The sequence below is a fragment of the Corvus kubaryi genome, unplaced genomic scaffold (assembly GCF_017639235.1).
Source record: "Corvus kubaryi isolate FWS band 111438036 unplaced genomic scaffold, C.kubaryi_AGA036_p1.0 37398, whole genome shotgun sequence".
NCBI classification, from domain to species: Eukaryota; Metazoa; Chordata; class Aves; order Passeriformes; family Corvidae; genus Corvus; species Corvus kubaryi.
Window position 1 is genome coordinate 38,725,571 of NW_024581137.1, and position 72,089 is coordinate 38,797,659.

Sequence of the window (72,089 nt, forward strand, 5' to 3'; positions counted from 1 at the left end):
TTGAGTCTTCTGACTTGTTCCTTTCAGCACTGGATGTTTTCCTGGGCTTTTGGGTTTTGCACATAATTAGGGAAAAATAAATATCTGCCATACACTACAGCAAGAGATTAAGTTTCCCACATGACAATTCATCAACACAACAATACAGAACATTGCTGATTATGGCTGAAATACTTCCCACCTCCTGTCCCTGGGCCAGGCTGTTCCTGACCTTTATGTGGTTATACAGATGTTGAGAGAAATTATGAACCACTTCCTCTTTACTCCCCTTATGTAGCCCCCAAGAGGACCCAACACAGCTGAAGTGCCTGTCTGGAATCCTTTCCAGTATTTAAAGGAATTTCGTTGACTTCAAATGAGCTTGGTTTTCATCTCCATTGTTTCTTCTCCTCTTACAATAGTGTCAAAGTACCTTTTTACTCTGCTCCGCCTCTTTCCATACTAATCTCATATTGGTGTTTCTCTGCATGTGCTGTACTTTTCCACCCAGAACTTCCATCAAGGAGGCTTTTGAAGATTTTTTAATACTTATCAGAGATTTCCAAGTGCATGACAGCACAGGGACAGCTGCTGCATGACAGTTCTTCATACACATGGTAGGTTTGTTGCTTTGCAGATTCATAGAATTATAGAATCTTAAAGTTGGAAAAGACTCTTAGATCATTGAGTCCAACCATTAATCCAGCACTTCCAAGCCTACCAATAAATCATGCCTCTAAGCACCACATCTCCACATCTTTAAACGCTTCCAGGGATGGTTATTCAACCATTTCCATGGGCAGCCTGTTGCAGTGCTTGACTACTCTTTCAGGAAAGAAATTTTTCCTAATATCCAGTCTAAACCTTCCCCGGTGCAACTTCAGACCACTTCCTCTTGTCCTGTCACTTGTCACCTGGGAGAAGAGATTGACCCCCACCTCACTACGACCTCCTTTCAGGGTGTTGTAGAGAGCAATAAGGTGCCCCCTGATCCTCATGTATGCCCCATCAAAATACCCAGTAAGACCTAGATGTTATAAAGGCCTCTCTATGTAAAACAACAGTAAGACTGATGTTTTCAATCCATTTGGGACTCTTCAGACTGTATATGGATAGTGATCTCGAAGAAATAATACGCTGCTCTCCACAAAAATCACATGGGGAAGGTCTTGTATCCAGCATAGCAAGAAGCTGTAATAACCTGAAGGCAGACTGTGCTCTAAAAACACCTTTTCAGAAAGACCATTTAATTCCAGGCAGGTGCTTCAGCTTGTGAAACCCAGCTAGCAGGCAAGGTTCTGTCTTACACTGATTCACGAGCAAGATTTGAGTCCTGTTAATAGCAGATAGAGCTATCACTGTCAGTAGAATAAACAAACAAACAAATCGGCTGAAGTTCATTTATTGGAGCTCAGCAATGCCTCTTAGGGTTCTTAAGCTCCCTCGTCCTCTCGGGCTCCTCCTTGGCAGCCCCGAGCCCCGGCCGCGCCCCGCTCCCGGCGGAGCGACCTGCTCGCGCCTGCGGGAGGAGTGATGGGGACGGGGGCGCAACCCAGATCCCGGGTTCCCAAAAGTAGGTCGCTGCTCCTTCTGCAGTCCTTGCTCTGGGGAGCAACCTGCTCGTTCGAGCAGGGGTTTTCTCTGAGACTTGGGTTTCTTACCCCTCATCCTTCGCCTTTCCTTATCCTAGAAGGAAAGGAGAGGGATGTCCTCCTCCCTCGCAGCGGGTTTGGTTAATTTTCTTGGAAGACAAACCACTGACCCAGATGCAACGCTGACAGAGTCGCTTGGGGGATAAAAGAAAAAAACAAACACCACGCACAACGGCAACAACAAAAAAAGCAGCGCTCCTCTCAGCTATCACCGCTTTATCACCTGCACATGCCTGAAGGAGGCTCTTTCCTCCGCTACGGGAAAAAAAATCAGCTTAGGAAAGCAAAGTTTGAACAGCGAATTCCTGTTATTTCAAAACGCCCCATGTGACAGGATATTTCCTTATCATTTGGAGCGCAGAGTTTTCCCCTGATCCACCAGCCCTTCACAAGTGCGGAGGACCTGCCCGGCGGGACGCCCTCTCCTCTGAGCCGCGGGGCGCCACGGGCGGAGCCGCGGCCATGGCTCCCTCCCTGCTCCTGCTTCTCCTCGGGCTTCTCCCCCGGGTTTTTCCGCTGCTGGGTAAGTGCCCGCAGGGGCTGTGCGGGGTGAGGCGAGCCGAAAAATGAGGGGTCACGGCAGGCACAGAGCCGAGCCTGACCTGGGGCTTACGGGGGGCGTGGGGAAAGAGCGCAGGTGAAGCCCAGGACCATTTTAACCCTCACTGCGGCGGGCGCGCTGATGGAGGCGGCTTCCCGCATCCAGAGGTGCCCGGTGGGCAAAGCTGCCCGGCAGGGCGGACTTTTGGGTACCCATGGTGCTGTGGGTGCCGAACAGGGCTGTCACTGGCGCTGCCTCAGTTTCCCCCACTGCTCTGCTAGGTCCCCGATTGATTTAATACCATCACCCAGCTTTCCCTCAGAGACCTGCTCACGCAGAGGTTTGCGGACGTGCCTGGTACTGGGGCTCTGCCTGCCCTCCTCTTTGATGGGCCCTGCTTTTGGCAGATGGCTTTCGTGGGGGGATTTCAAGGTAGCTGAGGTGCTGGTATGGATAGAGGTGTGGAAACGGGGAAGTTGTGTTGCCCGGTGATACCTGGAGTTTGTACCCACTTGCTCTGAGACTTACCATGATTTCCAGCTCACAACTGTTTTTCAGTGAAAGTTTTTCACCTGACCTTCCTGAAAACCTCTCAGCATCCTCTGCTCTCTAGATTAAGATCTACTGATGCAAAACTTCACAACTCTGCCTCGTAACCTTTCTTCATTTATGTAATTAGCAACAATCAGTTTAGGCTGACTGGTAAGCAAGAGTCTGTAGAGAAGACAGTCATCCTACCTGCTTGCTGCCTCCTTGCTCCCTCCTCTTTTGCTCCTGACTTTTGGGGTGCTCTTCTGGTGCTCTCCGTTAGTGTTTAACACTGGCAGCACTTCACTGGCTTCACGGGTTACTTCTTTATTTACACTCACATAATCTGTAATGGTTTGCAAGTGCTGCAGAGTGTGGAGCCAGTTTGGCACACTGGAAATCTCTACTGTGGAAATGACACTGTCTGGTGAGATTCTGAAGTGCTTGGCACAATTCTTAAGATACAATTTGGGGCCAGAGATGGATAAAGAAAAATGAAAACCTGTGAGAAAAATTCTACTGGGATCTACTTGGGACGTTTGAGGGAAAAGATGCTGGATCTCCCTGAATGGCTGGTTGTGGTAATGGTGAAGTTGTTTCCCAAGCCTGGCATGTTCTTATGCATTTTAAAGAACTTCCTTCCAGCTGTAACTTTCAAAATATGAATTACTGTTAGAAATAGGCTTAATTCAAAGTACTAACACTGTGGTACTCGTGAGCACACTGTGGTGGACCTTAAAGTGTTCCACCCACGGTTCATCTGTAGTGAAGAGCAGCACCTGTTACAGAGCTCTGTAACAAGTGTTGCTACAGAACAGTGAAACACAGCTAATGGTGATATGTGTAATTCTCAGCCCATTTTACAGATATGGCTCATCATGTTGGCAAGAGTGTTATCAAGTGTTTACAGAGAGGAGTTGGCAGGGCAGAGGAAGTGCTGCACAAATACCTGGCTTGTTTCTCCTAGACTATCTAAATACTCACATGGATACTGTTGTATGGGAATCCCCTTTCGGTGACCAAGAAAGCAGAACAAACAGAAATAAAACTGTAAACTGGAGCAATACAGGACTAAGTTACAAGTCTGCTCGATGGCCATGGACTAGAGAGGAGCAATACTGAGGGAAATGAAATCCTGCAATCACAGCCTCAGCCACACTTGCTCCAGCATCCTGCTACCTCCTGTTCTCCTGTTTTGGTGTCGACTTCTTTTCTATGCCTGCTTGGCTGTGTTGGCCTTTAGCTGCTTACATACGTACTACACCCTGCACTGGGAATGTGCAGTGGGGCCCTTGTATAAGCAGGTGTGTTGGGTGTACACACTTCTAAAGCTTTGTAAAAGGCACTGTCAGAATAGTAGAGAGCCTAAGTTTTGTCCCCCTCTCCATCCCCACTGGCCAGACCTCTTTGTTCAGATTTTTAATTTTGTTTCTGAAGTCGGAACTCTGCACCCTTTCATTGCTGGATGCAGCAATCCAGTATCTTAGGGATACCTTTTTCATGTGCATAGCATGTTCTCTTTAACACCACAAGAACCAGTAAATAAGCAATGTTATTTTAGGCCACAAATACAATTTTAGCAGTTTGAAAAATCTGGTAGTGTTTTCTACACATGTGAAATTGTCTGACATCTCTTTTATCCAGAAGCTTTAAACACTATTTCAGGAAAAGAGGAGTTGCAAGCACTGCATATATCAGTTTACAATAACATTGTGCTAAATGCTAGTAGAAAAGCAGAATAAAAAGAAGTTGTCACCAGCAGTGATAATTATACATTTCCTTGTATTGTCTGTGAGTAAAACAGATTGGCAAAAGACAACAATTTCTGCCTCCAGTGCTCATCAGTTTTACATTACTTCCCAGTGAGTTGGAAGCCAAAGGACAAGAGAAGGAAGCTGAACTATAGATGAGATAAGTCTAGGTCAGCTCTTTTTCTGAGAGAGAGGTTATTTGTTCCCAGGTTGTTCTTCTGCAGAAAAGTATGATAATTTCCACATTAGAGACTCAGCAGAGAAGGGAAATTTTTCTGTGGTTAACCTGTTTTCCCCTTAAATATTTCTCCTTTATAGAATTTGTTTAGTTTGGTAATAATACACTAAAATAAATAGTGTTTTAATTAGCTTGAATCCCCAGAGTGAGATAAATTAATGTTTCTCCTTCCTAGCTCATAGCCCAGTTAAAATATAGTTTTAAAATGTTGTGCATCCCGTTACCTTATATGAAAGAACATGATTAAGTTACTGTGCTAAAATGCATCTCAGGTGGATCAGAGAGGAGAATTTTCAGTCTTTCAGCAAGGTCAGCTCAGAAATATTACACTTCATAGCACATCCAAGTGTAAAAACACTAAAAACTTTTCAAGTGGCTACAATTTTGAAATCAACCTTGAATACGTAAAAATGCATGCTGAGAATCACTGTTTACTAAGAGGGAAAAATAACTTGGGAAGCTATGAAGAGCTTTGTATATTTTCATAAGTCATGAAGAGGCATACCTTGTGATGGCAAGTCCCACTGCTGTTAGTATTTCATTCATATTGAAGAGATGGAAGAAAAAGTCACCGATGACTGAAGTGAAAAATAAATATGCTCTACAAGTAGCTTGTGTATAAAGCTTAAAAACATATCCTTCCCCTCAGTTAATACTTTAAAGATTTTAACAGGGCTTTTGAGAGCAGAGCTCCCCACTGCAAGGAAATGGAGCCTGAAGCCCTTAGTGACTATTGTCATCTCCCCATGCCCGGGAGCCAGTGCTGCTGAACAGTTCAGTGTCAGGATCTGCTCTCTACGGTGTCCGTTCTCCCTCTTTTCAGTAACTCCCATGGGTGCAGCTTGGATTAATACCATGAGTGTGTTTTCTCTCTTCAGTTTAACCCGTGCTTTAAACCGAAAGGAGACACTAATCTACACCTCTGCTGCCTTGGGCTTTTGTGTATAGATGCTTTCACTGACACAAAATAGTTGAAATGTCCTCACATCTGAACTAGTTGCATTGTAGAGCCACTTTACCAGGTGTACTCCACATCTTCTTTTGCTGAACAGATGATGAGATTTTAAGGGGAGGGTCCAGATTCATATTTCATTTAGATAGTAGGTAAGATTACTTCAACCCAAATGATTCCAGTGTTATTTTTCTTACAGATACTAGCATCTTCTTAATATATAATGAAGATCACAAACGCTGTGTACTGGCTCAAAGTTCTAATTCAGTGACTATGGCTCCTTGCGTTCAAGAAAATGAGTCACAAAAATTCAGGTGGGTCTCAGATCACCAGCTTATGAGCATAGCGTTCAAATTGTGCTTGGGAGTGCCTTCGAAGAAAGACTGGGTTCCGATCACTCTGTATCCTTGTGACAAGGCTAGTGAACTTCAGCGATGGGAATGCAGAAATGAGACTCTCTTTGCAATCCAAGGGGAAGATTTGTTTTTCAACTATGGAAACAAACAGGAAAGGAATATTATGCTGTACAAGGGATCTGGTTTATGGAGTAGGTGGAAAGTCTACGGAACCACAGACGATCTGTGTTCTCGAGGCTATGAAGGTAAAGTTCTGTAAATTCACTTCTGTATTTAAAACTCATTTTTATGTGTAGTTAATTAAAATATTTTTATGTGTAGGAGAATTTCCTTAATCTTATTAATGATCAGTGGGTGTGAATTCAGGTGAAATCAACAATACTCGATTGAGTGTGTGCTTTTTGTTTTTTGAGGGGTTAATTTAGTTTTTTGTCAAACTTGTCAAAGTGCTGATAGATGATTAACCATGCATGGTAGTGATTCATTTGGAGAGAAAAGAAAATTCTATGGTTATTCAAAACGTGTATAACTATTACACAACAGTTGATTATAGCTTTTACTATTTACTGTGTGTGTACAGAAAGATGTAGTGTAAATGTATAGTCTGTTGGTTATATTTTTTTTCCTTTGGGTGCAAATATTAACTATCTGTAAGATATTAGTTAGCTCTTGATATATTCACTTCCAATGTATGTCTTCCTAGGTGTTTGAAGGGAGTCTCAGAGTTGGTGCTAAAATGTTAGATAAAGAAATATGATATTTTAAATAGTTAAATTTGAAAAAGTTGTGTATAATACATCTCTATATATATTCATGATGGGTATCTGGGAATACATTTGACTTCCCATTTAGTATTCTTTGATAAACAGAAATGGTCACAGAGGGAGGTATGGGTGCAGTTTCTGTGGTTTACACCTTGGCTGATTACAGTACTAGTCCTTGGCCAGAAGCCAGAATAGAAGAACCCTAGCAAAGCAAATTATGTGAAAGAAGGCAGGAGGGAGATGTAATAATGTCCTGCTATTTCCTCCTCCTCTGTTTTCTAGCAGCTCTGAGACAGTGACCATAGCATGTCACCTCTCCAAAAGTCCTTGTCAAGTACAATTCCCCCGTATGTCCTTCCGTCAATGCATGTACAGTACATGTGCACACATAAAAAGCTGCTTTAGCTGATGCCATGATGATTTTTTGCCTTTTCTGTATTCTTTGTGCTTTCTGCCTACATTCTTGGACTTGTTTGTTCTGCTAAGAGACTAAACATTCTAGAAGCTTCATAGGTAGGGGTTAGTGTGCCCCAGACCCCAAGGTCCTCCCCAGAACACATTCTGTAAACTAAGATAGAACCACCCAGGGGAAGGTTCCTTGGGGAGGGGGGCTCACTCAAGCCTCTCATTGGGGAATCTTTGATAGATATGCTAATTAATAAAACCTATAATGTTATACCAGATCTTTTGGGGGGTGTGCATTGCGGTGTGCCTTGGGGTGCATTCGACCTGAACGTAGTGCACCTAAGGATCCTTAAAATAAATACCAAGGTAAAATCCCTTTTTCCCTTCTAACCGTGTTTGAGTCTTGATTTTAAGACCAATAAAAGGCATCATAGCCACTTTGTTAAGTTTCATTGAGTCGGGTTTCTGATAAAACAAGAATTATCTTTAGATACAAATATAAAATTTATTTGGGCATAATATATTGGAGTCACTCCATGGTATATATCTTTCAAGTTTACGTGTACATGTTCTTCCACGTCTAAAATGATCAGCAGTTGACTGAGTTATTGACGGAACACTCAACAGTTTTTTGCGCTTTAAAAAATTGCTTAATTGTGTGGATTTTGTACTTTTGATTGTTATGCATGGGAAATTTAGCACAGGAATGTACTTATTTTGGCTCAGTCAGTTGTGGTCACTTGTCTCCCTTAGCAACAAAAATTTGTCTCATTGTGAACAGGGATATTAGCTTAGACCTAGAGTAAGATGATCAATGTCCCATTTCTAGTACAGTTGCTACAGTTGCTTTTGTAATAGGATCATAAAGATGAACCCTTATATATCCCATGCTTATTAATGTTTGTACATTTTTGAATTGTTGTGTCTCCTTAGATACCTACACAGTGAAAGGAAATGACAATGGAGCCCCTTGTGTATTTCCTTTTAAGTTTGGTGGTAAATGGTATGCTGACTGCACAGATGCTGGCAGGTCAGATGGATGGTTCTGGTGTGGAACCACTTCCGACTATGATGTCGACAAGAAGTATGGATTTTGCCCAACAAAATGTAAGCTTTTTCCGTTCATGATTCTGCTGTGCTGTTACTCAGCTGCCTGGAAATATGTCCATAACATGCTTTACAGTTTGAAATGGTTCAGTTTCTGTCTCTGTTTAGCTGGCTTTCCACTTAAGAGCTACCTAAATATCCAAATATAGCACCCAGCATAAAAAACATTGCCCAGTTATTTCTGGGTGAAAGTATGTTAATCATGTGCCGGAATCTCTACCTACACCATTTACTTAAAGAGAAGGTATATTCAATGCAAAGATGTTACATTAGCATAAATAGTACATGCAGAAGGCCAAAAAATAGAAACCTGGAAGCTAGAATACAGTTTAATTGAAAATTAAAGTTACTTTGGAGAATGAGTTGCCTTCTAGACACAAAAGAGCTTTCATAAACTCTTTACTACATTCCAGTGTTTCCCAAATCTGTGTACTGTATTTTAGTTCTGTCTTTTAACTCAGTTAGAAGCATTTGTATTCTAAATTTCCTGGTTTGAGTATACTTGGAGTTTAAAATGCAGTATTATGAATATGCAGAGCTTTATTTAGAAATGTTGATCTTACGTTAAGTAAACGGGAGTTATTTATGCCTGCATGTATTTGAATTCTTCTAAATTTTAATGAATTTACTCTGGGCCTCTGTAAAATACGTATTTAACATTTTGTCTGCAAGCTGCTTCTTCTGTCATGCTGAGAAGGGTAGCACTTCTTCCTCCCTTCTTCTTTATTATTGTGTTTTTGTGTAAAGCTCCAGCTGGCTGCAATCAGAGCTAAGGAGAAAAATATGCCTTTCCTTTGATGTTAAGAAAAGTGTTTGGGTTGATCTTAACTGGTTTGATGACAAAATACTGATGTCCTTGCCTGATTTTCATGAATGTTGCATTCAGTATTTCAGACGAATAAAAACAGCACTTTTTTTTCTCCTATGCCAGTATCATTTTCCAGACAATAAAAACATGTTGGGAATGTCAATCCCATTAATAAAGCACAAGCAAAGTTGACTTAAGAATGCTCTCTGCCTAGTAGTATTTGAGTACAAAAAATAGGAGGCATCATTAAAATTTTGTTTAATTCTTCGGCATAATTCAAGGAAATCCATTCAGATGGCAGTGATTGTGTTTGGAAAAAGCTGCTTTATGCTGATTGCCTGCATGTTTCCTTCCTGATTCTTCAGTACTGGCTATAAAATATTCAAGTTTGGGTCATATATTTTCCATGGTGGAAGAAGTTTTAGTCATCCCTATGAAAAAAAAAGAGTGAGATATGAGAGAGTGATAAGTTAATAAACTTCAGCAACACCTTTAAAAATAGAATGTTTAAGTCTGTGTGTGTAAAAGTTTACTTACTAAGAATAAAGTGTTTGCTGTTTCTTAAACTGTCTGGGGGACCAAGAATGCCAGCATGAAAATATGTGATGCAAACTATTAAAGCTGCTCATACCGGGGCCAGGACCTTCAGTGAAATGGCTGTGGCTGACCCAGTCCCTTTTCATTGTGACCAAATCCACGTCAAGTGTTCTCCAAAATGAAGAGGGCATGAAGCCATACTTGGAACAGTTATTATAATCAACAGAGGTGGAGAAATTTTATCAGTGGTGGCGCCATAATTGTGATTATGACCCTTTATTTGGTGATTTAGAAAGAGATGCTGACACAGTAACAGCAGAAGCTTAAATCTGAGGTTAAATCTTAAGCTTAAATCTCCTTTAGGAAAGGAGCTAAGAAGTGCTGCTGCTACAACAAACAATTTTTAGTAGCCTAGAAAATTCTGCTTCTTTATAGGTTACACCATGACTTTTTGAACTGTGTTCTGCACTTCAGAGAAGGTGTTGGGGAAGCAAACAGGTTGCACAGTGTACGACCATCAGGAGAGTGACTCAGTGTGTACCTATAGCTCTATTCCAGTGGGAAGAAGTCCATGGAGGCCTCTTTCTTGACAGATGAAAGAGCCATAGTTTTAACGAAGGATTCAGAAAGCCTTCTAAGCCATGCATAAAAATGCAGGTGACTAGAACAGAAACAAAAACTGCAGAGAATAAATGCATGGTGCATTCATCTGTGTAGGGATGGAGTTCAGATTTTTATTAATTTTCTACTTCTGTACTAAGGACAGTTGTGATTGAACATTAGTTTAGCTTAGATACTAAAATATATTATTCCAGAAAAGTGATTCATCTTCTTCTTTCCCTGGGGAACTAAGCTTTAAACAACAGCATATAGATTTTCCAAGATCCTGCTCTGAAAAGACATGTGATCTCTTAAAACTCAAGTGTTGTAAAAGCAGATTTTCTGAGATTTAGAAATGAGTTTTATTTTTATGAAAGGCCAAAATTCCACCGGCGAGCACCATATGGAATTCAGCTATAAATTATGAGACTGGGGAACTGAGGTGGAAGGTTGGATGAATGCCCAAGACTTTTTACCTCTTCTTTGTAATAACTGCATGAGATTTATAAACCACTTACTATCAAGTCAGAGCCAATTTTCTTTATTGAATTATAGATTTTACTACTTTTGCAATATTCATTTTACCCCAGCCTTGTGCACAGGAATTTATGGTCTTTTAGAACATAGTATAGCAAAGAAGTTTTGATTCTGATAGTTACAAAATATTTTTGACAGAAGTTGATTTGTGGATAAAGATAATCCGATGAAAGTCCCCATTTTTATTGAAATGTCATTATTTTACAGTAGGTTATATTTGATTTCTTTTAAAAAATAAAGATAATTTGAAAAGAAACACTTCCTATTACCTACAGATAATCAGATTTAATACAGGAAAAAGTGGAACTGTTAAGTGACCTCCTGATATTTTACAGGTACCATGCTTTGTCTTGAGTTTTGCTTATTGTACTGTTTCCCTCTGTTTGCACACTGAGGTTTTCTGAGCGCTCTGAATTCAAAAGAAACCTCTTTCTCTCAATTTTTTCCGAGATGACAACTTGACAAGCTGATAAAGGCTTCAGGAATTTCAGTTGTTTTCTCATTGTTGGCAGACATGCAGCGATTTCTGCTGTGTTCTGCTTTTGTCACACAACTTTATTCCCTTTATGTGATATTTAGCTCAGTGTTGGGACGTCATGTAGGTTCCATTTTTGGCAGATCAAGATCACACTGTTTTCTGTTGCTTGTTGGTGGAGATACAATTGAGATGAGCCAGAAGAGACTGCAGCAGTGTAAAGAGTGTGGTACCTTCTGGGGTAACTTCTAGTGTTGGGTCCTTTTGGATGATGCTTTCACCAACATTGCCTAAAAGTGCCAAGTTCAGGTATTTAGGGAGTTCAGTCAGGCTGTGTGGTGGAGGAGAAAGTCATGCTATGTCAGACACATGCTTAAGAAATCAGGAATTGCAGGGAAGTGTGAGCTGGATGGTGATGATGTCAGCTTTTCATTCAGCACTTGGGTCTGATTACCACCACCACAGTAAGGTAATACATAGCCACTTTACATAGTAACCCAAATTAGTAAGAAAATTTGGGGTTTATCTCAGAAAAAAGGTCAACTTGATATACACCTTAGCTAGCATCACCCTGGAAGTTTTTAGTCTTTTTCTCCACATTCACAAATCAACTATTTTGGCATGTTTTTATCCACTCATTGTTTACCTTAAACAGAAGATTTGTTGTACCAGAGAAAACGGTGACCTTGTTTCATTCCCTGTCTGCTGCCCTGGATCTACTATTACATTAGAGAACCTCAGGATTCCTTTCAAGCCATTTGTCTATAGCAGTGTTCAGGCATTTTGTCGCTTTTGCTATGCAATTTTTTTTTCTATATTTTATCTGGTTTCATGATGAGTTACAGCATTTTCTTTTCTCTCTACAGTTACTGCTAATGATTTCTGGAACATAGATCCTTTAACAAATGTCCAGTACCAGATAAACTCTGAGACAGCTTTGAAATGGCATCAGGCAAGAAAAAGCTGTCAACAGCAGAGGGCAGAGTTATTAAGCATCACAGAATTACATGAACAAACATACCTGACAGGTAGGTTAATATTATCCATCATGTTTTTAAAAAAGCATATTATTGCAACAGTGACACTAATATGGCATGTTCCATCTTAAAGATTTATATTTGTTCAATTCTGGTAGTTAGTAAATTGAAATAGTTATATTGAATGATTCAGCTGCAAGTATAGGACAGATAATATTTATTTTATCGTGATTAAATATTGCCATAAGTTAAGAGTAACATAAAATATACAATTAAGTAGTGCAGGCAACAAAGAATGAATATTGGAATGCAGAAAAATGCAACATAGTTTGTAAACTGAAGATGTAGATACCAAGATTGCATCCTTTTTGCACTCTTTTTGTAGTGTGTATTAGTCAGCAGTTTTGCCTATTTCACTAAAGCCATTGAATCTTCAGTATATCCTACAATATGAGAAGAAAAAGAACTAATAAACAAAATGACTCACAAATGGTCTCAGTTTCAATCTCCTTCAATGTTTTTGGAAGGAGTTTCCAAACTTCTCCTATGAGAAAATTCTTAAATTTGTACTTGAATATATTTACATTCTGCATTGAGAAAGTCCTCTTTATTACCTTCTCAGCCTGTGTACACACATGAAATAGTCCACTAATTCATCTATTAAGTAGATGAGAAAATATTTTGAATATGTTACATCAGCTGAATGATAAAATATTCTATGCTATAAGCTATATGTTGTACTCTAAATTCATAGAATCAGACAATTAGAGAATAGTTTGGGTTGGAAGGAGCATTTAAAAGATCATCTAGTCCAACCTCTCTGCCATGGTATAGGTTATCATGGATTAGACTAGGTTGCTCAAAGTCCCATCAACCTTACCTTGAACACTTCAATGATGAGGATCAACAATTTCTCAGGACAACCTGTTCCAGGGCCTCACCATCAACATTGTAAGAAATGTCTTCATTGTATCCAATCTAAATCTACCCTCTTTCATTTTTAAACTGTTGTCCCTTGTCCTGTCACTACAAGCCCTGGTAAAAAGGCTTCCTCCAAATTTCTTAGAAGTCCTTTTTATTTATTGAAAAGCCATGACAAGGTCTCCCCAGAGCCTTCTCCTCTCCAGGCTGAGCAACCCCAGATCTCTGAGCCATTCTTCACAAGAGGGATGTTCCAGCCCTCTGATGATTTTTCTTTCCTCCTCTGGACTTGATCCATGGCTTTCTTGTACTGGGGACCCCAGAGCTGAATGCAGAACTCCAAGTGGGTCTCACTAGAGCAGGGTTTTGAGGGTCAGAATCCCCTCCCTTGCCCTGCTGGCCACACTGCTTTGAATGCAGCCCAGGACATATTTGGCTTTCTGGGCTGCAAGTGCACGTTACTGGGTCATGTCCAGCTTTTCATTCATGAGCACCCCAAACTCCTTCTCTGCAGGGCTGCTCTCTATCCATTCATCCCCTAGTCCATATTGATACGGTGAATTTCCATGATCCAGGGGCAGGACCTGGTGCTTGGCCTTGTTGGACTTCATGTGGCTGATACGGGCTTACTCCTCAAGCCTGTCAGAGGCCCTCTGGTTGCCATTGTTTCCCTCAAGTGAGTCAAACACACCATTCAGCTGGGTGTCATCTGCAGACTTGCTGAGGGTGCACCCAATCCCACTGTCTATGTGACTGGCGTAGATGTTAAGAATACTGGTCTCAATATAGACCCTAGAGAAACACCACGTGTTACTGGTTTCCATTTGGATTCTAAGCCACTGACTGTAACTCTTTGGATGCAGACACCCAGCCAATTCCTTATCCATCTGGTAGTCTATCAATCAAATCCGTATTTCTCCACTTAAGAGAAATGAGAAATGTATTTTTAATGCTATGAACAATTTGTTCTGTCTAGATTTTTGTTTTCAATTTTAAGATGTGGTCAAAACATAGGTTGTTTTTTTAATGACTGTGACAAAATTATTGTTGAAATTAGCGCTCAAGGGAGCAAACTGTCACTGACACAGAAGTTAGTTATCACTTGATGTGTTTTAATTGCAAACTAATAGATATGGTTGCTAAATGCATGTGAAGATCAGTTTTTCATTATACAACTGTACTGGCAGTACCAGGATTTCCTGTCAGGCTCAGTTCTCAGAACCCTCAACGTGTTTGTCCAGAAGAAGTAATAGAACATGTTAACATGTTGGTGCAAAAGCAGGTATGAGGTTCCAGTCCTTTCCAGTAGTTAACTACCTTTCCTTTTAACTTTGCCATGCTTCAAGTGCTGCCCATCCTTGTGGTGTCAAAGACAACTACAAATTGCAACATCTTGGCATGATGCCTTCAGTAGAAGCAGAAACAAATGTTACACATTGCACAATGATTTTCTGTGAACTATGCAGAAATGCGCTTAAATTTAAAAAATCAGTCATCCAGCTGTGATTCCTTATGCTAATGGCACAGATAGACAATTAATTAGTAGTGACTATGAATAATGTTCAGTAGGACCATATTTCTGATTGCTTTTCAGATCTAGAGGAATAAATTTGAATTGTTTTTTAGAAGACTGACTTATCATTGGCTAAAGAACTGAAATCAGATCAGTCTGAAAAATGCACAAGTAATTCTGTTAAAAAGATGATGTTTGCAATGATTGAATTTTCGTGTATTTTGATAAATGAGAACAGGTTTTTTACACTGTGAAATTAACACTTGTTAATTTTATGGAAGAGAAAATACACACTGGAAAACTATATCTTTCATTTTAGAAAACTGATTTTTGGTTTCGTGACCTTTTCTGCAACTTTATCCATTTAATATTTTATAGTTCTGAAAAAAAAGTTTCATGTTTGTGATCAATGGTAGCAGAGTCATTTTGTTCCCTGTCGTAATACAATTCTCCAAACCTAAAACTAAACTGACCAATGTAACTGTATGTAACTTACCAATGACCTGTTTTGCAGGTTTAGCTTAACCACCTTAACTAGAACATTAAAAATTGTTAAAACTTTTACTAGGAAAAAGGAGAAGGAGACGGCTCCACTAGAATTCAATCCTCAAGTCTTTAGGAGGTTCTTGCTCTTGCTGTGGGCTTCCAATATCTCTCTGTGTCTCTGTTACCTAGGTCTGACTCGCACACTGAGTTCAGCTCTCTGGTTTGGTCTTAACAGTTTGAATTTCAACAGTGGATGGCAATGGGTTGGTGGTGCTCCTCTTCGGTACTTAAACTGGGTTCCAGGTAAGGTTACATACATTGCTACTCAGTTCAGAAGGCAAAAATTTGGTCATTGTGTAACAGATATCTTTTCTGGCAGTCTATTCTCCTGCAATTATTGAGCTTGTTTTGATGTTGAAAGATTCTGATAGAGATTATAAACACTGTGAGTAATGGCCCTTATGCTAGGGATATACATGGGGCTTAATTTATTATTCATAATGGAAAAGGTAGCCTCAAAATCCATAGGAAAGTTTTAAGTCATCTGTTGACACTTCATTTGCATATCTTCTTAGTTTATTTTATTTCTGAATACAGAAGAAATCAGGTACTGTAGATGTCTTCATTTGTGAGATTAGACTGATCAGTGTTTTTTTGTGGGGGGTGGATTTGTTTGTCTGCTTTGTTTTTTAAAATTTTATTTTATTTTTCTTTTTCCTTTTTTTAAAATTCCTTTCCAATTTGTTTTTTGTTCAATTTTTAAAATTTGTTTAAAGAATAGATTTTCTTTTTCGTGTGGGATTAACCTACTTACAACAGTAACACGTATGAAACCAAACATTTGAGGCTAGTCTATTTTGATGGAAGCCCAGCTACTTGACAGCTGTAGCTGCAGTGTTGAGCTCTGGTACCATCATTAAAAAGCCTGTTTCTATGCCATCTGTGCACATGGTGACGGGCTGTATCTCTGGTTGACTATACAGAGTGCCTGTGTAAAGGTCTCTTTTCTCAGGATCCTTGCCTTGTTCCTTTGCACTGGCTATTCAGGAAGCTTTTGGAGACTGATTTAAAGTAGATGTCTGCAGTGTAAATGCTCTTTATCTTCACTGAGAATTTCAGATGTATTTAATGACCAGTAACCACACCTGCATGCTCCAGCGTATCACCCAGGGCCTCCCTTGTGTAGATAAGCCCAAAAGCATGTTTTAGGTGGACAAACTTCTTAAGTAGTAAACCCTGAAGAGTGAATTGAACTACTTTATGAACAGCTCTCCAGTGGAGTGAGCACACAGGCAAACAGATGAACTGCAAGTTGCTGTGAAGGTATTTATAGATCTGTCATCCGAGTGCACTGATGAGAATCTGGATGCAAGAAGGAGTGGGGGAAACACAGTTGTGAGATGGAGCCAAAGCAGCCAGAGGAGCTGTTCATGGTTGTTAAAACTGCAGACAACTCTCAGTTGTACTGTAAAGAATTAGATGGGTTTTGATCTAACAAAAATGGGCTGCATTTATCTTTAACTCATTATGTTCCTTAATTTCATTCAAAGGTACTCTTACTCTACTCTTATGTCCATATAACATGTTTTATATTCGTGCTATCTCCTTCATGACTTTATGTTGGTCAGCCTACCTCTGTCTCATCTCCATTACACTGGATGTTCAAGAACTGGCTGCTTTTCTACTGGTACATTTGAAGGGAATTTGTGGAAACTTCATATTTTTCCATTTCACTAGCCCTAAATAAATGACAGAAAAAAATTGGAACTGTTATCAATGTTTAAAAAAAATTATTTTGCTTAGAAATTTTTGAGTTCTAGCTGCCAACAGCTGAACTTCTTTGTGCATTAAAACAATTTAAGATTATATTTTTGAAGTTAGCATATCTATTTCTCCTATGGGAATAAGAGAGAACGTGACTGAAAATATAAGACTGTATTTAATCTAAAGTAATGAAATCATAATGATATAAGAAAATTTCAGTGAACAATCTTGGACACTAAAAATATTCTTTTGTTATGTTTATTCTGTGTAGTACCAATGCTTATATGTAATATAGTGACATATGGTCAGAAATTACAGAAAAAACATGCTAAGTTTAATAACAGTAGGTCAGATCTTGAGAAGTTCACCTGGTTTATTGCAGAAATTTCTTCTGTTCTATAGGTTCTATTTTTCTTCTAGGTGTTTTTGTTAGTGCTAATGCTAATCAACTATATCCAAGAATATCCAAATATCCTGATATCATCGTATTGTTTAGACAAATAGGCAAGAAGTTCACATCAGCAAAATAATTACTTATTATTTTTCTTACACCAAGTACAGAATTTGACTAGCTTACTGAACAGTTTTTTTACCTGAAGACTGTCCTCTGGAGCTTAGACATTCTCTGTTTAGAAGAGGAAAAATCCCAAAGAAAATAAACATATGCGCTCTAATACCTTTCACCAAGACTTTGAACATGTAAAGAGGCTGTTAAACTATGAATTTGTGACTTGTGGCTTCTGTGGAAAAATTATCTCTTAAGGGACTGGACTTCCCCCTTCAGTCTAAAGGACTGTAGAGTACCACAGCTTTCAGTGTGGTAATGCATTTTATGGTTGAAGCATGGACCAGAAGAGAATGTGAGAGCTGGGAGGGTAACCATGTTGTGCTTATACACTGTTGTTGAGGTTTGTGGTGGTGGATTTTTGTTGGTTTTTTTTTTTTTAGGCCATCCTTCTCCAGAACCTGGAAAAATCTGTGGTGCATTAAATCCTAGCAAAGGTGCTAAGTGGGAGAACTGGGAATGTGATAAGAAACTTGGCTATATTTGTAAACGAGGAAATGCTACTTTAGAATCTTTCATTATTCCTACAGGTAGGTTTGGTAATATACCCTCAACAAATCCTAAATGAGCAGTGATTTTTATCTTTAATTGGAATAGGTGTTATTGCACTTGGTAAAACCAAGCAAAGGACACTGCAGACTGTGGTTTGTCCAAGATTCCCTCTAAAAGTGAACAGTGTGTACTTCCTTTTTGCTCTGGCCTCCCTATTTCCTGTGTAATAATCTTTCTTCAATAGTCCTGAGTTCCAAATTGCAAAACTGTGTTCTCTTTTCCAAAACCAAGCAGAATTGTCAGATTCTGATTATAAAATAATAAAACATGAATTTAATGTTTTTAAAATGATGTAATTTTCTGAAGCCCCATGTACACAATTAAACGAATTCACTTCTTCTTCCTGTAATTTTTAGTACTTATGAGTCATTGCAAGTCAGTAGTGGGCTAGAGGAATTTCTAAAAATTATTTTGAATTAGATATTTTAATGTATTTATATGTCTAGAAATATAGAAATATTTATATAGAAATATAGAAATACTTACTTGTATACATAAATAAGCATATACAATTCTTTATTATATTATTTAAATTAGATGTGTAAAGATACTTTTTCAGAGGAAATGTGATTCTGGAACTTGCCTAATGTACATAAGACAGAACAGGGATAAGATTTATTTAGACCTGTTTCCTTATTATCTGTGTATTATAAACACATTGTAACTTATTCCTTTGTTTCATCACTCCTTCTTTCTGTTCTTTCCAAGTCCCTTTCTTTATCCAGGACATACCTGTATCTCCTAAATCCACAAATATTATTTTGTGTAGCTTTAGAAGCAGAACACTAAGCTATTACTAGATTTCCAGTTCATTTATTAATATGCATCACTACTTGCGAAACAGATGTTTTGAAAAATCATTGTTTGATACTTGGCTTAAAAAACAGTTGGTGTTTTTAAATAATTTTTCTGCTTTTGTCAATATAGAATCAATCCTGTTAAAAACACTTAAGACAGAGGATTCTGCCTCATTTGTTTTGCTTTATTGCTAAGAGAAAAAAACCACAAGAATGATCTAGTGTATCATTAATTAGACATTAAAATACATATTAATTAATGAATTTAATTAATTCCTCAGTGTTGAAATCAAGCACATTCATTGCCTTAGCTGAGAAAGATTTCAGTGGGTGTTTAAATCACTTCTTAATTTAAGATGTAAAGATTCGTTAGTATTTTTATACCAGTGATACCCAAATAGTTCCATTTATATATGGGTTGTTTTAGGTTATTCAACTAGCTGCTGCTCAGCTTTCAGGTTTCACACATCAGTTCTGAAACACTGATGCCTATAAATACAGTATCAGTTTAATACTGGCTGCTATATTATTTAGATTTAAATTCAGTTTTTTTGGAGTGGGGGAGTGTGTCTAATGGTCATTACTTTCTTTTGCATTTGGCTTTTGTTACTACCCCCCACCTCCACCCTCCAGTTTACCAGTAATTTGAAGGAAGAGACAGAAGTTTTCAATTAAACAGAAATTGCTGAGGAAACACTGTGACAGATAAACCAGCAATTGGCAGCGGTTCACTTCATAAAATATTTTCCAAAATGTCCCACGGGGGGAAGTAATAAAAGGAGTAAGCGTGGAATCATGCAAGGTGTTAAGTGCCCTCAGCTTCTAAAGGTGTAAGGGAAAACTCGTGGCAGATCATGTTTTCCTGAGTTAAGAAATAAATTACTTGCAAATTCATACATGCACGTAGTTGTTCACCTGACATTAAACACAGAGACAAGCCTTCGAAATTTTAACCCTAGAAGTTATAATTTTGTCTAACAGGACAGTATGTGGGACAGAGGAACATTTTACAACAGAATTTAATCATGCTTGTGTTCAAAACAAAGTCGGGAAAGATCTTTACAGAATGTTTGTTTTCATTACAGATGGATTTTCACAAAGCAAACATCTGCAGGATTGTTTTGAGGTTTTGTTTCCTATTTCTTGTAACAAAGTATTTTTTCCAGCAGAGGGCTACATCATTTTATACATCAAAGTGATGTAGAGTCTTAGGGCTACAGAGAATTTGTTCTGTAACACAGCTAAGTAGATTAATAGAAATGTATTAATTTCAGCTTCAAAACGTTGAAAGGAAAGGCTGTCTGTCTACCTCCACCAAGTGATTGCCAGCGCAGATTTCATCCCAAGCCAACAAAGTGCAGTGATCTTAAAGTACTCTTTCCAAATGTTCCTTTAAATATTCAGTTAGAAGAAATAAATTCTCTTACTGTTATTGCTGGGATGCTGTGTCTCTCTCCCTTATCAGACCACAGAGGATGGGTCTAAGAGAGAAATTTGCATGTCTGAGTCATGAGACTGGCTTCAGCTAGTGCTTTCACCCTTTTAGACACCCAAGTCAACCACTGTGAGATTTTCAGACTTCAGAAAGTCAAGCTTATAAAAAAGTTAACTTTACAAGAGTACTTGTTCTCTATTTGAGGAATAACAATTCTACAGTTACAGGCCAATAAATTTATCAGCTTGACATTTGGAATAATATTCTTTACACATTAATGCAATATCATCTTTTACCTTTTATTTGTGATAATTTGCATTGCTTTTTTTGTTTAAGTGAAATGATATCCAGGGAGTAGTAGTACTTGTTTCCATTAGGATGAAAAAGTAAACTGGATGGCTTTGAGTTGTCTAGTATTTTCTTTAAAAGTAGAATGGGGAAGCACAGGGTTCATTTTTGCTGAGTAGTTGAAATGAAGAACGAAGAGTTTCTTGTGCTAAGAAGTCCCCAGCAATGTAATTCAATAAGGCTTACACCAAGGAAACTAGACCATCAAATGCTTTTTTTGTTTTGTGGCCTGCAACAAGTTCTCTGGTGTTACTGGGTCTACAAGGAAAAGTTTTCCTGTCCTGCCATAGCTGCTTCAGTGTTCAGTGAGTAATATTGTCACAGTCTCCATCAGCTTGAAAAAGAGATGCTCATGGACTCACTGAGACATAAATACCTTTGTGACTCTTCCTGCAGCCCTGCCTGAACTGTTGATTTCTGTTCCATTCAGTGTTTGCAGTTTGCAGACGGGTATGTTGAGTGCTCTCTGATTTATGGCAAAGCACTGTAAAATGCATATGCTCGGAGCTGAGACCAGGTATAGGACAAATTAGGCGGCTGCCTGAAGCATCAGACAACTTCTACAAAAGCATTTTTCACCTCTGTGCTCTCCTGTTTCTCCCAACATCACCACGTACATTCAGTTTGTTTTCCTGGGCTTCCTCCACTCTCTTTTTCAGTTCTTCCTCTCCTGTGGCAGAATTGAGAGGTCTCTGACCAAGTATTGAGCCCCTTGTCCTGGGGAAAAAAGGTTTAGTTTTATTTGAACTTTGTGAGAACATGCTAGTACTTTTCAGAGGCAGGCCTGAACCGGCAGAAGTGTGCGTTGTGGCACTATATATCTATTAATCATCAGTATGTTCCAGTTGAAACAGGATATGTGCCTTCAACATGGGCCTGACTGGTCATGAGTTTGGGTGCCTATTTAAACATTCCTACAGAATACATCCCACTGTTAAACAAAGGCATTTCTTCTCCTTCTGACACACAGAAGTGTTTTTGCCAGCAGAATTTCTGAAAACCTGCTGTCCTTGTTCTACTCTATATATTGGTGTTTGCTAAACCCATCTGCTCATTATAAATAAAGAGCTGCAAGAATCCTAATTTGTTTCTTCAACAGCAATACTCTGTTTATTATATGTTCAGGTGGCACTCCTCCCAAGGCTGAATTGTTTGCTGTACAGCTTTGTGTTTGTTGGCAATATCCTGGTGCTGTTCTACTGAGCTTCTGAAAGCAAGTTTTAAGCATAAATCATTTACTTTGACAGCATAATTTTATCAGTTAAGCTTCTGAAAAGGATTCCTAAAAGCAGTAGTCTTATTTGGGTTCTCTTGGGATTATATATAATCAGTTATTTTTTTCTGTAGTCTAGCAGATGGGCTAATCCATAAAGTGCCTAAGTTTTGGGGAAAAATAGTTACTCTCATAAGTATGTATTGTGAAGTCAGATTCTTAACATATAACATGGGGATTAAAGAGAGGTGCTGACATCAGTGTAGAAAAATTATAAAGCACCACTCTGCAGACCTTACATTTTAGTATGTCAATATGCATGCATATAAAGGACAAAACTTAAAGTGTTTTATTGTCTTTTCGCAAGTTGCAAGCACTTGTTTGCACCTGAAGTGTTCTTAAAAACAATGTGGAAATTTCAACTTTCAATTATTCACAAAGACTTTTATCCTTTATGTATTTTTCATCTCTGTTGTTCTTCGTGAAGAAAATACATGATTAATGTTTTTTTGAATATTTTCTGATGTGTTTAGTCTCTAGTAAAGAATAGTATTCTGAAACTCTTTGTGGCAATTTTTTTTTCAGAGGTGAATGTGCCTATTAGGTGTCCTGATCAATGGATGTCATATGCTGGTCACTGTTACATAATTCATAGGGACCCCAAAATATGGAAAGATGCCTTAACATCTTGCAGAAAAGAGGATGGAGATCTGGCAAGCATCCATAATGTTGAAGAATACAGCTTTGTTATTTCTCAACTTGGGTACCGTGAGTATTTTTTCATAATAACGTATATATACACGTATATTTATTCTGAGTAAAGAAGGTATTTTGAATATGTCTTACCTGCTAATAAAATGAGGAGACTGTTTAAAAACAATAATTTCCCTGATCACAGAGTGCAGAAGGAGTTAAATTTTAAATTAAAAAAATCAGAGGAAGAAAAAACACAGAATAGGAGCACAAAACCCAAACAGACTTTACTGCCGCAAAAAAGCTGTGGTCAATGATGCAAATTGCATTATGTCCAAACTCCAATTTCTTAGGGTCTGCTTGTGCCTCCTTTTATATAGGTTAAAACAATTTAAAACTTTTCCAGAACATAAAAGGATTTTTCAATTGAGCTGTAAAAATAAATGAAGAGAAGGAAAGTCTGCTAGTCCAAGACAGTTTGGGAAGATCTGTGTCCTATTATTGGCACTGCCATGTGCTTACATTTCAAGTCATGCTGCTTGTGTTTCTTCTGAAACAGAATCTATCTGTCCCAGTACATGGATTCAGATGTGCCCCATATCAAATACAGTACTTAGGTGCTTGGTTTCTGAGCTGTTGCAAGGCAAGTTAGTCTACAGATGGAAGATGTGTTCATTCAGAAAATGCAGCCATGCAGACTCTGAGGCAATTTCATGGTTGCTATTGCTTTACATGAACCTGCTTTTGCATGGAGGAACAGTTAACTGCTTTTTGATGGGAGAAGCATGTTCACACCTATGTGTGCTTCTTTGCAGTGACTGATCCTATGTGTGCTTTCAGTGCCAGGTAAAGGTGAATTAGTTTATCCTTCACTGAAAGTGTAGCCATGTACTTTGAGCTGCAGCATAAAAGCAGTCTTGGAGTGGAAATCATAAAACAGCTGATATGTTTTATTTTTGTATCCTAGACACCTTCATGGCAACTTTCACTTCTCGTCACATTCCTGAAAGAGTGACTTGTTGCTCGTTCATGAACAACATGAAACTTTTACTCTTTCAAAAGGTATCCTTAGGAAAGGTGGAATCTCTCGATGAGACATTAGGACATTTGATAGAAGTTAGGTTCTAAAGGAAAGTAGTTCTATTTTCACCTTACATATGAGAAGTAGGTTGTTTCATCGTTTAATACCTCTTCCAAAGACCTTTCCTGAACTGACTGTGCTGTTCTGTTTTTGTAAAAGTGAGTGTTTCAGAATAGCAAATAGTCCTGAAGGAAACCAGGCTTTTCACAAATGGTGAACTAGCTGCAACAGACTATTATGAAAGCATTCTTTTCAGAGAAGTAATATAGGAACAACTAAAGAAACCTTTTACGAGAGTTTATGACTGTATCAGATTACCCTTGTTCACCACTGAGAGGAGAACACCATGTATTGCAGTGCCTAGAAAATCTTGTCTGCATCAGGACACTGCTGTACAGAAAGAACAAAAGTCTATCTTTGTGCCAAACAATTCACAGTCCCATGATAAAACAAAGGAAGAAGGGGTACAATGAGATGAATATTGTCATGGTAGCTGAGCTTTTGTTGGCATCACCCACAAAGGAGAACTTTAGAGAGGAACATGAAGAATAAAGAAGTGCATTCTGGATGTTTACACGGAAGTCCAGCATGTGATATGGCACAAATGTGCATGACTGAGAATGGGAAGCTGCTTCACAAATTGCTGGAAAAAACCCCTCTTGGTATTTAATCATACATCTGTAGAGATGATTGCAAAAAAGTAACAGTTCTTCTACTGAAGAAAAAAATGTTATGTAGGAAGAGACTCCATAGATTTGTGTGGCTTATTTAGATGACTTTGATGTAGTTATTTTGTTAAAGAATTTTGTTTATTGTTTGTATTACCATGCTGTGAGCCCACTGCAGTAGAAACTCTGGCCATGGATGATGCCTCTGCTGTGCAAAGTGCTCAGTAAACACAGAAAGAAAGATTTTAAGAAGTAACTAAACAAAAAATAAATTAGAGAGCATGGATGGTAGTGGGCAAGGAGGGAATGAGAGTACGATGGGCAGTAGAATTGGAACAGCTTTCAGTTGTGTTAGCAGAGGAGAGTTTAAACAAGGGTACTGAAATGTAATTTTGGGGGACTGCTGAACTTAAAGCACAGTCTGCAAGAAGGGGTAAAGGTGTGTGTTTGAAAAGGGAGCCTGAGAGCCTGGGAGTTTGAGCACTTCTTCATGGGGGAGAGGTGGTGAGTTATGAGGGCTGATCACACTTAGGTGTTATAAAGGCAGGAGACTTGAGGGAGGGAAGGAGAAAGGACAGAGAGGTGACTGTCTGTCATTCAAGTGTCATTCACCAGCTAGGAGGGTGATATTTGCAGTACCTTGGTTGGCCAGAATGGGAAGCCTCCTAGTTCCTGAACTAGCAGATAGCAGAAATGTCACAGAAGAGTTTTAGCTTATGGTGGAATCTAGGAAATGTGTTAATCAGAAAGAATTTCCTTGAGGACAATGACTTTTATCTTTTTTATAGGCAGTTCTGTTGCTAGGGATGGCAGAATCAGAAAAGAACCATTGAGAGACCTGCTGCTGAAACTGATGACTTTTTGTGGGGGCTCACAAAAAGCTGATATTTTTAATTTCCATGGGTGATTTCATTGTCAGGTTGACTGTGGTCAGTCTGGATAGAGTGTGTTAGAAGAAGACTTATGCAAGAATGCAAGAACTTTGACAGCTGAACAGGAAAAAAACTCTGAGCGTGATGATTAGAAATAAAAGGTTATAAGCAAAGGAAAAAACTGTTAAAAAATAGTCTCCTTATTGTTCATGAAAAATGTTAATAATGAGGAAAGTCTAGCAACCAAGTAGTTTTTCTTGGAAAGACAGCTATCCAAGGAATGGACTGGGCATGCAGTTGGTCAGCGTGAGTCATAGTGCTGTGGACAAAAGGAAGTACCTGCTGCCTATGGTATATACTGGATAACAGACTGGAAATAAATAACAAAATGATATCTTAAAAAATGCCAGTTGCACTGAACAAAGTCAAAATATCAGTTCTATCTATTCAGACTGATTATAAATGCCTAAATTTTCAATCCTCCTTATTCAAATAGTTTATTCAGAGGAAAAACCAAATATGAACATAATAGTGTTGTGTGTTAGAGTGGAGGAATTTAAACACATGCAAATGAACCTCTCAGAAACAGAGCGTGAAGTAAGTTTCTTGATCAGTCCTGCAGTTTTCTCTAGCCAAAAGCCAGCAGCTAACTCCTTTAACTGAAAAGTGAAAAAAATCCAACAACCATGTGTATTTCATTTTACTCTGAAATGAAATAAAATATAGGAACAACAGAATGGGAAAACTTGCAAGTACTCTGGTTATCAGCTCTAAAAGACGTCACTGAGTGTCTGAGCATTAGAAAATAGGACACTTCTTTCTTCATTTTACTAAAACTAGGAGGAAAAGGGGAGGTAATACTTTATTTAGGTGTTTATTTGTATCTTGTTACAAGAGTTTTGAGTTGGAAAAAAAGATGAACCTAGTTGTGTTGCAATGTAATTTGGCACAGGGAGTATTTTGGTTGTTTTCTATGATGAACACCCTTATTTTATTGCCACTTTGGTGGGTGGCCTTTGCTGATGACTGGAGTAGATATGTGATGGTCAGTCTGACCTCTGTGAAGCTGAGAGCCCTAATTTCCTGACTGCCTTTTAAACTTTCTGAGGATAAAATTTTTTCTTTTCCACGAAGACAAAAGTTCACATTATATGAAAGAACTGTTAATTGTATGTTTTAGAGCCATCTGATGAGCTGTGGATTGGGTTGAATGACCTCAAGGTTCAGATGTATTTTGAATGGAGCGATGGAACACCTGTCAGCCACACCAAGTGGCTTCGTGGAGAACCCACTCATGCAAACAACAGGCAAGAGGACTGTGTCGTTATGAAGGGAAAGGTAAAGTCACATAGCTATTGACTGAATTGTCTTATAATTTCATTTATCATTTGAACTTTTTCCTATGCAAGAGCAAATAACAAAAAATAGTTTAAAAAAATGGATATGTTACTGCTTGAAGCAGCCTACTTTAAAGTCAGTAATAACTTTTTTGAGGAAAGATCTCTGTTTGAGGTTGCTAGAAAATTTCACTGAGAAGCAGACAAGTGGTAGCAACTGCCCCCCAGCATCCATATGTCAGGATTTCAGTTTGTGCACATGAACTTCTTTAAAGAATCTTATAATTACATCGGGAAGCAGATGAACATGTAAGTGTTTTCTTCAGGAAACTAAAAAGACATTTTGGATGTGTTTGGCTTTTTTCTATTTTGACTGAATATGGTACTCACCTTAAAAAATTGCACTAGCAATTTTTATTGATGCTAGAGAGAAATACTCTCTTTAGAAGAAAACAGAAATCTTAGTTTTATTTTTCTAAGCAAAGTTCTAAATCTTGGATCTAGATGGTTTAATTGTTAGGCTTGTGTCTGCACTGCACGCGAAGAGCTGTGAGAAAAGTAGTAAAGTATTTAGCAGGGGCATTAGTGAAAGCCTTTCCTAAGTGACTGTACACCTACAGTTTAAAGGCTGCTTAGAAAGGGCTGTTCTTCTGGAATATGTCAATGGTCAGTGACCTAGGAGTATTACAGGAAAAGAGATAGTACCTGGCATAAAAATCAGTCTGTGTTGATGTTGTATTTTTCCTACTTGTGATAATTAAAACCAATGAACTTACCACCTCCTTTAGAGTTTGCCAATTATATCAGGAGGGACAAAAGCACGTACACATACCAAAGGTATTTTCTTATTTTGCAAAATTAAAACTTAATGGTTGAACTTTTGCTACACTTTTGGTTAGTGCACTTCTAAACTGAAGAGGAAAACTAAGGTTTTTTCTCAATGTCCTGAACACTCTACTGAGCTCTACTTGGAGCACAAGCTTTCAGCCAGGCTCCAGTAGGTTTAGTTTTCTTGTTTGCTTCAGTGCAGTCATCAACAGCAACCATGGCCTATATGCATGCAGCTGGCTCATGTGTCACCATCATTCTGGTGCATAAACACTCAAGTTTAAAGATTGAGAGCAGCAGGAGAGGGCTAAGCCAGCCCTGCATCAGGAAGAAGTAGCAGGCGACATAGAGGAGTCTCATTTATAGTTACAAAAATTATTAAAAAATCTTCTCTGCTGTATTAGTGGGCATACTCTGGTGAGAGAAGTGTAAATGTATATTTCTTCCACGTTAGGCATGCCATGGTGCACATGGTAATTGAGCCAACCATCTTTTAAGGATGTGAGGATTTTTGTGCTCTGTTGTCTGTGCAGTGGCTATGCCAGTGCTGGTTGAGGTTGTAGTAGATGCTTTGCTTATCAGAGTTATAGGGTCAGACAGTGGAAAGAAGCTGAGCGCTCTGAGGTGGGAGTCAGTCGTTCAAGGATGTAAATGGCACTTGCTTCAAGAACTTTTATACTGGTCAAAGCCAGAGAACTTGCTCGGGCATGGGAGAAGACATGGATAGAAAAATAGGAATAATTGTTAGTTATGCCCTCATTCTCACTTTGTATGGTCACTAAAATTTTGAAGTTCAGACCAAACTACTGGGACACACGACCAGTTCATTTATAAGGAGACAAGAATAATTACAGATACATGCAGTGGTGTGTATGTGTTGAGGCAAATCTGTTGACAGAAGATGACCTCAGATTTTAAAAGGGATCCAACATCTGATTGGGGATTAAAATGAAATTAATTCAATGATGAAGGTCTCAAAGCATTAAGATTTGGGCCCACTGGTCATGTGCTGTATGCCATGCTAAAACGGCAGCACTCAGTGCAGCCAGATAACCTATGACCATTGCTCAGAAGCAGTTTCCCATGGCAAGCTGGCATGCTTAATACTGTGGTCAACAACCACCTGAAAATACTCATTCAGGGTGCTGGTCCTTGACTTTAGGAAGGGAGGCCTCTGTTCTCAGTTAGTCCAAGCCTTCTTTTCCTTCACCTAACACAGAGTCATTCACTACAGAAGGATCTTGAGGTCCTCCAGCACTGAATATGTATCAAAACCTCAGAAGCTCTTTTAATTCCAACAGCAATAGATAGATATAATTATGGCTGTAGCTACAAATAAATAAAAGTAGCAGCATGCTCTTCCTTTCTGCTCCTTTAGAAGAGCTGTCATCCTTTCACTTTTATCAGTGCCCAAAAGCAATACAGAAAGCATGATGTAGGTTTTGGCTGAAGAAATTCCGTGGAAGTTGTACCAGCTCAGCTCTTGGAATCAGCTGTCAGCTGACCAAGCAATGCATAACTATAGTTGATCTTCTAAGTTTGTTGACATTTACCTACCTAAGTACACTTATGTTTCCGTTGTTGATATTTTTGGGTTGATCAGTCCTTGGCTGAAGCCATCTGAATCCGTCAGTTATATTCATGGAACAAAGCCTGGCCCTGTCTGTAACACCACCGTCTTTCTCAAGGAAGTGTTTGGGTTTAGTTAATGAGAAAGCAAGAGAACAGAGATATATTTTCAAAAGGCAGCTCATAAGACATGGTAAGAACTATCTAGAAATTACTGCATGAATTTCCCAGTGAAGACGCAGTTATGGAAAGGCAGCAAATGATCTTTCTGCGACTAGAGACACACGGCTTCAGAGTAGGTTTTCCTGTGTTGAAGAAGTCTGAAGGTCTTTCAAAGATTATTTCTTCCAGTCTGCAAAGGTCAGAGATTTGGGTGATTATTTGAAGGGCCTACCAACCTAATGAGAAAGACATGGTAGGGATGGTGTAACAGCCACCAGTGGACTTGCCTTGCAGTAAGCACAGGACAGACACAAGCACCAGGTGAACATACAAGGTTTTGTTGTTGCCGGCAGAAGTGTTGAGCTTTGGGAGAGTTTTTGCTGGAAGCAAGGTTTGTTGAGTCTCTTGAGAGCTTGGGATACTGTGGCAGAAGTGTCTGATGATTATTTTACATTTGGGAGGGGGCAACAGGGAGAATAAAAAGAAGGGAAAAAAAGAAGAAATTGCCATCAACTGCTATGAAATTACAGTTATAAAGGTGGAGTCTTTAAGGCATAGGTGAGAGGCACACACATTTCCCTTCCTCTCCTAATACACTTCATCTGTTCAGCCAAAATACATGTAAAATATTTAGGGAATGTAGTGTGATATTCCTTGCTTTCAGTATGACTTCCACTGAATGTCATTGCTTCTTCTGAGAATCTGCAGTGTGAGGAATAAGAATATTAATTCTGACTTTGACAAAGAACTTCTTACATCTTCAAAATTTTGTATAAGTATTAACTAAGGAATGCAGTATTTTGGTGTTGTTTTTTTTCTGTTAGAGTTGTATTTCTGTGGGGAGAGATGATATCTCCCTTTCCTCCCACATGATTATTAAATCAGTAGTCTTTGTAAAGATGGTGTATTGCTGTCACCCTCAAGGGATTGCTTTTCAGAATGGTAGATAATCAAAGAAAGTGTAAGTCAATGGTAAATCAACTCCAGAAGAAGTGAGGTAGGAATGAGGTTGGAATTAAGTATTGAACTTAGATGAAGGTTTTGCTCCATTTAAGCCTAGCAAAAATTTATTAAATACTTAGAAGTATAAACCAGTTTTTTTGAAGATTAAATCCCAGTTGATTGAGTTTCTGTTTGTATGTTCAGGATGGATTTTGGGCAGACCATTCTTGTGAAAAGAAGATTGGCTACATCTGTAAAAGGAAACCTATGTCAGATGCTCCTCCTGAAGAAACAATTGACATGGGCTGCCAGAGAGTAAGTGAAGAAAAATCTGTCTGATCTGAGTAGGCTGCTAAGAATGATAAAAAAGAGAAACTGTCACCTAGGTGACAGAAAACACAGGACAAATAGGTTCTGTGTCATCATAATCAGAAGAGTTTGCCTTCTCATTTCTATGGCAGATGGGGTAGGTGTTATATATGAGTAAATCTAATCTATGACTGTAATTTGGCTCTTGATACTCCCTTTCTTTTTCCAGAACTTAAACCAAATCTCAAACCTGTTACCCTGCAGCAGACCATTTATCCTTGATTGGCACTCAAGCTTCCCTAAAGAGTTTGCCTGTACCATCAGCTGCACTTCATCTCTGGCTACAGTTTTCTACAAAATTGTTCATAGTAGGAAGGGTATCCCTGTCTAAACACTATTCTCAGGGCTTTGGTGTGGTCGCTGTCAGTGCTCTCTACTTTGAACAACTTATTACCAGTGGCCAAGTAAAATGCATCTATTGTGCTCCTTCTGAACTGCCAGAAGATCTATTGTTTACTTGCTTGCCTTCTAATGACATAACACCCAGTAATTACAAAAAACTACTGTAATTTATTATGTCATAGGAAATCTTATTGAGTATTTGTCTTCCTTGAAGAAATTTCCTTTTCTTCCAAGTCTGCTTTACACAATTTCAGAGAAAGTCTTTGGCGATTATTCCCGGTAATTGTAAAAGAGTACCTGGAATCCTAAAAAGTATTCAACTGTTGGAGGAAATAAAGGGTTTCTCATGCTTATGGATGTTATCATAGCCTATACAACTAAGTGCATGCTTGTAGGAAAAAAGTCTTGCAAAAGTGAGAAATTAAAAACCATCAGAAGAAATTTTTTGTAAACTGTGGTTGGTCACAGCAAACTTCTCTGAGAGCATGTTCCTGAGTAAACAATATTTGAACGATAAAACTTCAGGAGAAAGTGTTATTGTTAGTTAAGGGTAAACAAACTTGTTTGAGGTGTCATTCCCTTTCTGAAAATTCAAGCTGAAATTTGCTTCTCAAGTCCATCCTTGTGATTGCATGAATCCTATGTGCTAGTTGTAATCCTGTTCTGAGCACAAAAGATGCACAGAAAAGCCTCTCATCCCTTTGTGACTGGAATACATTGATCAAAAATTCAATAGATATGAAAAATTGTTTTATGAAACAAAATTGTAAAAAAATTTGATCCTGCCTGCTTCTGCCCTGACTTTCAGTTCCATTGTTCCTTTATCTAGTGGTTAGGTAACAGTGGTATAAATCAGTTTTCTGTTTTGTTGCTTCCCTTTCCCTTTCCCTTTCCCTTTCCCTTTCCCTTTCCCTTTCCTGTTACCATATATTATCACTTCACATTTATTTTGACAGGGTTGGAAAAGACATGGTTTTTATTGTTACTTCATTGGAAATACATTTGTAACGTTTTCTCAAGCAAATCAAACCTGTGGAAGGCATCAGGCATTTTTAGCAACTATTGAAGACAGGTATGTAAATGTCTACTTGTCTGAGGGGATCAAATGAGGATTGAACTTCTAGCAGCACCTGCATATCAAAATAAAGACTCTGATCTGGGCCAAAATTTAGCTTCAGAGGACAGCTATCTATAGACACAGAACTTTTCACAGTTTTTACATGTATATTCAAATCCAGGAATCTGGTTTATACAGAAAGTAGGTCATGGCTGGGAAATCAGTATTGATATAGATGGCTATATAAAAGAAAAAGTAGAACTATATCTTCTACTTTCTTAATTGTAGTGGCTAACTTGAGTGAGGAATACAGAATCCAATTTTGAGTATTACATGAAGAGACATGGCTCTGAATTCCTTTCAAAAGGTAGTTCAAATGAGCAAGAGGATATAATTTTCAATCATCTGGTCTTAGAATTGAGGTACCTAAAAAAATTAAGTAAGAAATCAAAATGATGTGAAGTGCTTGGTACCTGAAAATCTGTCACAATTCAGCCAGGGTTCAGTGTGTGCTAAATTTCTGGAGAAGTGGTGCACATTACTGTATGTGAAATTGGAAAAAGTAAATAATGATGTATGTGAAATTGGAAAAATAAAAGGTTTAAGAAAAAAATATTTTGCTTGCTGATGACTCAATGCTTTACACAATCTCTTATTTGTTGCTATATAATCAAAAGAGATATGTTATAATGTGAAAGCTCCAGCTGTCACGAATGGTATCTCTCTAAGCATAGATAGCACTGCAGCTGCCACAAAAACGGTTTAACATTAATATGGTCTTCAGGCTACACCTTGTTAAAGGCAGAATTTTTTTTATTTGCTCTGATTTCTTAAGAACTGTTTGTTTAAACACCACAATGAACTATGTCAGGCTTTACCTCTATATAGGTTTGTTTGCTAAATATAACTTTTCTTGCTTAATCATTGGATCTAATTTACAGTGTTCCTTAGTTTGATAATTTAGTATCATACTACTTTAGCCTCTACTTTTTGTAACTTTCTTAGTAATGCTGAGATTCCTTTTACAGTTTTGGATTTGTCTGAAGCAAGAAGTAATAAAATACAAGAGTACTAGAAACTCACAAAATAAAGTGGTACAAAACATAAGGCATGTCAGGTTTCTTCTTTGCCACCAATTTCCTGTCAGTCCATGATTATGCCACCTTATTCACTGGCCCTCTGAGAAGACAGTGAAATACTCTGGTATCAAAGCTTACAAAGTATCTATTATTTAATGGTTTTGTTATATTCTTTGCTAAAGAAAATATATCCAAGCTATGCTTTCAAGAATGTATGGCAGTAATTCTGAGAAAATATCAAGCCTTTTACAACTTAAACATAAATTTAACACTATTAATTTAATGACTGATTTCTTTTGAACAGATATGAACAAGCCTATCTGACTAGCCTGGTTGGGCTGAGAACAGAAAGATACTTTTGGATTGGACTTTCAGATGTAGAAGAAAAGGGAACGTTCAAGTGGACTAATGGTGAATCTGTCTTATTTACACACTGGAATTCTGAAATGCCTGGTAGGTATGACTCTGCGCTGCTTAATGAGTCCAGGGCCCAAAAAAAGTTGCTCACTGCTTGAAGTTTTATCCTTAGCCCTCTCTTGATGACATAATGGCCAATGGCTTTCAAATACATCTGGCTGCTTTCCCCAAGAATCCAGCGTGGTTGCTAAGTTCCTGCTTAGTGCTGAAATGAGTTTTTAGTATGAGTTTGGGAAGAAACTTTTAATTGAGATCAAGTTTCTGATTTGAAACTGTTCTGGGGAAGTCTGTGTCTGTACTACTCTGGAGGAGCAATCTCTGCAGGCATAGTGCACCCTCCTTGTGAGTCCTGCCTGTTCAGCCATGTCTTGTACCATGCTTGCTCACTGCATGTTCTGAGTGTGTGGGATCACAGCATGCATGAAGCATCTCTGCATCCTAGAGAAAATGGGGTTGTAAGGTAAGACCAGAGGGCCAAAATATAGGAATGGAAGGTCATTTAATCTCTGACATGATCACATCAGAAAGGGGGTGGTTGTTGGTGTTCAAAGTTCTGGTATGTTGCTTATGCCATTCAGGAGGTCCTCTGATTCAGTTTAATTTCAGTGCCTAATTGCTGATTTGAGTGTGTCAGGTGAAGTGATAAGGCTACATAGACCACAGTAAAAGCCAATAGTAGGCTTCTATATACCTAGTTAGTTTTCGAAAACTGTAAGTCAAATTAGAAAATTTTGAGAAACTAGTTCTAACAACATCTTCAGTTTTAGGGGATAATTTGTTGAATCTAAGGTTATGATCTAGCTAGAGTCAGCCACCGCAGATGATTTGGTGTGAAGCATAATTCAGTGTCTCAGAGTGGATGAACTAGAGATTTTTTTGCCTTTCTTTTTTCTTCATAAATTAGAATAATAGAATCACAGAATGTTTTGTGTTGAAAAAATATTTAAAGATCACCTAGTCCCACCCCCTGCCACGGACACCTTCCGCTAGACCAGGTTGCTCAAATCTAGTCCAACCTGACGTTGAGAACTTTCATGAATGAGGCATCTACAACTTCTCCAGGCAACTTGTTCCAGTTACTCACCACCTTCATAATAAAAAAATTCATTCCTTATGCCCAATCTGAATCTACCTTCTTTCATTTTAAAATGGTTATCCCTTGTTCTGTCACTATAAGCTCTGGTAAAAAGTCTTTCTTCATCTTATAAGAGCTCTTCAGATATTGAGTAGTCATTGTAATGTTTCCCTAGAGTCCTCTTCTCCAGGCTGAACAACCCGACTCCCTAAGCCTCTCTTCATAAGAGAACTGTTCCAGCCTTCTGATGATTTTCGTGGTCCTCCTGGGGACCTGCTCTAACATTAGAAACATTTTTGACTCTGTAAAAAGACTTTATTTCTGCCAGGATAGAATATGAAGTTTTCTAAATTCTTATAACACCCTGAATGGCATTTTTGTGCATTCCTGTTTACAATCAGGAAGAAAGCCAGGCTGTGTTGCCATGAGAACTGGAATAGCAGGTGGATTATGGGATGTAATAAAATGTGAAGAAAAGGCAAAATTCCTATGCAAAGTGTGGGCAGAAGGAGTGACACTTCCACCTGTTCCTACAACAACTCCTATGCCCCAGTGTCCAGAAGGTTGGGACTCAAGCAATCATATTAGCTTCTGTTTCAAAGTAAGTATATTGATCATTTCTGCATTAAGGTAGTTTCTATTTGCTTCACATACATGCAATTAGGTCAGTTTGCCAGAGCAAGGTTGCAGGTTTGATCCCTTTATGGGCCATCCAGTTAAGAGTTGGACTTGATGGTTCTTGTGGGTCTCTTACAATTCAGAATATTCTGTGATCCCAATAAAAATTGGCATATGAATATCCTATTGTTTCATAATCTTGTTTCCGGATTCTATGTAGAAGTCTTCCTTTCTACTGAAATGCTCATGGTTTTTTTATGCTGTTAAAGACGAAACTTCAGGTTTGACCTTCTTAATTTCCGGTTCTGTTAATCTTCTTGTCTGGTTGTTGCCTTGCAGTAGACACTCCTATCAGCAATGCAGTGTGCTAACTTGTCTTAAAGACACTCGTTCCAAGCCTATGTTTCACAGAGGTGAACACTCCTATGCCCTGTACTCAAAGTTTCTGTAATCCCCACAGAATATAATTGTAAATTATTGCTTTTGGGTAGCTAATATTTCTTGATCTTGTGAACTGTATGGTCTGTTTTGTCTGATGGCAGAATGCTCTCTTTAGCCTTTTTCAAGAGCAGAGCACAAGAAAACATGGCTGGAAGCGCAGGCGTTTTGTCGATCCATAGGAGGAGACCTGGCCTCCATTAATGGCAAAGACGAGCAGTACGTGATCTGGCGTTCCATTGCGTGAGTACCCTCAGGGTGGGCAGCAGGTCACTTTAATTAGCCTCCTTGTCTTTCTGAAATGTTTCTTCTTAGGTGTATGTGTTTACTTCTGTATAAGCCAATCTGCATTCAATATCTGTGTCTGTGTCAAACACACAGCAAAGGAGTGGAGCTGATGAAATAGCAGGAGTTGTATGACTAGCAGCAATAACCTCAAAAGGTAGTGCTGAAATGACATTGGCAAGATATCTACTTAAGGCAGAGTTTATCATCTGAAGTAAAGCTATTTAATGTGGTGTTGTGGATATTATAAAATTACTACAGATGCCAGTTGTTTTCACATAAGTAAGTGGACAAAGATGGTAACAGTTGTAATAAATCTGGATAATATGTTGATTTTTTTGTCACTTTTATGAACTAATCAAAAAGAAGAGGTAACTTCAGATTAATTCTTTTCTTACTTAAGGAGTGGAAATAAGGTTAGTTGTAGGAGAAAGTTTCACGAAGGATGTCTGGACTTCAGGCGGCTCTCTTGAAAGCTGTTTATTGCATAGGCGAAGTTACAGCATTTCAGGGAGCGGGTATCCAGAGCCAGCCCTACAGCTGCCAGCTCCAGCTGTAGGCATACCTGAAGCCACCTTCTGTTCAAGTTACAAAGCATTAGATACTTTTCTTTGCAGAGTATCTTAACACATAACAACCAATAAGCACCATACACAATACCTTTACATTTGCCTATAGCCTATCATAGCTACTACCATGACTGTATTATAATCATTATTATCCAATCACAAGAGTAAGTAAGTTACAATTTAAGCTTACAGTGGAAAATGCTTAGACCTTTCTTCTCCTTGCTACATCAACATTTCTTGTTTGCCTGCCATATCTCTCTTTTTGGTAAAGATGTGTTTCCTATTGACTTATGCTCTTCTTGAGACTTATTTACTTGGTGAAAAACATGTCTTTGTTTGTAGTCACATACCTTTGTCCTACTCTTAAAAACCTCCTTCCAACTAATCTCCAACCTTTGCCTTCTCAGTTACTCAGCGATCACTGTTTCAGCAAAACATCTTTTATTCTATATCAAAACTTGCTTTTATTTCTACCTCATCCCCAGCTTCTACATTCACAGACCTTTCTGCCAAGCCTACATACCTTACCAAACTTACATCCTCCCCAACAGTTAGTAAGTCCCTGAACTGCGAAAAACAGCTGTGGGATTTTTTAATAAGATGAAATATTCTTAGAAAGCTAACACTTGCAATATGACCAGAATAAACCAGGCTCAAGGATCTTGTACATCCCTGGCTAACCAAGAAGCAAGACTGAAACATCATGGCCCTGCAAAATGCTATGACCGTACTAGAATTCCAGCTGTGTACTTCCAGTAAGGAAGAAGTCTCAGATGCTTCATTGCCACAAATTGAATACATTCAGATAAGTCAGTAAAGTGTGTCTGCTTGCAGACAAGGATTAGTTGAAGGTGATATTTTAAAAATGTGATTCAACTGCAGAAAGTAACTCTCTATTTGGAAACCGTAAGTGCCTTTACAGAGAAAATGAAGAGTTGAGAAATGGAGCAGCAGTAGTTAGTAAACCCTTATACAAAGCTATTAAGCCACCTTATGTATAGGAGTTGTATCTGGTAATTTTCTTGATCTATATTTCAATCTGAGTTAATGCATAATAACAGCTAGAAGCAGTTGCGTTTTAATTTATTTCCGCCTTGGTTGTTATTGTTTTTAGCAGCGTTAAGGACTATCCTTAGAGAACTCTCTTAACTGTAGTAAACGATAGATTGTTAAAAATGTTGCAATGCCCTTATTAGTATTGGGACTTTCTTTTTGTTTTAGAAACAATGGCTATTACCACCAGAATTTCTGGATGGGTTTATATTACTTGAATCCTGACGATGGCTTTGCTTGGAGTGATGGGTCTCCAGTGAGTAATTTAATTTTCCACAGCTGTTATTTTGCATTCCCTGCGCTTCTCGAGTATGTGTAGTGTATGTGTTTCTGTGTAATTTTATGCTTAATCATAACCCTCTGTATCCTGCTCTCTTTAGGAAAGCTAATGAACAGCAATTTCATGGCTTGATTTTTTTGGCTAAAACATACTGAATTTCAATGAGAAGATACACACTGAATCAACAAGGAAATGAAATACACGTAGAATAAAAAGATGTTATAAATGCAAGGATTTTTTAGATAAAAGAGTCCTTCTTTAGTATTTCTTTTCTTTGCTCATTATCTACAATGGCTTACATTACATGGAAATGAAGGCATTTTTTTAATGCCAGTTTGCCTTATTGCACTTAAAACTAAGGTATAAAACTGTTAAAAAAAAAAAAAGTTATTTTGGAAATGTAGTTGTACTTGATGCAAAGTTGGTCAAGATATATTGATGACAATTTACAGTACAGAAACCTGAAACTGGATTTTATATAGGAAAATTAGAATAGCAGTAAAACTCTTCTGAGAAAAATGCCAACATTTTTACTGTATCTGAATAATATCCTATTTTACTCATACTGTAAATTTAATTAATTTAATATCAAGATGTAGTATGCCCCAACATTGTTATTAAATGTATTTTACAGAATTTAGGTCCCATTAAAAATGTTGATATTCTTCCAAGTGTGAACAAAACCAACTGTTACCTAAACTGCAATCCATTTGAAATCTGAAAAAAAGTTTGAAATGTCAGCATTTGCACAGGGGGATTCTGGTTTCCTCCTATCTAAGTTTTTAAACTGACAGTAGGAACAAGTTGTAGGTCTGTGCTTTGATGCTGTCTCCTCCCTCTCTCCCTTATTTTATTTCCATATAACAGAATCTTCACAAAACTTCTTCTGTCATAGGTGAGGTATGAAAACTGGGGTTTTGGAGAGCCAAATAATTATCAAGGAGTTGAACTTTGTACAGAGATCAGTGGTGATTCCAGCATGCGTTGGAATGACAGGCACTGTGATTATATGTATGGATGGATTTGCCAAATAAGAAAAGGTATTGCTTACACCTGTGTATTAGTGTAATAAGAAGATATTCTCAGTTGATTTCTACCTTAACTTTAAGAAATAAAAAATTTCCAAACCTCTTTAAAAGAATAGTTCTCCGTGGACTGTGAAACATCATGGTGGTATAAGGATTTCCATGTCTTTGAGGTATTTAAAGGTGCCGAGCCTTTAGTGCCTTGCTGGGACCTCTCGCTGTTCTCTCTATGATTTCAAAAAGGGTAATATGATACTTGATAAATTGGGAATGTTACTTTGAATATTCATGTTCACATTTTACTTTTCATTTAGAAAATTCATGCCTTCTCCAACAAATCCTATCATGGATTTTTTTTCTGAGTTGACTCTCAAGTTATTAGAAAATAGTTTGCAAATCAGTTCACCTACTCGATTTTTTTATGTGTGAAAAATCCCTCCTTCACTTGCCTCAGGTGCTGTTTTGTCTGCTAAGAATGTGTAGTTTCAAAATGGAGCCTGTTTTTGAGATACTTTATTTCAATAATCATGTTGGTTACTCATTAAATTCTCGTGAGATATGTGTTTGGATGCTTTTTATTTACTGAAGACATCAAGACAATATTTATAATTTGGGGAACACTTGAGTTCCACTAGCAGGGCATCTATCTAAATTTGAGCTTTTTAGAAAGTGCACATTTAAGTGTTTTACTGCATTCTTACAGTGGGACAGGGAGGAGCAAACTAAAGATGCTGCATTAGATTATTGACAATAAATGTCAGCTCTGCCTTATATTGGTAAAAGAATTTCTTAGGCATAGATTTTCTTAATAAATGTCATTATTTGTGAGATTATATTTCAGGACAAAAGTAATTGGTAAGCCTTAACTGATAGAGTTTTCCTGTATAATAAATAGCTTTCCTGAGATACTAATGATGACATCAAAGATCCCATCTCCATGGTGCCATAGCAAAAAACCCAGGGGAATTATTTAGTCTAAAGTTTTTCCTTTCATAAAGGACCAGTTAATTTCTTGAGATCTTTTCCTGTGGGATTTTATCTGGGGAAATCTGTAAGATCAAGGCAGAAATTACTCTCAACCAGAAAAAGATGGAAAGAACCTCACTCTATTAGATGATAACCCAGCCTGCATTCCTGCTGCCTCTGATTTAAGCCAGAATTTGAGTGTTTGTGACCAGGGGAAAAGAAAGAGAGGGAGATCCGGGACAACTGTCTTAACAGAGTTCATGCTTTGGGACATTAGGTTTACTGCTTTTAATGAATAATAAAAAAAATTTGCTTAATTCAGGTAAATTTTTAATACTTTGCACATAAGGAATAACCTCAGGGAACATGACTGTGTACTTAAAATTGAATAGTATACCAAAAATAAGAGATTTAGGCTATTTAGTTCCTTCTACATTTTGGTGTTAAATCCATTGCTAAGCTAGAAGTCAATGGCAGTATTAAAACATGCCTATCAGTCACAGAAAGTATTTTCTCTTCAGGCAGAAAGCATGCAATCATAATAAACATTTTTTTTTTCTCACAGGGGCAAGTGTGAAGCCTGAACCAACAGAATCTCCTGCACCCAGTAGGTGTTACTGCTATTGCTCTTTGTGTGTGTGTGTTCAAAAGCACTGTTAAAATTTTTTTGAGGAGGATGTCTTGTACCTCAGGAGCAGTATAGTTAGCTTGGCAATTATCTTACAGAATACAAGACTACTGAGGATGGATGGATTATACATGAAGACAAACAATACTATTTCAGCACTGAGACTGCTCCTATGGAGGAGGGTCGTGAGTTCTGCAAAAAGAACTTTGGAGACCTTTCCGTCATTGAGAGTGAAAGTGAAAGAAAGTTCCTCTGGCAATATGTAAGAAAAATCATTAATACTGTGGAATAAACCACAAGTGAGCATGGGCACAAATCCTTTTCACCATGGTGTTCTCCCTACAAATTTTTATAGTGAAATGTCGGTTACACTAAGCCAGATTAGTATGAAGAACAAACTAATGCTAACTTTTAAGGGATCTGTGGCTTCATTTTAGCAAAAGGTATTGCACTAGTGAGCTATGATTGTGTAGGTTATCTTAAGTAGAGAATCAAACCAGCAACTGACTTGCATGCAACACTCAGAACCTTGACTTTAGATCTTGTCCATTTATCTGGGTTACAGTCTACCTAGCTGTCTCTTTTTGGTCCTCAGGTTTGCTCCTTTGCCTCCTTCTTGTTGTGAGAATATAATTATGAAGAGAGTACAAACTGGAACATGGATTATGCCATGAGAAAGAGCTTTGAAATCTTGTTTCATATATTGTTGGAGTTGTTTGCTTTTTATGCTGCCTGAGGCCAACTGATTTTTAATCAGGAATGTGCTTAAAAGTTGTATTTGAATTACATAGAACATTTCCTGAGCTGGCTGAAGAGTGACAGTGAGAGGACACAAGGGCGCATATCAATTTATATCCAAAATGTAGGAAGGGGCCTGTCTTTGCAAGAAATTTATCAGATAAAGTCCACTGCAGATACTGTAATAGGTGCTGATTTCAGTGGCTTTCAAGTAAAATGTGGGAAGTGTTGATATGGTGACCACACCTTTGGCCAGTGGTGAAGTTTGACTGTGGACTGTCAGTTGTGAGCTGCTTTAACTTAAATGTTGTAGCTAGAGAATATATCCAGTTCATATCCTCCCTCAGTTAGAGGTATATTACTCATGAGTAACATGATAGATTTATATGACCATAGAGGACATTTGTAGAATTTTAATTTTTGCATTCTAGATATTGAAAAATGGCAAAAAGGATGCATATTTCATTGGTTTACAACTAAGTATTGACCAACGTACAAGGTAGGTCCTACCCAATTTTGAGTCTTAATTTAAAAATGATTGTATTCTCAAGAGGTTTAATTCCATCTTAATTTAGCTCTAGATTATTCAGAAGAAATGCTGCATGTTTCCTAAATAGAATTCGCCCAAAGATGACTGAAAAATTGCACTGCAGATAATGTATTTTGAATTTTTATCCAGGAATTCTAGTTTCCTTTATTGTATGGTTTATATTGAAAATATAAATAGACATCCAAACTACAAATATAAGACTTCTAGTAGGTAAAAATGTTCTTTTTCCCTGTCCTTAACTGTTGAGAACAGACTCTAATAAAGGAACAAATGAAACCTATTTTCCTTTTCTAGAACAAAGATAGCTGTTGCACTGTGAGGACCAGCAGGTTTCCTGCAAGCCTTTCTGAATTTCATTATACAGCACCATATTGATTTTGACATGTGGTGTTCATTCAGGCTTGGATTCAGTTCCATCTGTGTTTGAAGTGCCTGGATAGATGCCTAGTAGTTCTCAGTTCTCCTTACAGTCCACAGTGACAATGAGGGACCTCCAGAGGATAATTAGGGTGTTGGGTGGGCCAGGTCACTCTCTGAAAATGAAGTGGTTTTGCCTTTCTGGTTTTGTAGGGGACCCTAAGATGAATATACTTTTAAGTATGTTGTGCATGTGCCTGAAAGATGAACCTGGGCACCTCTGTCACTTGCAGACCACTAGAAAGATGTGTCCTAATAATTTGCCTGGTTATGATTTTGTTCTACATTGCCTGATCTACACGGATGTTCACCTTTTTCAATGTTTGTATTTTACCTTGTATGTCTTTGTGCAGAGAGTGGGTTTAGTGCAACTAGTAAAGAGGCAATTTGGTTAAAAAACCTTGTACACTTTACTATGAACAGTTATATTTAGCATATTGCAAAGTTACTTTTTTAACATGGAAGAAATTCTGTTTTATGTTAAAGAAGCATTTTGTTGGATTGTTTTTCTTAAGATGGATGGATGGCACTCCAGTGAATTATTTGGCATGGGCACCACATGAACCTAACTTTGCAAATAATGATGAAAACTGTGTAGTTATGTATAAGAATTTAGGTGAGTTTTGTATGTTTCTTGCATGAATTTCATTATTTGTGTGTTTGCATCACAACATTTTTTTTCTTCTGAGAGGCACCCTTTCCCCCTCTTTTTTTTATCTTTTGCAAAAAGTTATTGAAGTAGACCATAGTATTACTTACAGGTTTTAATAATTTTGTACCCTTGTGCTTACCTTAACATGCAGAAGCTCTGATAGAGGTCTGTGGCTAGAGGCCTTTGGTTGTGATTGCTGGCTTATATTTTTTATCAAAATTGAGCTGATGTGTTGCTATGAAATTTCTAGTACCTGGTTCTACAAGGCTTTTAACATTCTGTAATTATTGTGTATATAAAGTAACATATTTTTCCCTAGACACTGATATTGAATGAAAACAAACTGAGGGACACCTTTGATCTTATCTTTCAACTAAAAGCACTTTATGACAGCATGAGTGAAACTGATTTCCATTAACCCACTTGAGATGTGGTGTCATACAGTTCCCCGTTTATCTTACATCCAGGATTTTGGAATGATATAAACTGTGGCTATCCAAATCCCTACATATGTGAAAGGCACAACAGTTCCATTAATTCAACTGTTCCTCCAACAACATTATCAACTCCAAGAGGATGTCGTCCAGCTTGGCTTTCTTTTCGTAACAAGGTACCATAACAAATATAGTGCACGCTGGATGTTTGGCAAAGCATTACATAGAAAACAAGGGAATTATTAATCATACTGTTCCTTATTAAAACAAAATATTATTATTTTTATGCAGAGAGCTATGACACATGCATGCTTTTCTTTGTTTGCCCACCCACTGTTTTGCAGGAAAAGTGCTTTTTTGATGATTCTAATGAGGCATATTCAGTAGCAGTTGCAGAAAGACATTCTCTAGTCAGCTCTTCAAATCTTTTCATACACATTTAATCCAAATTCCTGAAGTATTGATGCCTTGATCTTGGTGGTTTTTAACCAAACCATAATGCTTTTCCTGACTATACTTTGTCTTCCATAACTTTACTAACATGGTATGCTTTGTAGAGTAAAATTAATAATCAGACTAAGATCAGTCATGCGTAACTTATCGCTGTTAGCTCTCTATAAAAAATCAGGATTTGCTTATTTTCTAGGGATTTCAGATCATGTCTAATTGTTGAGAAAAACACTTTATTGAGACTTATAATTTTATATAGAACCAGGACCAACATAAAAAGCTCATTTAAATTTGAATGTATTTTTTCAGATAAATGCATTTTTTTACTGCCTTTTCTCCATCCTGCTCTGTTTAAGCAGTGCTTATCAATTGAAGGATATTGGAGTAAAGATAATATATAGAGAATTTGTTCATATTTTAGTGTTACAAAATATTTGGATCTACAGAAGACGAACGTGTTACTTGGCATGCTGCACGGACAGCTTGCATGAATTTAGGAGGAAACCTGGCCTCGATCCCTAATGAACAAGTGCAAGGTACTGTGCACAGTTTTGTAGCAACTAGATGAGATGACATTTAATCCTTACAGGCTGGCTGGGGTTTTTGTCTAAATATGAACAGATTTGAATAACAATTGCATATCTGATTTTTATTCCAAAACATATAATTTTTAGAAATTTGCAATGAGGTCTTCACTTGAATCTACCAAATTTTAGTGTTGGCTCAGATATATATATGTGTATATTGTCCTGGCAGCCAAAGTACTGTTTTTTCCTGTTTGCACATGACGCCAGCTGGACCCTGCAATTTCCATTCTAAACAATGTGGTTTCACTAGGTGGCATTAACTTGCTGCATGGCTTTCCTATTAAATCAGGCAGAACACCTTTAGGATGAGAACTTGCCTGTGGGCATCTTGAAACAGGTTTGAGTGCTCATATACATACCCAGAGCTCACGTTTTCAGTAGAAGAGCTTATTGTAATGAACCTAAGAGCTGCATCCCTGTCTTAGGGAGATTAGCAGGGGAAAGTTACCTCATGCTTGAATAAACAAGGCACACGTTCAAACTAAAAACGGGGAAGACCGTGATAGATGTTAATAACACCCTTTTTTTTAGACATACTGTTTTATCCTTCATGTGAATGTGATGAAAAACAGATGCTGCCCAACTCAAGAGAGCACATTGAAAACTCAACCATTGTAAAACAATTCATTGAAGTCTGAGCAATTAAATAGTTTGAATTTAAACTGCTGTTAAGAACTTAGTACTAATTGTGTTTTCCACTTGTGAAGAGCTGAAGAATCAAACTTGCATTTGTCAAACAGTTATATTCTTATCCTACATAATTTCTGCAGTACAGATTTCAGCTGGTTAGCTCGTGCACAGGACTTGAATTCTAGGTAAAAGAGAAATGAGCAACGAAGCTATTAGCACAAAATTATCATGATTGGAGGAAGTGCAGGCATAAAGGCTTGAGTTCCTGTTGCAGTTTCTGGCAGAACAGAAATGCTAATGTTTGGCAAAGAAATACACGCGTTTCATTCCTGGAGGAGTAAATTGCATGCATTTAAAAATGCTAAGGGAAAGTGAATGATTAACAGAGCAGGCAGAAATTAATCTATTCTTTTCAGAGGAAAAAATTCATAACAATGACTGCAGAGCATGGCAAAACCCCATGATATGTTCATTTTATTACAGCATTTGATGTATAATGGATTAGTGGACTGATGAATATCAGCTGACCTAGCCTGCTCTATTTGTACGACACATCAGCACTCACCTGGACACTTGGTTTGCTTGTTTTTAATAGCTCTGTTAAGACTCATTTGAAGCACATTGCTTGTGCATTATGCTCTGTGCCAACGCAGTGCAGGCTATTGCCCAGCTTCCCAGGGAGGGAAAAAACACCCTCATGGTTCTAGAATAGCACTGCTTGTGCAGATACACAAATGGCAGGAGCTCGGTGCTGCTGTTTTGTCACTGGGGAGCAACCACACTTGTGGGATTATCAAAAATGTATGTGATCCCCATGGCTGTTTATGGCTCATTGCTGAACTAGGATTCAAAAGTGTCTTGAGACATTATAAAAAACATTTCTGTCACATTTTTGGGTTCATCCCTGTGGCAGGTTAGATACTTAGGTGAAGTATTTTGCCCAAAGCCACAGTTATATATCTGGTTCCCTGTTCATCAAACTCAACATTCATCTCCTTTTCATCTTACCTGCTTGTGGTGCCAGCAGTGGAGTGTTCTGTATTTCAGAAAAGGTATTTAATATCACCAGTCTCAGTGAGGCCAAATATTCTAAATATCCTACATTAAAATTATTCCTCTTTTTCTTTGCATTTTTTTATTCTAGCTTTCCTCACCTTCCATTTAAAAGATTTTGTTACTGATACATGGATTGGATTAAATGATATAAATCATGAAATGAGGTTCCTCTGGACAGATGGAACAGGGGTTTACTTTACAAACTGGGCCAAAGGCTTCCCATCAGGACATATGGATTTATATGCATACAGCGGCCAGGTAAATAGCAATCACAAATTGTTCACTGAAATTTGATTTTATAGAATCATAGAATCATTTAGTTTGGAAAAGGCTTCTAAGATCCTTTAGTTCAACCCTTAATACAGCACTGCCAAGGCCACCACTAAACCATGTCCCTGAGTGCCTCATACACATCTTTTAAACACCTTGATTGATGGTGACTCAACCACTTTTCCCTGGGCAGCCTGTTCCAATGCCTGAAAATTCTTTGGGTGATGAAATTTTTCCTAATATCCAATGCAAAGTTGTGTCAGTTTCTTGTCACAACTTCAGGCCATTTCCTCTTGTTCTATCACTTGTTATACTGGGGAGAAGAGATCGACACCCGCTTTGCTTAAGACTGGATTCATGCATTTGTGGTGATTTTAGGCATGTTGCTGCTTGACTCACTACTTTCTACTTTTATACATGTCGAATATAAATCCAGGTAGAGAGAATGGTTTTGAGCCCTTGTGCAGTTGCTGTATCAGTTGGTGACAGGATCTGTGGAGTGCTCATACAAAGACTTGTCTCAGTTTTCAGTTCTCTGTGTTCATGAAGGCTACACAGCTTCTATGTTCAGCCTGTGTTCTCTCATGGGCTGTGTAAAGAGGGCAGTGGTTTTCCTGCCCATGGCATTTGCCCCAAAGCACAGAATGAGGACATCCTTCTAGTCCTCTGTCGACAGTTGTGCCGGAACTTGGCAGGTTCCTCAGTTGGCATGTAGTTTGCAAGGGGGCATTTACAAACATTCCCCTTAAACTGGTGCCTTACATAGAAGCAAATACACAAATTCTGCCAGTCACAGTTGCAGAGAGGATGGGAGTCTATAAAAAGACACCCATTCAATTTTTACAAGGGAAAAAAATACCAAAACCACCAAAAATCTCTTTCTCTATCTCTCTGTCAAACAAAATGATCTGATAGGTCACAGAGTTCCTTTCTTTCTGATCGTGTGTGTGTAGATAGTTCTGTACTCTGGAACTACAGCACTTTATAGTGCTAACTCTATTTCTCTTGAATGAGGTTTTTAATGTAGAAATTTTATTTCTATATATAATGTCCTTTTCCCTGCTTTTGAAAGTAACACCTGTGAGGTCCTTATCTCTAAAGGAGGAAGAAAATTAGGAAGAATTTGGAGTTCAAAAGAAAAATATTTTAAAATGCTACTTCTGAAAGAAATAATATATGATTGTCTCTTTTTATGTAAAGTAATAGGATTTTTATGAAGACTTATGTGACAACTTAAAAAGTCCTTCTTTTATAAATTTCAGATTTATTTTTAAGTTTACTTGATCTTAGCAAAAAATGTTGTCATAGGTAGTACAAATTAGTATGCAGCTTTTAAATCCCAATGCTTTTCACTCACAAGTGAAGTATTTATCTGTACATCTTCTCATGGACAGAAAAAAAAAGCAACTACGTAAATAGAATAAATAAATATGGATGTTTCATTGCACAAAGCCACTTGTAACCCTGCAGGCTTTTGCACTGGTAACTGTTTATTTTATATGTGCTAACCTGAGTTCTAGCTATTGTGTCCGTGTGAGAGAAGTTGAAATGTCATAGCAAGGGTGCTACTGACAGATCAGTGCCTTTGGTCAGGAGCTGTTCTACTTTGCTCTGTGTACTATTGCAGCTTGAAACAATTGTTGCATTGCACATTAAGGGTCCCGTTTTATTTCTGGGGCAAAGTTAACCAGTCTTTTCTACAATTATTGGTCTAATTTCTCTTTATATTGTCTGTGACTCCTTCTCTCCATGCTGTATGCCTGAGCATTAGGAATACTATAGTTTCTCTGGTCTGCTTACTCACCCCAGTGTAGTGCAATAAAAGGTAATTAAGAGATTTGTAAAGTGTAAGTGGAATAGAACTTCCACATCACTTGTGGAACTTAAAGCTTGTGCTCCTAAATGTTACAAAGATATGAGAGTAAAATTAATGCATTACTCGTGTCTGAAGATGTGAAAGGGGGACAAAAGTTTTGTATTTGCTTTTTCTATCTATTTTTAACTGATGTTGTATCTCTTTGCCTCGAGGCTGATTGTGTTGTTATGAGAAACAAACCTGTTAAGGAAGCAGGGAAGTGGGCTGATCAGAGTTGTGATAACAGCAGAGGATATATATGCCAAATTAATGCAGGTACTTCTCTTTTTATTTAAAACACAGTCAAACCTGTTTTATTCCAGGAATTGCTTAAATACGTGGATTTAAACATCCTTTTGCTTCCAATAAAGATAAATGTACAAATTGTTCTTCAGGCAGGAACAAAAGGGTCGAAAGTGTCAGAAGTCCAGTTAGTCACTGCTGTCACTTGACCCTTCCCAGCAAATGCTGTGTTGCTATCTTCCTGAGCTGGAATTTGTATCTGCATCTTTGTGTCTAGTATGACCCTCGATATGACATTTGTTCCATGGTTTTTTAATTTTCTGCGCACACTGGCTTTCAAAACCTGTTATGGAAAATACTGGTTTGTGCATGTAGCATGAACTGTCTGGAGTGAGACTGTAACTCATCTGCACTGAACTTGAGCAAAATCGCCTCCAAAAAAGAGTCTAAAATATTGAAATCTATCATCTGTTTAAGTACATGAATAATTTTTAAGGACTGCTCTGTTGTGAATATTTTATTTCTTGGGAAAAAAAAATCCTTGGAAAACCACACAGTTTCTGCAAACCATTTCATTTGATGAAAAAAAAATTATGAAAAAAATTATGACCTAATCCTAAGTAATTTCAGTAATACTGTTCTTGATGATTATACAGAATGCTCCTTTACTCTTTGTCAGAAGTTGCTTTAAGCAGCTCTTTTCCTTTCTACAGCTTTGTAATTAAATTTTACTACTGATGCTGGCTCAAAGCATAGTGCATATAACCCATGCTGACTGTAAATCAGGGAATACGAAATAAAGAAGGAAGACCTTTGTTTAATTCTATTTGCAACCACAGTGAAATCATACCTTTTGAACAAGCATATGGGTCTTTTTTTCATCCTTTATTTTACAGATGCTGAATTTCTGCCTTCTACAACTTCATCCCCATCGAACATTATCCGTTATGGTAACAGTAGTTATTTGTTCATCCATAGCAAAATGACATGGGAGGATGCACAGAAAAACTGCAAACAAAATCAATTTGACCTTTCCAGTGTCTTAGACCCCTACAGTCATTCATTCCTGTGGCTGAAGATATTAAAGTATGGGGTTCCAGTGTGGATTGGTCTTAACAGTAATGTGGTAAGAACATTAAACTAATTGAACATGATGCTGCTTCTCTCATGGACAAATCAGGAACTGCAAAGTCTTATTATCTCTCTTTATTTTAGCTTATTTGTTTATATCTTGGACCTAAATACTTTTTTGTGCTGTCAGAGGAATCCATCCTCTTCTGTTAATCTGATTAAATTGTATATATTGCACATGCTTTTCACACTTTTTCTATGATATTCCACTCTGTGCACTTTCAAATAAGACAATTTAGGCCAGCATCTTGGAATATGTCTATATATATATATATCTCAGGTATAAATGTGATATATATGTGATATAAAATCCTCATATTTTAGAATTTAGAGAAGAAAGCATTTATTCTAAATAACAATACCTAATTTTGAGAAATATAATAATGTGCTATTACTATAAATATTTAAACATTGTTGAGGATAGTTAAGAAAATAATTAATTAGTTTACCTAGTTTAATTTTTTTGTCTCCCCTTTCCCAGTTGTTTGGTATTTTAATACTTTCTGCATATTTATATACAATTTTTGTTCCTCTTGGCACAGACAGTTGTCCCACACTCACTCCATTTGGCTGAGCAAATGAAAAAACCCCGAATATAGGAACATAACACACCACTTCCTAAAAGTCAAAAGAACTCTCTAACATTAATCACCAGGATGAATCACTGAGTTTACCAGCTTTGGTGGGAAATGATTATGGTTTTAAATACATTTCAAGCTAAAATAATCTATGTGTCTTGAAACTTCTGCGGAAATGGCTAGTGCAAAAATTAGCCATCCGAATTTCACTCCTACAAATTATTTTAAATGAAATTGTTATCAGTCCCACATTAAAGGTATTGTTAAGTTAAAAATTAACTCAATGTCACTTTGCATTTCCTTTTGCTGAAAAGTACTTGTTGCACTACTGTATTTCTCAATAAATAGCCATTTGTCACAACAAAAACTTCGAAGTTCGAACCATTTGTATTTGTTATTGGTTTCTAAGAAAGGCTCCAATCCTTTTAGCACAAAATACTACGTAGTCAGAGTAGATAGATAGAGTTTAATCATTCCAGTTGATGTGTTTTTTTCTTAGACCAATGGGCATTATGAATGGATTGATAACTGGAGAATGAAGTACACTAAATGGGCTGAAGGGGAGCCAAAGCAGAAAATAGGCTGTGTCTATCTTGACATTACTGGAGTCTGGAAGACAGGATTCTGCAATGAAAGTTACTTCTCTGTTTGTAAAAAATCTGATGGTAAGAACTTCAATCTGACCATTGCAATTGCAACCAATGTCTCTTTGGAGATGCTGGGTTTTATTTCAAGACCTAAATAGATGAAATCATTAGAAGTTACATAGGTTGAATTGTACTTTAAAATTAGGGCAAACAAATAGTAAAAAAGGGCTAGTGTGACTGTGAATAATCACTTTATATCCGTAATGTTAGATAAATTTTGCAAAGCTTAGACTCCCATTACGTGCTGTTTATTCTGCTATTGAATAAACTTGCAATATCAAAAACCTCAAAAATCAAAAGGCAATGAATGTCAGGGAGTAGTCACATGGTTTTTTTAACTATGTTTAATCAGTTCAAGCTCCCACCGAGCCCCCTCAGCTTCCAGGAAAGTGCCCTGAATCAGAAGGACACAGATCTTGGATCCCTTTCCGAGGTCATTGCTACTACATTGAATCCTCATCTTCAAGAAACTGGGCCCAGGCCTCTTTAGAATGTCTTCGACTAGGTGAGTATCCTACTTTATGAGCACATATTCCTGACTTGTTTTCCTAACGGTAGAAAGCTGAACATGTGTTATGTGTTTTTGTGATTTCAAGGATGGTTCAAGTGTTGGACAAGACAATTGCATCCAATTATTGCCTTAATTTGGGAGGAAATGGAAAACAGCTCTGTACCAATGGCACACACTGTGTCTCGTGTATGGGACCAGGCATGAGAGGAGCTGTGTGGCCTGGAGTGAAGATCATAAAAGTGGAAAACTTGTACTTTGACCCTGATAGGGCATAAACAGCTTCATCCACAGCAGTCACTAAAGCTTGTTTTAATGGAATTTATATCTTTTGTATTTTTGATCTAATTTCCCCCTTGATTATAGGAATTTTATGCCACTGGAGTGAAAGTTACAGCTCTTCAGTCTGGATAATATATGAGTAAACTAGGGCTGTTGAGCAGTTTCATTCTCTCAACTTCCTTCTTTGGGAAAGGGATGAAGATTGATTATGCTGGGCTTCATATGTCTGTAGCATTGTTGTCTATAGCATTGGTGGCAATGGTGTCTGGTCTCCCATTAGATTATGCAGAGATCTCATTAACTCTGCCAGTGGAACTGATTATAGCTTTATCTTCCCTGGAAGTACATACTGACGTGGTCAGGTGAATTGCACCCTAGGCCTTCACTGATAGTAAACCTGCCAGTGAAACCCATGGCAAATGGTACTGGGTGAGAAGACTCCCTCTCTTTTCTGGCACTCCTGAGAGGTTCCTGGGCTCTCATGAACGAGTTTGTTGACAGGACAATGAGAATGCTTTCCACTGTGAAACATTTCTAAGAGATTTTTCTTTCCCTGTGTCTTCCAGGTGCCACTTTGGTCTCGGTTGAAGACCCAGCTGAAGCCAGCTTTCTGACCTACAACCTTGAACCACTTGAAGGGAAAACATCAACATTTTGGACAGGAATGTACAGAAATGTTGATGGTACTTTCTTTACTTTGAACGTCTTTTTCCTTAGTGAATAATTACTACAAGTTGTTTTACATGAGTGTTGAAAATTTCACATTATACTTCTGCAATATGTATGTAACGAAATTAGAAAATTTACTGTATTATCGTCATAGGGGAAGCTGGTAAATTGCAATCAAGAAATAACCAATAATACATAACAGAAAGACCAGGCACAGAAACTTCACCTTATAGGAAGAAAAGTAATTCACAACAAAGTAAGGTACAAAGGTGCATATAGCAGAATACAGAGAAGACTGTGTCTGGAGTCGAGCCAAAGACAAATGGTTCTTCTCAAATGTGAGTAGGCCAGGGATCCATGTGTCTTTCGCTGAGATGCTTCAATTTTTGAGCTGGAGAATAATGTGGCTAACATCACCTTTAGTCTTTGGAATCACCATCCTGGAATGACCAGTCTCTCATTTTAGTTACAGCTGGCCCTCAGAAGAGCTTCAGTTGAAGATTGTGTCTTTGGAATTGTGTATCACAAGTTTTTCTATTTTCTGCCTCACTTTAGGGAAGATAAAGCAAGATATAATAGGCAATAGAATGTTTTAATTAAATCTTAAATTTGGTAACTATTCTTTTTCATTAATACAGTCAGTATTTAATTAGATAGATCTATTTTTACGACAGACTTTAAAGTTCAGTCTTTTATTGTTCAGGTAAAAAGTCCTGGTATAACTGTCAGTGGCAGAGTTGCAAAATAGTTCAGGTGACTTGAGGTGGGGCTTTGAGTTTTGGAGGATTTTTTTTACAACTGCCTACCCAAGCACTTGAATGATAGACTTTTTAGGGAGAAGAAAACTTTTCAATTACATTGCTTGAATCTTAATCAGGAATAGTGAAAATTTTTAGTGAAGGAAAGAATTTGAGAGTAGTGATTTATATGCATGACACATAAAGGAAAGCTGAGGTTTACTCATGGTCAATTGACACAAAAAATGTTTTTTGAAGTGTTTCTAGAGCAGCTCTTCTTTATAGCTCTAGACAATGATTATAGCGATTTCAGCATAACTGCATAACTAAATTTCATACCTTTATGTGTGTATCTAAATCATATTCAGATGTCATGTCCTCACACAAAGGGTGTCAGGAATTATAAAAAAAACCCCAAAACAAATGCAAAATATGTAGAATCTTATAAGAAACCAAAATACAACTTTCTTGCTGAGTCTAAGAATTTGCTTGAGTACAACTTATAGTCACAAGGGGCACACTTATTCTAAATAAATAGCCCTATTAAAAGAAAGAAAGAAAAAAGGAACAGGAAGGAAGAAGCAGAAAGTCCCAAGCATAGCTGAACAACAATGATCACAAGATTTTGGAAGGAAAAAGAAAAATTGTCTGTGTAAAGCTTGTTGAAAGGAGCAGAAACTGGAAAACAAATGGAATAAAATTTGGCTTAAAAAGACTTCAGTGTGGGCTTTGGAAAGAGTAACACCAAACCTTCCTACAAATTACTGAAATCAGGGCATTCTAGTGAAGTTGTTATATTTTAACGTAATTACTTTCTATAAACAGAATAAATAATCGACACGGCACCATTGCTATAACTTGTGGGAGATTCTTCTTGGAACTGTCTTGCCTTTGCAACACCATGAGCCAGATTCATTTGCCGTTTTCCAAAAATGGAAGATCACTGTATCATTTACATAAAAACTTAGGGGTAACAAGTTGTGGCAGAAGTAAATAGTTTGATGGTGTGTCTCCAAAAGTGGTGACAAATAAATTTCTCACAAAGGCAATAAATATGGAGCATGTAAAGGTGTCAATATGTAAATTAATACTATCTTTTTTTTTCATATTTGATGTTTTTTCAACTAGGAGATTGGCTGTGGCTAGACAACACTGCAGTGAATTTTGTCAACTGGAATGCCGGAGAACCTTCTGCTCAACCAAATGAGCACTGCGTTGAAATGTATGCAAACTCTGGGTATTGGAATAATATCTATTGCTCTTCCTACAAAGGATATATTTGTAAAAAGCCAAAAAGTAAGTGCTGCATTTATGAATTAGTTTTATGTATGGAGTATGCTCTTTGTGTGATAGTATTAGTCGGTGCCTGTTACACACAATGCATTTTAGCTGGGGGTTCTGAGTTTTTATAAATGCCAAAGGATGCACACACACTTCCTTGCCAACAAAGAGATAGAATGACTCTTACCAGAAAGTAGGAGTTCTGGACAGTGCTCAAGTCTCTTAAGAATTGCTTTTAAAAGACTGTGTTCATATCTTGACCGTACCTAGTGTACACACTTAACAAGTTTGCATGTTTTCTATTGATAATTCTTGAGCAATCACAATGTAAGGACCATGTCTTGCATACACAAATTTGTCTCATCTATATGCAAATATATTCCTTAGGGTACCCCCTCTGCTCTGCCTGTGGAGTAGCTGTTGTTTATTTCCCTCTGCCAGTCTCATGTGCACGTTTTCTGAGTATGACGTAGCGGTTCTGTGAATTGAGTATTTATGAAGTGTGAATTATTTAACAGCTTGGGATCTTTTGTCTCTGCGTCCTCCTGTTGTGAAAAGATGGATGAACTAAAAGGAAAGCAAATAGCATAGTTTGAATGTGTTAAACTGAAGGTGTCCTGACACAACTGAATGTGCAAATTTGTCAGTAAGGACATCTAGTGCATATGTATTCCTAAAAGTCATCATAATAATTTCTTTCAGCATGTATTGTGATACCAAAGTCTCTTATTTATGCTTCCTAAGAAGGTGAAAATGCATGTAGTAGCTGCAATATACCCACTTCCTCTACAATACTGGAAATGAGAGAAATTCTGCTATCCTTTCTGTAAATTTGTTCTCATGCAAAATTATTCTTACTTACTCAAATGCTTGTAATGATGAGTGTATCTTTTACAGGAAATACTGCAAAATCTCAGTATAACCACCCTTTCAGAGTCTATTCATCTATCTTTTTGCATTGTCATCGACAAAAATTCATAGGCGTGGGTACCAAGTGTTAAAATAAATGGCCACTGTTCCTTTTTGACCACTCAATTCAACTATTTGTGCTGCTACTGGCATTCACTTGTTTTGATGCTGAGCCATTGCAAAGAGCTGAAGCAGATGAAAACTAGTTACTTTTTCTAGGATTAGCTTCAGCCAGTCTGGTCTCCTGATCTGGAATGTCATGGATTCAGCCTAATTCCAGTGTCAATGCAAGGATTATATAGACACTCACCCCAAAACAGGACACAATCTAGTCCTACTTTGTCATAGAAATGCAGATTTTCTTGGCATAGTTTTTCAGAACTGTGACTATGCTCCACGTGCAGAATTTAAACAAACTATTAAATAGCTATAGACTAATGGAGCGTTAGAAGCATGGTTTAACTGAGTTGCACTGGCTATTGATGGTTATGTTTCCTGTTTTCTGAAGACACTGAAACACAAAAATGTGACTGAAGTCTTCCCATAGAATAGATGCTGTTTACTGTTCCATTTATTGAGGTAATTTTTACCACAGTAATTGGAGAGCTCTGTAGCAGGTCTATTCCATAAAGTATCTACCTTCGTAAGTGAGGAGGTGCTCAGCCTGGAGAAGAGAAGGTTCTAGGGAGGCCTTAGAGCACCTTTCAGAACCTAAAGAGGGCTCACGAGACAGCTGGAGAGGGACTTCTTATGAGGGCCTGTAGTGACAATCCAAGGATGGAAATTCACAACCTCCCTGGGCAGCCTGTGCCAGTGCCCAGTCACCCTCACAGTGAAGAAGTGTTCCCTGATGTTCAGAGGGAACCTCCTGTGTTACACAGTGGTGTCCACTGGCTCTGTTCTGTCACTGGGCGGCACTGTGGAAAAGATATAAGTGGGGACTGGTAAAAATAATTTAAATTTCTGAGCTCACCTTTTTCGGAATGAAACATGATGCATTGATTCAAGATTTAGTTATAAACCAATGATTTTATGTCCACATGGCAAAATAAAGACCTTAATCTTAAATGATGGCCCATTTACCCAGCAAGCCAGATTTCATGGTCCAGATGTTAAAATTTAAATGAGCTACAAACTTTCTAGTTTGGATGTGATACCTGCTAGGACACTTTGAAGTTCATGAGTGATTTCAAGTGTCAATGCAGATAAGCCATCAAAGTCTCTTGGCAGCCAAATTTAGTACATGTGCTATGTTTGTATAACAAGTACTGCAAGAAATTTTAATTATATTGAGGATTATGTTTGACCATGTCTATCCTCAAGATGCTGTATAGATTTTCTTGTGGTTTCACTCTGATGTCTGGATCAGTCTCCATGGAGCTTTTTGATATTTTTTCTTTTCTGCTAGTTTATGTAAATAACTGTGTGTGAGACCAGAAAAACTAGACCATTGTGCTATGCCTTAAGTGTATATAATTTTGAATGAACAAAACCCCAAGTGTTTTAAGTATTTAGTGGTTTGTGTTACCATATATTTATCTGAACATGATTTTCAGTATGTTCCAAATATAGAAATAGATAATAAACAATGTAGAAATAAATAAAGTAATAATACAAAAACACAATTATTTTTCAATGTTTTCAAGTTCCAGAAACTGAAATGCCGCCAGTATCTGAAATGCCACCAGCTGAAATACCTACAATGGGTAAGAATATTGTCTTTCAAGTAGAAAAAACTAGTACAACATAAGATCATAAACCAAAAAATTCTATTCTGTATTACGTCTCTTAAATTTTCTGATATACCCAAGCACTGTACCTGTTTCCCAGGATGATACTGTTTCCTAATAGTGTACAATATACTCCATTTGGTATCCAAATGCAGATCTAAAAAAAAAAAATTTGTGATATAGGATGCAAAGTTAGGATTTAAAACCAAGTTATTTTATGTTGCTACCTTTGTCTCTTGTTACTTTGAAACAAATGAACCACTTTTCCTTTAAAGATCATGCATTCTGAAGAACTTGTTTCCAGTAATCAGATAAAGATTATGTGGCATTCTCTTGATTTCTTCCTATTTGTTTTCAGCAATGACGAAAGATGAGAAGGCTTCTACCCTGAGCCACAGCAAAACAGGAGTTGTAGTTATTGTTGTTGTCATCATCCTAGTTGGAAGTGGCCTTGCAGGCTATCTCTTCTACGAAAGAAGAAAGAGTTGCTTGCCAACAAATGACAGCTTTGAGAATAATTTGTATTTCAATGGTGATGCAGTTCCTGGAATTAGTGACACAAAGGATCTTGTGACCAACATAGAACGGAATGAACATGCAACACTGTAATGTAACAAAAGGAAATGTAATGTAATATGTAATATAAAATGTAATGTAATAAAATAAAATGTGCCTTGTTTTATTAAAATTATGCAGCTAGAATTAAGCCAAAGGTATTTTCTCATGTGCAATTACTGTAATAGCCTGTTTCTGTGTGTGTGTACTGTCATGCACTGCAGATACTTTACTTTGTAGCCATTATATAAGGTGTAAGATTTCAGATCTCAGGATGTGATGATCATGCTGGTGAATGTGCATCTTAAGAAAAGTGATAATGTTGACTAAATAGTAAATGGAACAATAGAAATGGATACAATAAAGAAAGTAAAATATAGATAAATGTACTTGAGGAACACACAAAAGATTTGAAGTTTCTGCATCAGATTTATTTCAAACCATGCTATTGAACAGATACGCAAAGCTATTCAGTAAACATCTTCTAATTCTACCATCTTTCAAGTATTCCCATGGACTTAACTACAAGCATACTTACTAGATGATAAGTCTGTATTTGGGCGCATCCGCTTTGAACCATGTGGGGAAAAAGAACTTTATTTCAGTTCCCACAGCTTCATACAACACAGAAAATCAAGAATGTCGTTCTTGTAGTTTGTGTATTCTAGGATTTAATCAGGTAAAGTCTGGAGGCAGGCCTCTGGAGTGGAAAAATGTGGTTTGTATTAGCTGCCAGTTTTGGCTGGCCACAAGTGGGTTTGTTGGTGAGAGGTGATGAAAGTCGTGGCAAAACTTCCTTCTTATCAGGACAACAGTTACTGAGGAGAGGGAGGAAAGTTGCCTGTGCATGTTCTCTAGGTCTCTAGGAGCAGAAGGTTTCTGGATAGCTGTTATGGTGATCACATGTTGGTACTGCTCTTCACAGATTCTCAGTAAGTAGCATAGTTTTGTGGGGTGTGTGCTGCAAGTCAAGAACAATTTAGCTTTATCAATGTAATAGTTACTACTGATTTTATTTACTTTCTAAAATGGTTAAATCAGCTACTATTTATGGACATCTTAGATTCCCCAAGGAGTTTATATTCCTAATTTTTGTAGATCCTGTAAAATGTAAATCATGCATGATTCCTCACTTGCATACAAAGGTTTGCAAGGATTGAATTGATTTTGTGGTTTCAGATTTTGCTCTGTGAAATAAATGATAACTATCTTTGATAAAAAGTATCTTTTTAAAATAGGTTTTCATCTTAAAGTCTCATCTATATAAGACACTGTAACATGAAAAAGGAGATGATACCTGTGAGAGAATATTACCATCAAATGTTGTGGTCAAGTATTATGTTAACCATATTTTCCTGAATCTGTCCCAGGATGATCTGCTTAAAGGCAAAACAAGAATGTGAGCTGAGGGATTTAGTAAAAATCTTAAATTACAGACATATGTAGGTAAAATGGGATTTGTCCAGGAGCTCCTTTTCTCTGGCTCTGCTTGCTTTCTCCCAGTTATTTCCTTGCTCTGTTCCTACTGCTAGATCCATTTTTAATGCACAGTTTTTTAAGCATGTTTTTTCAAGGGCCAGTACTTCTAATGATTTTTTTATGCCATCTGATGTGGCTCATGACAGAAAACTCTTGACTGACTGATTGATGAGGCTAAGGGTCATGTTGTGTCAGTTATGTGGAGAAGTGGTGCCAGGTAGAAATTTATGTGAAAGGGACATTGAAAAGCTAAGAGAGCCTGACCGGAATCCCAGCCTCACTGTGCTGGCTGTTGAGCAAACAACAGACAGGCGTAGTCTCTACCTAAAAGAAGATCAGTCCTGTTCTGGGGCCCTGCACAATCTTAAAATGGTATCTGTGCACTGAGTCTTTCTTTCAGATAATCTGTATTCCCATGCACATATGCAAAGGTATGATTGCAAAGAAGATAAAAATAGAGGGGATGGCTCATTTCTGGTTCTTTGCCATACTCATCAAGTACATCACTGAAAAGTGTCGAGGAGGGAATCCTGCTAATGGAGCCTGGATATCTGAGCTCATTCATCCCTTTATTCTTCCTGAAATCCATCATCATCTCTGAATTGAAGAGAATTAAAAATGCCATGCTAGTTGATAGCTGGCAGTAGATGTAGTTGCTTCTGTGAAATGCTGTGTCAGTTCTGCTCTACTGTCCAAACAGGTACAGAAAAAATAGAGAAGGTCCCGAATCGGAAGCCCTGCTCTGAAGACAGAGCTATTTAGCCTGCTCATTTTAGAAAGAGTGAGTGAAAAAGACTTGAAAGATTTTCAGAAGAGGAGAAAATTTAAACTGCATGGTTTACAGTCCCTCCTATTTCAATACAATGGAATTGAAGAAAATTTCCCATTAAAAAGATTAATATGGAAACAGTAGCAGTTATAGCACAGGAAATCATTACCGTTCCATGTCGTAAGCAGAAGATGGGCACTGATACTTTATACAGAAACTCTAACCAGTTTTTGAATAGAAGGTGGAGAAACAAACAAGCTTGAACACTTTAAACAATATCTAATTAATACAGGATAAAATGGAAGGCTTTTACCTAGGAACAGAGATAGGTAAAATACGCTTCTCTATTTGACTGGAAAAAATAAATGTGTTTTATTGGAAATGATTCATGTTCATATGGACACACTATAATTTTATATTTTCTATATTCTGATCCTTCACTAAATCTTTCAACCATTTTCTGCTACTGACTGCTATTCATACTGGGGTTTGTCAGGTGCCTTAGAACCAAACTATTGCTCTTGTGATCTCTTACTTTGTCTCCCAAGCAGATGACACTACTTAAGGGAGGTCTCAGGCTGTATTTTACATACATATATACATGTATATACACATTCACAGAAGTATTGGGTTCTTGCTTTTCTGAAATATACTTGCTGTAAAAACAAGGAAAATAATTCCTTGAAAAACAAGATGATGAATAGTATGAACAAGTGAATATGAATAGAAAAATAAAATTTTAAACTGATCTCTAACAGTTCATATCTATAATCCTCTGATACTGACTAGATTTCTTGTATTTCATCAGGAGGTTTAGAAAAAAGAAAGAAAAAATCATTGATTATGTAGCATGAAAATAAAAAAATGGAAAGGTTGTTCACTCTTTTTTTTTTTTTTTTAAGGCTGGAATGTTTCTGCTGAGGTTTAGAGTATGTATTTTTGAAAGAAATAAATGTTTATAGTTTGGAAACTGTGATTGTGCTATGTGTGGGGATTCCGGATTGAAATCTTATATCAAGTTATGGCAGGCTAAATGATCACAAAATTGCTTCCATATTTTAATACAAGTTTTTTTTGAAAATGAATTATTTAGATTCTGTAGGAAAGCATCCAGTTGAACCTGGATGGGCTCACCCATGCATTTCTGTGGGCATCTGAGGAATGAGTTGATGGCAGTATTCAATAGCATGTAAAGTTTTGTCTCTTCACATTGCAATGTTTCTTGATTCCCTTGTGTTTAATTCTCATTTCCCCTTTTCTCTGAAAAAGTTCGGACTTCAGAAGAAAGGTGGTGAATGTGCACACTGTGAGTGTAACTTCCTGCCCGGGAGCAGAGATTGCCAAAGGAACAACGCTGACTCAACACAAACCCCAGCAGCTTTTGTTCCTCGCCACTTTTAAAATGCCAGGCAGTGCCTTGCCAAATGGCAGATCCTGGAGCACATCTTTGCAATCCTCTGGTTTTCTTTCCACTTTGTGGGCTCTGATGCAATCTGCTCAAAGACATAAACACTTAGGTAAAGCTGACTGTAGTATGTTTTACTCTTTTTCAGCCTCTCTCAACAGATTATCAGTACCAGTCCTTCACCAACCACTGATCTTTGTTCAGAGCAGAACCAGTTTATTTTTCTCTGTTGTAATTGTTGCCTCCTGGTAGATTTGGATATTCTGAGATGTTTTATACAGCAGAACCACAAGAAACATTTCTCTTGCTCCTGAGCAAGGAAGGAAGGAAAGTTGGAAAACTGAGGTTTCATATTCAAGCACACCAGTGTTGGGGAGTACCAGAATGCTTGACTACAGACTCAGGGCAGCCATCCTTACATATGGATCATAACTTACTGAGTAATTGCATTCTGCTGCTTTGTGGAGCAGCCCTCATTTCTTCCACTTTCCTCACGTCTCAGTATCCTTTTCAGGCTCCCTTCTGTGCATGGCTTTGCTCTAGCTGTGTCTGCTGGCCTTCAGGTCCCACTGTCCCCTTCAGTCCCTCCCTCACTGTTGTGGCTTAGTTCTACTCTAATTCCCTGTATACCTTTTTAGACCCAGTGGGTTGTTCATCTGCATCTGAGACAGAGTAACAGAAGCAAAATTCCACATCTTCATGTGAGTGCCCAGGGTTTTCAGTAACTGAAACAGCAGCAATTTTGCTGCACATGCAATATTGGGGAAGGTACCCCACACCAGCTTTTCCTGGTGGTTTCAGAAATGAAAATTTTCAAAGACCATAAGCAAAAACTGTCACAAAGCTTCCGCAGGAGTCCCTTTTCTCTTCCCTGACTTTTAAGTTTTTTGAGCTCTTTAAACTCTCATGGAGAAAGGTTTATCAAAGTAAACATCAGAATTTTGTCCGAATGCTGTAGGCTGTACCCTTTACAGGTTGCAAACTTTCACAGACTAGTGGGATGAAAAATGGGGCAGTACTCCTCATCAGTTCAGTTTTCCTCACTAGCAATAATTGAATATCCAGTATTTTCCAGTTACAGGTTCTCTTCTTCCTAGAATTGTGTGGTTTCTTTCCCAAATTTCTTCAGCTGTTGCTGTCCATTAGGTAATTACTCCTGCATGTAATCGAGAATGGAGCAAAAGAAAGAATAAGTGTCTCCTGAAGGACACAGATTTGACTTTCTACAGCTTTTTTTCTTTTCTGTGGAATTGCAGGCATGGAAAATTCTGGTCCTTTCTGAATCCAAGGCCATAGTTACTTGAATTGCATGGTGTCCCAGCTGATTTTTCACAGTACTGCATTGTACTCTAGCTTTTTAAATCATGTATTGATATAGACAAATCTTTCTCTTCTTTTTTACTTCTTTCATTTATTTTTGCAGATGAGGCAGTGATCTCACCTTTTTGTAAAAATAATGATTCTGAATTATAAGGTATGACTTAAAAAATCCACACTAAGATGTTACCTGTCAGATCTCATATTTCCATGGCAAACTTTTATACAGTAGAAAAACTAGCTTAGAAAGCAAAGTTCACTCATTAATGTATTATTTCAAAATTACTCATGTGACATGACACAGTTCCTTATTTGAAGTTCAGAACTTCCCTGTATCTGTTGGGTCTTAAAAAGGGTTTGTTAATCCACTCCAGTGCAGAGGGGTTTTCTTGCAAGGCGCTGATTTGGTCTTTAGCGTCAATACGAGGTGAAGGGAAGAAAGCAGTGAATTATTTGCCATGTCTCTCTACTTGCCCCTGATTTTTCTTCTCTCCATTAGTACATCTCTTCAAATGTCTGGTAAGTCTTTGTCCTCTGCTGAGTGTGGAGGTTTTCAAGTTCTTTAACATGAGTTCTAGATATCTCCCTAAGTGGGCAGTGAATTTAGATCTAGTCACAGCATGTACTTTGAGTAATTTTTCTTCAGTTCTGAAGTTTGGTGGTATCTGCATAGGCATTCTCTTTCCTTAACCCAGGTTTCCACATGAGGTATATGAGTGAAAGGAATATGCCAACAGATGTGGGCATAACCTTGGCAGTGCTGATTCTCTGAGAAAGCTGAATGCAGGAAAAAGCTGATTTCACCTTACTCCATCAGAGGCTAGAAGAGCTCAGAAGTATAGGGCAGTGAAGCCTCAGCATGCACAGAGCTACTGGCTGATGTGTGCTTTGAGTTTCTTGGCAGCTCATATAGACCATAGCATACTGATCAGTGCATATCAAAATCCTGTTTCCAAGCTGAGAGCTTCAGGAAGGACCTTAAAATCCCCTCCATCTATTAGATTTCACACCCTCCTACTGCTGAGAGGAAGAAAAATGACACTGTATCTTTTCCACGGGAAGCTCCCAGCTAGAGAAGTCTGGGAGCCCAGTGCCATTGTTTGAATGGCAGCAGGGACCAGCCAATGGACCATTGGTCTAATTCACCACAGGACAATTTCTGCTGTGCATGCTTTGGGGTGAGACCAAGCCAGCTCTAACCTATCCTCTGCTAACCTTCCTAAGAACCACTGCAGCAGGAGAGCTCTGTCAGGGAAAATGCTGCCTGGCTTGTTCTGGTCTGTAACCTTTCAGAGCAGCACCATCAAGGCAGTTCAACAACTCCCTGGAAGCTTTGGATGGGAGGGTTATGAAGGCCCACTTAAGTATTCTGGCCTTGGTGAGAAACCTTGGGTAAAACTCAGTGGCACAGCTGAGTGAGCTGGATGATGTTGCCTGTCACTTAGAAGGGAGCAAAGCGATGCAAGTTGAACTGCAAAAAGAGTGAAGATTTGGAACAGGCTTTTTGTTGAATGCGATCTTAAGAAACAAAACCCTGATGTGTAGTGTCTCACATTTCTATTTACAAATGTAGTTATTAATAGCACTTAGGATATTGGCTTAGTTTAACTGTGCTCAGAACTGATGATGCTGCAAGTTGTGGCTTCCCTCCTGAGAAACCTACAAATAAAACTCTGTGAAGAAATGACTTTTTGCACAGCTGCTAAAAATTTCCAAGATAATTAACCAAAAATGAAAAATACACCACTTTCTTGGTGAGCTGAAAACCACAATGTCATTTTGGCCAAATATAAAAATTTTAAATCTTGAATATATAAACCATTTTTAATAGCTTTAAAGCAAAATAGTCCTTTTACTTGCAAAATTAAAGCCCATTTCAATATGATATGGTGGAACTTTGAAGAAATGATGAAATGTAATGTGGTGAAGGTCTATTTTGACATGCATTTTGAGACCACCGTGGTTTCAGGAGGGATATGAAGAAGAGCAATTTCTATCAAAAGAGCTGTATTTTCAACTTTTGTGTTTTTTCAATTTAAGAATATTTTCATAAATATCCTTCATACCAATGATTAACCTCCCTTGATTTCTTTCTCTGTGAACTACATATACTCTTTTGGGTTATTTTTTTAGTTTGGGTGTTTTCGTTCTGTGGGGTTTTTTTGGTTTCTTTTGGTAGCAGACTCTTCTATAGCAACTAACTGACTTTATCTCCTACAAAACTTCTCCTCAAATGTTTGCATTATCATTTTATTTTATAGCTAGGGGAATATTTTCAATCTACAATGAAGACAACAAGCTCTGTGCCCAAGCTCAGAACTCTAGCTCAGTCATAACTACCACCTGTGATGAGCATGATGAGTTTCAAAAGTTCAGGTGGGTGTCTCCCACACAGCTGCTGAGCATGGCGCTCAAGCTGTGCCTGGGGGTGCTTGCCAAGGACGATGAGGCTGCCATCACGTTGGAATCCTGCAACAGGACAAATGAACTTCAGTGGTGGGAATGTAGAAATGAGACACTTGCAACCCATGGCAAGGATTTGTTTCTCAACTATGGCAAGGGCAAGGGGAAGAAGGTCAGGCTGTCCAAATCCAGCAAAGGGAGCAGGTGGAGAATCCGTGGAAGTGCAGACAGCGTGTGCTCTCAGCGCTATGAGGGTGAGTACTGAAATTCCATCTCTATGTTTTGGTAACTTGACTGCCTCACCTACAAAGCATTCCACTGACTGCCTGACAGGCAGCAACCACTTTCTTAGTGACATCAGCAGAGCAGCTAATTATAAATAGGGTGTAGAAATGAAAGGTGAATATATCTGTATACTTTTCAGCAAATACAGCTGTATACATTTCTGCGTAACTTGTAAAGTGCAATTCTTTCAAGTGATAAAATAAAATGATGAAGGCCTATTATGTAATCAAGGAAGAAAGCAAATTCTGTTTGTACAGCAACAGCAAAAGGAAATCTAGGACTGTTTTAAAATACGTCTGAACAATTTGTAGAAGAGATGATTGTGTTATATTTGTTTTTTTTGTTGCTTTTATTTGGTTTGACCACTAATGATCTCTAAGAAGTTAATTTCTACTTTAGATAGATGGAATCCCCCATTAACATCATTTACCTAGTGTTTCCCAGGCCTAGTAAATCGAAAAAGTAGAAAAAAACAAAAGGAAAAATGGTGCCTAATGGTTCAGGATGCAATGTTTTATCACCCTGGGAAAAGACCACTAGAGAGTAAGATCACCTTTTCCTACAATTTCATGGCTCTTGGGCTATGTAGAGGGGGCATTCAGGATCAAGTAATCAATCTCCTTTCTATTGTGACACTGGTAGGTTGGGAATTTAAATAACAATGGAATGAATTTTTGTTGTACGCTACAGCTGTTCCACCGGAATGAAGTTAGTCATAATTTTGTACAGACAGCAGCAAATTAGTGATGGATAGTGATGGAAGTATCACTTCCTAGCAGAGTCCTTGCAAATATAAGATATAACTTCCTCTTGTGAAGACAAATAAAAATATTGTGATATCTGTCCTTTCCAAGTTTTTCAACCATGCAAGGGGAAAAGAAAAAGAGAATATATACATTATCTAAGGACAGAAGTGTGTATGCCATGGGAGAGGCTGAGTCACAGGGACCTCTGACACAGTAGTCCAGAAAGCAACGGCATGACAAAGTTAAACAGAAATTAGTTTGAGGCCCAATTAAGTGTTTGAGAGTCTTAGTTCTGAATATTTTCCATAGTCATACCTGATTGTCACAACAGCCTTGTAAAGATTCAGGATAACAAAATCCTGGTGTGTTGAGCCCTGCGTGACTCAGCTTTGTCCATGGAAAGCTGCCTGTGAATGTCACTGTGGTGAGCATCCAATGCCAGCTGACTGCTGAGTGTTGATCTCTGCTTCTCTCCATAGACATCTATACACTGGGAGGAAATGCCTTTGGTGCACCCTGTGTGTTCCCTTTTAAGCACCAAGGGAAATGGTATGCTGAATGCATCCCTCGGAGGAATGATGCAGACTCTCTCTGGTGTGCAACTTCTTCAGATTTTGATAAAGACCAGTTGTTTGGAAACTGCCCACTAAAAGGTAATTTATTTATAAAAATCTCAGGAAAGCTGTCAAGCAAAAGTGTCATCCACTCTTGTGGTCAAAATCTCCTTGGGATGTGGAAGTAGCATTGGACAGTGAGCTGAATTCTGGCTCGCCTAGTCCACTGGTGAGCCATGCAACGAGGAAATGAGGCATCTGCTCCTCACTCTCACTGTCCTACCGTGTTCCCAAGACTGGAACATAGAGGGAGTATTCTGAGGGTGGTGGTTGGCACTGATGGATAAAGGAAGAGAAAAACCCTAGGACTGGAAGGGTTCCTTCCTAGAAGGAAGTGCAGTGGATGAGGAAGGTGAGATACACCAGGAGACTGTGGTGTATTATAGGATGGAGGAGAGAACACGAGGGCTTGAAGGGAAGGGTGCAGGACACAGGCAGTGACCTTCACGTGCATTCAGTGCTCCAGTGCTTCCATACACCTACAAATAATACAACACAGCTTTCCAGTAACCCCAACACTAATTCCCTACCCTTTCATCCCCACTTCACATGTGATTATGTGGAATCTATAATTTCTGTCATATTGGGTGGTCTGGAAGAGCATAAGAGGAGTCTGAATGTAAGAAAACTTCTATATGGTGAATAGAGAAATACTTCTAGAGATAAAATACGTCAGTGAGTGGGTTCATGTGGACTGAAATGTGAGAGAAGTAGATGAGCTGTATAAATAAAAAGAAACGGGGTCAATGTAAAAATTAGCGTTTTAGGGATAAATAATTCCATATGTAAATGACATTGTTAATATTGAATAGAAAAAGTATATTTATGTGAGGCCAAATGTATATAAAAATTATCAAATCACACAGTTACATAGTTTTAGTCTGAAGCAAATATTTACATCTTTTATAGACACGACCCACAATAACTTTTGGAAAACAAATCCTGTGACAGAAACCCGCTATCAGATAAACTCAGAATCACTTTTGACATGGCACCAAGCAAGAAAAAGCTGCCAGCAGCAGAATGCAGAATTATTAAGTATCGCAGACCTTCGTGAAGAAATGTATTTATTAGGTAAAGTAAAAAAACCCTAAAATATAACAAAAAGTAATGCACTGTTTTTAAAATGTAAGTCAGCTTGAAGTCTTTAACATGGATACTTACATTCATCTCATAAAAATATGTCTCAATGACATTCTTAGAGGAGCTGCCCTTTTCTCACACAAACCTGTATTAAATTAACGGAAATAATCTAACCCGTATAAAAAATAAATCCCTCATGCTTTAAAATATTATTTCCAGTTTTCTTGAATAACTTAAAAAATCATAGGCATTTAATAGCCTGACTGTTTGTTTCTTTTGGCCATTTAGGGCTCACTAGTGACCTGGGCATCAATGCAAAGCTCTGGACTGGTCTCTACAATGCACTTGACAGTGGCTGGCAGTGGACTGGGGGAAGTCCTTTCAGATACCTCAACTGGGCTCCAGGTAAGTGGACTTTTCTTAAATGATGATTAACATCTGGGCCGAAATTTCCTCCCTCCCCTTTCCTCCCTGCCCCCTCCCATCCCTGGCAATGCCCTGTTGTCACATCTCTTGGGATTTATCACTTTAAAGAATAATACTCCGGTGGCTTTGCAGCTGCAAAAGTCTTGCACATTCCCTCCTGCGAAGAGATGAAAAGTTTCACTGTTAACAGAAGGATTCTCTTCGTCTTTTTTAAAGGAAGTCCCTCTGTGGAATCTGGAAAAATATGTGGGACCTTCCAAGGTAGGAATGGCAAATGGGAAAACCAGGTGTGTGATCGGAAACTGGGATATATCTGCCAGAAGAGAAACACCTCCTTGGATTTTTTCACCATCACCTCAGGTACACTGGTCAAAATCTAAGGCTACTTTTACATGCAGTGAGAAATATTGTGAGGATGTCATATATGAAATGGCATCATGTTGTCAAAACAAAAGGATAATGATGGTTGGCCTGGGTCAAATACTGAGAACACATTAATTTTCTGGCTCATTTTAAAGATGACATCTAAATGTTGTTCATCATTTGGAAAAGAGCCCAGGGTTCCAAAGCAGGCAGGATTAGGTGTTTAGCCATGTTATCCAGACCATGAAATACTGATGAATATCCTCTGCTCTGAAATATACTCTAAACCAATGTCCTGCTAAAAGATGTGAGCAAGAGTTCATGCTCCCCTCCTCTCTGTGGCCCTTTTTATTCTATTCTCAAAGGAAGAAAATCAGAATATGCATCTGGAAACTTTCTCCAATTGAATTCCCTTTCCACTTGAGGCAGACTAGGTCTTATCTAAGTGAAGAAATAGGTGTGAAGTTGCTTCACCTGGGATTTCCCAGCATGCAATTAACTTCACACTCCACTTAAATATTTGAGTATACAAGATTATGTAGCTCAGAGAATGCATGACACATGCATATCCTGTATTTCTGGCTGCATCCAGGCAGTTCACTTGGAAAAGTTTCTGACCCTGCTAACCTCCAAACCATGTCTGGATGTTGCTTAGGGGAGTACAAGTTTGCCCAGGTCCAAACCATGTCCAGAGAGCATCAGACAAAGAGATTGACCACACACCAATGCTGGGCACACATCCTCCCCTCTTCAGTTCTCTCTGTAGGTGCAGCAGATGTGAACATTTCCAGCAATGGAAGGTGGGCTGGCCATACTAAATTTATACCAAGAAATAAGTGCTGAACAAAGCGTACGGCATTTCTGTGTAGCTGGAATTTCTGGTATAACATTTCTGGTGCAACATGATTGTGTCTGGACTCTTTGATATATGATTTGGGCTGTGTGGGAGCTCCAACCAGCTCCTGAACACCCGGTGTTTCCAGAGAAAAAAATATAAAAAATCTACAAAATTCACCAAGATAGAGTAGGAAAAGAGGCCCTTTTCTGTGGAACATGGCTGTTCTCTGTACCCAGAGCCTCACTGAGAGAGATTTAATGTGGAGTTGTGTCCTGTACATTTGCATGCCAAATTACTCTGTATTTACTTAATCCTGTAAAATAGTTTTTTGGGAGCTCCAAGCACAAATGGGAGGGAAAACTTTGTTTTGTAATTTTTGTACCCTCAGACTTTGGATTCTTTCCTCTTCCAGTATGTGCTCCAATATTTCAAATTCATATTAGTGCAGGTAATTTTCTTTTTGATGTAAATAAAACACTGAATAGAGCTGATCATTAATGACATAATTTTTTTAGGTGATTCAAGGCATTTTAAGTGCCCCAGGGAATGGGTGCCCTACGCAGGTCATTGCTACAGAATTTATAGAACAGCAAAAATATGGAAAGAAGCCCAGTCTTCCTGTAGAAAAGAAGATGGAGAGCTGGCGAGTATTCATAATATTGAAGAGTACAGTTTTACAGTGTCACAGCTTGGGTACAGTGAGTATTCCTTCAGGTCACTTTTTTTAATCTGGGATTATACTGTTGCTATTATTCATTCAATCATTGTAACCATGATTTTATATTTTCTTTAAATTCTTCAGTCAAAAGTGGGTGTGAGATGTAATTATTCCATTGTAAGAAATATCCATACCTACAATTAATTTTGTGTTCCCAGAGCCAGATGATGAGCTGTGGATTGGCCTAAATGACTTCAGGGTTCAAAGGTACTTTGAATGGAGCGATGGCACACCTGTGACTTATACCAAATGGCACCATGGAGAGCCAACCCACACTTGGAATAAGGCAAACTGCATCCTTATGAAGGGAGAGGTAAAAATCCCTTCTCCACTCTCATGCTTTCTTCTGTCCTTCTGCCCCTCAAAATGAAAACATCTGTGATACTAAAAAAAAAAAAAGACAGAAAGAGGAATGCTTGTTTTAAAAATATTTATTAACTTGGTTTAATTTAGGATATCTTAGTGTGGAGGAATACTTGAGACCAGATCTAGGAAGGTGTGTGATGCACCAGAAGCAGTGCATTGCATGGAGACTTAGTCTTCTCTGAGACAATTCCCATCTGAAATTGGTTGAAATAAATCATCCACATTGAACATGATTGATCATAGAGGAATAGATTCTTGGAGCAGGAACTTTCTAACTTTTTCTCTAAAACTTTGGAGGTTCATATTACTGGGGGCACAAAACCAAATTTTATCTTGTTTTACACTCAGTATATAAAAAAAGTGTAATATTGTGGAAAAAAACTTACACAAGACATATTTTTCATATTTTATGTTTGGTTTATCCAGCATTTCCTTGCCATAGTCATCTGGTTATATGAACATAATTGATGCTATGCTGGTGAGAATAGAGAGGAATAGAATGTTTCCTTCCTACTCTCATCAGTCCTGGCATCTTGAATACATCCAACCCTTATTCTCACACCTCTGAGGAAATGTGGCCCTTACTGTACGTATTTGGGAGTTTTGGAGAAAAAACAAGGCAAGGAAGAAAGCTGAAACAGTCTCAGCCATAGGAAGAGAGAAAGGTTCTTTCTGAGGATGGTGAATATTCTTGTTGGATCTGAATTGTCTCTATCTTTCACTCCTCTTTTTGGTCTCTTCTTACCCTACCCAGGATGGATCCTGGGCTGACAGTGCTTGTGAAATGAAATTTGGCTACATCTGCAAAAGGAAACCCTTGGCTGAAGAACCAGGGGAAGTTGAAGTTACCTACCCAGGCTGCCAGAAAGTAAGTGTAAAACAAAAGCAGCAAAAGGTGATTGGAAGTCACTTTCACTCCCATGATAATAACTATGACAAGAGTAAATTATTTTGACTGTTCTTGGTGGAGCCTAGAAAACTGTTAATTTCATATGTATTGATACTTAAAGGGAAACTTCTGCTTTATTTAACTGAAATGTAGATTGACTTTTTTTTTTTATTCCCTTACAAGTACACTTCACTCAGCTCTCTCCTACTGCAGAACTGGTAACTGCACCCATAAAAGCCACTCTCTGCAGAGCAATCTTTTCAGGGTGTAACTCACGTGTCATGGGTTGCGCGCCTTCTCAGTTCTATCAATCTGCCACAACAATCAGGAATATTTGAGATAACTGTTTTGCAGATTGTGAGCTTCTGCAACAGCTTATTAGGCAATGAGAAGGCAGAGCAAGCTTTACACAGGGAGCTGCAAAGCGGCTGTGACTGCAGTTGCCAGCCCCAAGGCATAACCACAGCTCACTGCAAAGACCCCTTGTGTGTCCTGTATCAAGGGACAAGACACAGAGTTATGGTTACAAAAGCTATGTTTGATTAGCCTCTTGGTTTCTTTCATGGCCTTTGATATCAGTTTTCACTTGGGGTGTGGTACTAAGGTGGGTTTTGGAAGTGCACAAAGCTGTGCAATCTGACTGCCTCTCTGCACATCTCTGCTTCGACACTGACAGGGCTGGATGAAGCACGGTTTTTACTGTTACTCCTTGGTGCAGCTGCCAGCAACATTTTCAGAAGCCAAAAAAGTTTGTGAAGAAAACAAAGGTTACCTGGCTACTGTGAGAGACAGGTATGGAAACATAATTCCTGTCCTTTGATGTATGTAACCAGGATGAAAGAGTTAAACAGAAATGTCTTCTTACTTAACAGTTATTCATATCTAGTGTGTCACCACTCTTTCCCAGGAAAATTTAAGGTAGAGATAATGAAGTATTGCATAATACATCAGGGGCTTTTAGGTCATCAATACATTCAAGACATTGCTACTACACGCACTGTTGTTGCCTCCAGGAATTAAAAAACTGGGTCAGCCACACAACAACCCCAGATTAACAAAAAGTTTTAAAACTTTTTGAACCAAAAATGAACAGATAAACCTGAAACTATTTATTTATCCTGGAGTCAAACTTTTCAGCCTTTTTTTTTTCTTTCTTTGCAACACCCAGGTCTGGAGGAGTGCCCATTTTGGAATAAAAGTAGATTTTTTTTCCCCACAATAACAAGATTTAAAGACCTAGACCTTATCATAAAGCTCAGTAAAACACTGTAGCTGTTGTTCATATAGAATGAGAAATACATACTCATTAACTCAAGTATTGTTTG

General features: G+C 38.0%; 2 protein-coding genes across 3 annotated transcripts in view; both read left to right on the forward strand.

The window, feature by feature from the left end:
- Nucleotides 1-1,595: 1,595 nt before the first annotated feature.
- LOC121671610 (macrophage mannose receptor 1-like) lies at nt 1,596-60,281 on the forward strand. Of its 2 annotated transcripts, XM_042043596.1 has the most exons (30): nt 1,596-2,154; nt 5,841-6,242; nt 8,100-8,273; nt 12,097-12,258; nt 15,317-15,430; nt 17,840-17,986; nt 22,387-22,569; nt 26,296-26,453; nt 30,158-30,268; nt 31,621-31,736; nt 33,105-33,253; nt 34,694-34,893; nt 35,467-35,591; nt 37,424-37,511; nt 38,431-38,575; nt 40,092-40,133; nt 40,253-40,416; nt 41,324-41,391; nt 42,375-42,475; nt 42,979-43,121; nt 43,817-43,931; nt 45,757-45,926; nt 47,967-48,069; nt 48,933-49,162; nt 50,245-50,410; nt 50,745-50,897; nt 51,749-51,865; nt 53,717-53,884; nt 56,425-56,484; nt 56,867-60,281. In XM_042043596.1, exons 1-30 carry the CDS (start codon nt 2,094-2,096, stop codon nt 57,115-57,117), a joined length of 4,386 nt encoding a protein of 1,461 aa, XP_041899530.1. In that variant the 5' UTR covers nt 1,596-2,093; the 3' UTR covers nt 57,118-60,281. The 2 variants fall into 2 exon arrangements, with proteins under 2 accessions (XP_041899530.1, XP_041899531.1); XM_042043597.1 differs by lacking the exon at nt 1,596-2,154 and having other exon boundaries at nt 5,848-5,955.
- Nucleotides 60,282-62,375: 2,094 nt separating this feature from the next.
- The window catches only part of LOC121671611 (macrophage mannose receptor 1-like), a 32,093-nt gene continuing 22,379 nt past the window's right edge, over nt 62,376-72,089 (forward strand). Inside the window, exons 1-10 of the mRNA XM_042043598.1 lie at nt 62,376-62,552; nt 64,295-64,690; nt 65,947-66,120; nt 66,991-67,155; nt 67,453-67,569; nt 67,807-67,950; nt 69,307-69,489; nt 69,668-69,822; nt 70,630-70,743; nt 71,441-71,556. Of these exons, the coding sequence (XP_041899532.1) occupies nt 62,492-62,552; nt 64,295-64,690; nt 65,947-66,120; nt 66,991-67,155; nt 67,453-67,569; nt 67,807-67,950; nt 69,307-69,489; nt 69,668-69,822; nt 70,630-70,743; nt 71,441-71,556 (1,625 nt within the window). The 5' untranslated portion in view covers nt 62,376-62,491. The remainder of the gene's footprint in view (nt 62,553-64,294; nt 64,691-65,946; nt 66,121-66,990; nt 67,156-67,452; nt 67,570-67,806; nt 67,951-69,306; nt 69,490-69,667; nt 69,823-70,629; nt 70,744-71,440; nt 71,557-72,089) is intronic.

Excerpts from the sequence above, each read along its gene's own strand:
- LOC121671610 (XM_042043596.1), top strand. The coding sequence starts at position 2,094 with ATGGCTCCCTCCCTGCTCCTGCTTCTCCTCGGGCTTCTCCCCCGGGTT. Across the intron at positions 34,894-35,466 it reads ATATTAGCTTCTGTTTCAAA|CCTTTTTCAAGAGCAGAGCA; the intron begins GTAAGTATATTG and ends TGCTCTCTTTAG. Across the intron at positions 40,417-41,323 it reads GAAAGTTCCTCTGGCAATAT|ATATTGAAAAATGGCAAAAA; the intron begins GTAAGAAAAATC and ends TTTGCATTCTAG.